Below are 72,089 nucleotides of genomic sequence, written 5' to 3'. Positions count from 1 at the left end.
CTATACCCACATATACCCACCTTCTATACCCACCTAAAGGGGGTCGGCCAAGCTAGCTTGGGAACCAAGCTAGGGCCGGCCTAAGCATGGGTTTAGGGTGGCCGGCCCTAGCTTGAATCAAAGCTAGTAGGGCCGGCCATAATTAAATTAAAAAAGATTTTTAATTTTAATTTTTATTATGTGGAAGATATAATTTATTAAAGAGAATTAAAATTAAAATATCTCTCTTGAAAAGGATCTACAAAAGATTAAAGAAAGAGATTAGATCTCTTTCCTTATTTGTAGATTGGTGAGATATTTTATTTTCTCTTTAAAAATTATTCACATGTTGTAAAATTAAAATTATAGAAATTTCTTTTTATCAACCATGAAGAGATTTTTTGAAGAGAAATTTTATTTTTTTTAAATTTCCGGAAACAAATTAGGAAGTTTTAATTTGTTGATTAAAACTTGTCTAAATTTATTTCTCTTAATGTGGTCGGCCATTATTGATCTAATTGGGAAATTTTATTTTATTTTTTCTCAATTAAATCATGTCAAAGAAATTAAGGAAATTTTATTGTAATTAAATTTCCTAATTTGTCAAGGCCAAGGAATATAAAAGAAGGGGTGGGGGTGCCTTCATGAGATGAACCTCTATTATTTCTCTCCCTCTTTTCCTTGGTGTTGTGGCCGGCCATCATCTCTTCTCCTCTTCCTCTTTGTGATGGCCGAAACTCTCTATTGCTTGGAGCTCTTGTGGAGGCCGGATACTAGTTGGAGAAGAAGAAGAAGAAGGAGAGAAAGCTTGCATCTCTTGGAGCTTGGTTGGTGTTTTTCTTCTTCCTTGGTGAAGCTTTATTGTTTTGGACGAACCTAGCTAGGAGGAGAAGAAGGTGCTTGGTGGTTTCTCATCTCGGAAGATCGTTGCCCACACAACGTCCGAGGTTAGAAGAGGAATACGGTAGAAGATCAAGAGGTTTTTCTACAAGGTATAACTAGTAATTTTTCTTTCCGCATCATACTAGTTATTTTTGGAAATAATACCAAATACAAGAGGCTTACGATTCTAGTATTTCGAATATGGTTTTCGATGTTGTGTTCTTTTGTTTTATTTTTCCTTGTGATTTGATTGTTCTTTTCGGTTAACCTAAAGTTATTTTAGGAAATTAAATATTAGCTTTCTATAAAAGGTTTTGTCTAGTCGGTGGTGGTTGCTCCCATATCCAAGAAGGCCATGTGCCTCGCCGCGTCAGTACTGGGAACCAATTATGGAAATTAATATTTAATGAAATTAATAACTTAAGGTGACTTGGGTCGAACGTGTTAAGTTCCGCAGGAGATCCAAGTCAAAACCTAAAAGAACAAATAGATTAAGTTTTGGATCAAACGTGTTAAGTTCCGCAGGCGATCCAAAATTTAATTTAAAAGAACACATGGTAGCTAGGAAAAGGTTCAGACCTTTGTACAAAATTTTTGTACAGTGGAACCTATAGGTTTTCCGAGTAGCAACCAACACCAAGCATATCTTTGGCATCTAAGGCTTGGTCATATTAACTTAAGTAGGATTCAGAGGCTTATAGCCGACGGACTTTTGGGTTCATTAGAGTTGGAAAATTTTCCAACTTGTGAATCCTGCTTGGAAGGTAAAATGACCAAGAGGCCGTTCAAGGCCAAGGGGTATAGAGCCAAAGAAGTGTTAGAGTTGGTTCACTCTGATTTGTGTGGTCCTATGTCTGTCCAGGCAAGAGGAGGTTTTGAATATTTTGTCTCTTTCATAGACGATTATTCAAGATCTGGATACATTTACCTAATACGTCGCAAGTCCGAGTGCTTTGATAAGTTCAAAGAGTACAAGGCTGATGTGGAGAAATGACTAGGTAAAAGTATCAAGACACTACGGTCAGATCGTGGTGGCGAATACCTCTTAGGAGAGTTTAGGAATTACTTATCAAAGGCTGGGATTCAATCCCAATTGTCTGCACCTGGAACACCCCAACAGAATGGTGTAGCAGAACGAAGGAATAGGACTCTTATGGAGATGGTTAGATCGATGATGAGTTATTCAGAATTACCAAATTTGTTTTGAGGATATGCTCTGGAAACAGCAGTGTATGTTCTGAACTTAGTACCTTCTAAATTAGTTTCTTCTACTCTCATAGAATTGTGGAATGGGCGAAAACCCAGTCTAAGACATATTCGGATTTGGGGTAGTCCAGCACATGTGCTGAAACCAGATGCTGATAAGTTAGAATCCAGTACAGAAGTTCATGTGTTTGTAGGATATCCCAAATGAATGAAAGGTGGTTTATTTTATAGTCCTAAAGACAAGAAGGTCATTGTTAGCACCAATGCCCAGTTTTTAGAAGAAGACTATATAATGGATCACAAGCCTAGTAGTAAAGTTGTTTTAGAAGAACTAAGAGAGGGCACGTCAACTTTAGTACCAACAGTACAAGATGAAGTACCACAAGAGACTGCAACACGTGTCACACATGATACACAACCACAGACAGTGCCTCGTCATAGTGGGAGGGTTATGAGGCAGCCTGAAAGATTCATGTTTTTGGGAGAGTCTTCGGACTTGATCCCGGGTAAACATGAACCTGATCCCCGGACATATGACGAAGCACTCCAAGATATAGATGCAGCATCTTGGCAAAAGGCGATGAACTCTGAAATAGAGTCTATGTACTCTAATTAGGTCTGGGAGCTAGTAGAACCACCTGATGGTGTAAAAGCCGTTGGATGTAAGTGGATCTACAAAAGGAAAAGAGGGACAGACGGGAAGATAAAAACCTTCAAAGCTAGGCTTGTTGCGAAAGGGTACACTCAGAAAGAGGGAATCGATTATGAAGAAACCTTTTCACCGGTAGCCATGCTTAAGTCTATCCGGATACTCTTATCCATTGCTGCTTATATGGATTATGAGATTTGGAAAATGGATGTCAAGACAGCTTTCCTTAATGGAAGTCTTGAAGAGAACATCCATATGAAGCAACCAGAAGGGTTCATTGAAAAAGGCAAAGAACATCTAGTGTGCAAGCTCAATCGGTCCATTTATGGACTGAAGCAAGCTTCAAGATCTTGGAACATCCGGTTTAATGAAGTAATCCAGTCATATGGATTTATTCAAAGTCCGGATGAGTCTTGTGTATATAAGAAGTGTAACGGAAACGTGATGGTATTTCTTGTACTATACGTAGATGATATTTTGTTAATTGGCAACAATGTCAAGGTATTATCAGACGTAAGGGTATGGTTGTCCAAACAATTTGATATGAAGGACTTAGGAGAGTGTGCACACATTCTTGGGATCAAAGTAATAAGGGATCACAAGAAAAGAATGTTGTGTCTGTCCCAAGCTTCATATGTAGATACAATCCTTGCTCGTTTTAGCATGCAGGATTCCAAGAAAGGTTTCTTACCTTTTAGGCATGGAATAGCTCTATCTAAAGAGATGTCTCCTAAGACATCAAAGGAGATAGAAGACATGAAAACAGTTCCTTATGCCTCGGCTGTAGGAAGCCTTATGTATGCAATGCTATGTACGAGACCTGATATTTGTTTTGCCGTAGGCATGGTCAGCAGATATCAGAGTATTCCTGGACAAGGACATTGGACTACGGTAAAGCATATATTAAAGTACCTGAGAAGGACTAGAGATTATATGCTAGTTTACCAAGCAGACGATTTTCTCCCTGTGGGTTACACGGATTCAGATTTCCAATCAGATAGGGACAACAGTAAGTCTACATCAGGCTATGTGTTTACTTTAGGAGGTGGAGCCATTTCATGGAGGAGTGTTAAGCAGAAATGCGTTTCGGACTCAACCATGGAAGCAGAGTATGTAGCAGCCTCTGAGGCAGCTAAAGAAGCAGTATGGCTCAGGAACTTTCTAATGGACTAAGATATGATTCCTGGTTTGCCCAAAATCATCACAATTTATTGTGATAATAACGGTGCAGTTGCAAACTCAAAGGAACCACGAGCTCATAAGGCAAGTAAACATATAGAGCGCAAGTACCACCTGATACGAGATATTGTGAAGCGAGGAGAAGTTGTCATCGCCAAGATTGCATCAGCGAATAACTTGGCAGATCCTTTCACTAAGGCCCTTCCGGCGAAAGCTTTCGATCGGCATGTGGAGGGAATGGGAATCAGATGTATGGTAGAAGATATGGCAGCTTAGTCATTAGTATAAGTGGGAGATTATTTGAGTGTATACTGAAAGCCTAACCTTTGTGAACATTCATTATGAATAAAGAATCATATTTGGTCAAATTGTCTACATTTAGTTGTAGTTGTTCAATTAATTTATACTGTAGATAACATAGTATGTGTTGCCACATGCAGAAGATGATGTTATCAGTACCTTATAAATTATAAACAGTAGCTCACGACCAAAATGGAAAGGAACAAACCATTAGAAGGTCGTAGTGTAATTAGGTATCAGTTTATCTTGACTGTATAATTACACTAGTACACTTAGAGTGTATTGAGTAGGACCATTTGAGGTCGTTTCTTTTATACTGACTTTATAAAGAAACAAAGACCTCGGTTATTATGGAAGTGTGTGCTCTTAATCCTAATATAATAACAAGCACATATATTTGATATTTATTTCTTTAATTTATCAATGGGTGAGATTTAGTTCGATGAATCAATAAACCCGATAAGTTGGGAAATGATATCACTTATAGTGTCTGTTGTTGATTATAGAAGGAAACTGTGTCCTAGAGATACTAGGTTGATAATGTCCCCAAGAGGAGCTCATAAGGATTGTCATGTTAAACCCTGCAGGTGAACTTAGTCCGACATGACGATAATGTTGAGTGGTACTACTCTTGGACTAAGATATTAATTAAATGAGTTGTCAGTAACTCACTTAATTAGTGGACATTCGATATCTTAAACACAGGGAGACTAACACACTCATAATAAGAAGGAGCCCAAAAATGTAATTTGGGATTGGTGCGGTAGTTCAATAATAGTTCTCTAGTGGAATGAATTATTATTGATAAAATTAAGTTGTGTGTTCGGGGCGAACACGGGATGCTTAATTTTATCGGGAGACCAAAACCAATTCCTCCTCTCGGTCCCTATCATAGCCTCTTATTTATAGAGTACTATACCCACCTTCTATACCCACCCAAAGGGGATCGGCCAAGCTAGCTTGGGAACCAAGCTAGGGCCGGCCTAGGTATAAATTGGGGTGGCCGGCCCTAGCTTGAATCCAAGCTAGAGGGGCCGACCAAATTAAATTAAAAAAGGAATTTTTATTTTTATTTTTATTATGTGGAAGATATAATTTAATAAAGAGAATTTAAATTAAATTATCTCTCTTGTAAAAGATCTACAAAAGATTAAAGAAAGAGATTAGATCTCTTTCCTTATTTGTAGATTGGTGAGATATTTTATTTTCTCTTTAAAAATTATTCACATATTGTAAAATTAAAATTATGAAAATTTCTTTTTATCAACCATGAAGAGATTTTGAAGAGAAATTTTAATTTTAAAATTTCCGGAAACAAATTAGGAAGTTTTAATTGTTGATTGAAACTTGTCTAATTTGATTTCATGATGTGGCCGGCCATTAGAATTTAATTGGGGAAATTTTATTTTATTTTTATCAATTAAATCTTGTCAAGGAAATTAAGGAAATTTTATTGTAATTAAATTTCCAAATTTTCCTAGGCCAAGGAATATAAAAGAAGGGGTGAGGGTGCCTTCATGACATACAACCTCTATTATTTCTCTCCCTCTTTTGTTCCTGGGTGTGGCCGGCCATCATCATCATCCTCTCCCTCTTTTCCTCTTGTGGTGGCCGAATCTCTCTCTCCCCTTAGAGCTCTTACGGTGGCCGGATACTACTTGGAGAAGAAGAAGAAGAAGGAGAGAAAGCTTGCATCTCTTGGAGCTTGGTTGGTGTTTTGTTCTTCATCCTTGGTAAAGCTTCTTTGTGGCCGAACCTAGCTAGGAGGAGAAGAAGGTGGTTGGTGGTTTCTCATCTCGGAAGATCATTGCCCACACAACGTCCGAGGTTAGAAGAGGAATACGGTAGAAGATCAAGAGGTTTTTCTACAAGGTATAACTAGTAATTTTTCTTTCCGCATCATACTAGTTATTTTTGGAAATAATACCAAATACAAGAGGCTTACGATTCTAGTATTTCGAATATGGTTTTCGATGTTGTGTTCTTTTGTTTTATTTTTCCTTGTGATTTGATTGTTCTTTTCGGTTAACCTAAAGTTATTTTAGGAAATTAAATATTAGCTTTCTATAAAAGGTTTTGTCTAGTCGGTGGTGGTTGCTCCCATATCCAAGAAGGCCATGTGCCTCGCCACATCAGTACTGGGAACCAATTATGGAAATTAATATTTAATGGTATTAATAACTTAAGGTGACTTGGGTTGAACGTGTTAAGTTCCGCAGGAGATCCAAGTCAAAACCTAAAAGAACAAATAGATTAAGTTTTGGATCAAACGTGTTAAGTTCCGCAGGCGATCCAAAATTTAATTTAAAATAACACATGGTAGCTAGGAAAAGGTTCAGACCTTTGTACAAAATTTTTGTACAGTGGAACCTATAGGTTTTCCGAGTAGTGGCCGGATTTTAGCATGGAGAAGAAGGAGAGAAATGAAGTATCCCTTGGAGCTTGGTGGTGGTGACCGAACCACATCTATTCATGGAATATTTGTGGTGGCCGAATCATGCTTGGAGAAGAAGGTGGCTTAGGTGGATTCTCATCTCGGTAGATCGTTGCCCACACAACGTCCGGGATAAGAAGAGGAATACGGTAGAAGATCAAGAGGTTGTTACATACAAAGGAAGGTATAATTAGTAATTAATTTCCGCATCATACTAGTTGTATTTCTTTTGTATGAATTCCAAACACAAGAAGCATTAGATCTAGTTTTTCAAATTAGTTTTTCAAGTTTGTGTTTTCTTCTTTTTCGAATTTGTGATTCGATTGTTCTTTTTGGATAACCTAGAGTTATTTAAGAAAATAAGGGCGGAGCCTCCGAGAGGCAAGTACCAGCACAAAAGCTAACTTCTCGAGACCAGTGTAGCGGGACTCAGCATCCTTTAGTATGTGGCTTAAGAAGTACACGGGCTGTTCTTCACCGTCCGGCCTCACAAGAGCCGACCCGACGGCATATTCAGTCGAGGACAAGTAAACTCTAAGGGCTTCCCCGGCGACTGGCTTGGCTAACACAGGTAAGGAATTGAGGTATACTTTGAGCTCTTCGAAGGCTTTGTCGCACTCTGCGTCCCATTGGAACTTAGTGGCTTGGCACAGAATCTTGAAAAAGGGCAAGCTCCGATTGGCGGTCTTCGAGATGAATCTGGACAGCACGGTTATTCGTCCCGTAAGGCGTTGAGATTCCTTCAGATTTCTGGGAGGTGGTATGTCTTGCAGTGCTTTCACTTTACTGGGATTTGCCTCTATGCCCCGCTCAGTCACGATATACCCCAGGAAGCGCCCTTTTTTTGCTCCGAACAGACACTTCTGGGGATTTAGTTTGACCCCGTATGTCCTCAGCGTCTCGAAGGTTTCCTCTATGTTTGCACAAAGGTTGACCACTCAGACTGATTTAATAAGTATATCATCAACGTATACCTCCAGGTTTCGCCCGATCTACTTCCGGACCACTTTGTTCATGAGTCGTTGGTATGTAGCACCCGCGTTCTTCAATCCGAACGGCATCACGTTTAGCAGTACGTGTCGTCCGCAGTTATGAAGCTTACTTTCTCCTGATCGTCACGGGCGAGCGGCACTTGATGGTACCCCTGACATGCATCCAACATGCATATCAGCTCGCACCCAGCCGTCGAATCCACCATTTGATCAATCCGGGGCAAGGGGTAAAAATCCTTTGGGCATGCCTTGTTGAGATCCCGGAAGTTGATGCAGACTCTCCATTTGTTACCTGGCTTGGAGACCAGCACCACATTCACGAGCCAGCTCGGGAATTGTACTTCCCGTATATGCCTGGCTTCCAGAAGCTTCTCGACTTCTGCTCGGATGATGCCATTCTGCTCCACGCTGAAGTCCCTCTTCCTCTGCTTGACGGGTCGAGCGTCCGGTCGGACATGAAGCTCGTGCTGTGTGACGCTTGGCGAGATGCCTGGTAGCTCGTGTGTCGACCACGTGAAGATGTCATTGTTGCGCTGTAGACATCTGATCAGCTCCTCCTTCGGGTCGGCTTCCAGGTCGGATGCAATGAAGGTGGTGGCTTCCGGTAGGCCATCCCAGATCTGTACTTCTTCTTTTTCCTCATAAACTAAGGTGGGAGGCTTTTCAGTTATTGCATTTACCTCGATCCGGGGGCCTTCCGAGTGGACCTTGACTCGGCTCGGACCATTTCCACATAGCAGCGTCGCGCTGCCAACTGATCGTCTCTGACCTCTCCCACTTGGTCCTCGACCAGGAACTTGATCTTCTGATAGAATGTTGAGACGACGGCCCGGAATTCACTGAGGGTGGGTCGGCCCAAAATGACGTTGTACACCGAGGGCGCGTCCACTACGATGAAGTTAGTGGTCCGTGTCCTTTTGAGCGGCTCTTCACCAAGCGAAATGGCAAATTTCATCTGGCCGACCGGCTGAACCTCGTTGCCAGTGAATCCAAACAGGGGCGTTGTCATAGGCAGCAGCTCAGCCCTATCGATCTGAAGCTGGTCAAACGTCCTCTTGAAGATGATGTTGACCGAGCTCCCTGTGTCAATAAAGATGCGATGAATAGTGTAGTTTGCTATTACCGCTCGGATAATGAGGGCATCGTCGTGAGGCATTTTAACTCCCTCGAGGTCGCCAGGGCCGAAACTGATCTCGGGCCCGTCCACCTTCTCTCGGCTACATCATACGGCATGGATCTCCAACCGTCGAGCGTACAACTTGTGGCCTCGGTTGGAGTCTCCGCTGGTCGGCCCTCCAACAATGATGTTGATTTCCCCCTGAGCTGTGTTGCTTCTATTTTCTTCCTCCCGAGCAGATGGTATGGCCCGTTCTTGGGAGGCTCGGGGGTTGCTTCTTGGTTGGTGTGGATGTCGCTGCTCGGGTGACTATCTAGCTGTTCGCCGTCCAGCGTTTTGATGGTTATGATGTCGGTCAGGCGAAGGCGATCAGCGGCGATGGTTCCTTGGCTTAGCAACAGGGGCGAGACTCCGACAATCGCGGGTGTTGTGGGTTGCCGACTGATAAAGTGAGCAAAACATGGGAGTCCATACCTTTCCTCGCAGCTTAGGTCGTTCGGTCTCCACGTGTTGGACAGCGTGCAGCCTTGATTCCTAATGTGGCCTCATCCCCTCGACCCGGGGTCCTCTGGGTGGTTGATGAATGGCTTGAGGCCATCGCTCGGCTGGTGCTGCTAACTTTGTCGGTGTTTCCTTTTTACGGGCCGCTTATGCTTCCTCGACGTTGATGTATTCGCTCGTCTTTTTCAACATATGGTCATAATCACGTGGAGGCTTCCTGATGAACGAGTGGAAGAAGTCACTATCCATCAACCCCTGGGTGAAGGCGTGCATCAGGGTTTCGGATGAGATTGCAGGAATGTCCAGAGCGGCCTGGTTGAATCACTGGATGTACGCTCGGAGAGTGTCTCTGGCCCCTTGCTTCATGGAGAATAGACTAGCACTGGTCTTTTGGTAATGCCTGTTGCTTGCAAAATGGTGGAGGAAAACCGTTCGGAAATCCATGAAACTTCGAATTGATCCGTCCGGTAGCCTCCGGAACCAACATTGTGCGGAGTCGAACAGGGAGGTGAGGAAGACCCTGCATTTTAGTCTTTCGGTGTATTGATGAAGAGTGGCAGCGTTGTCGAACTTACCGAGGTGGTCATCCAGGTCGGTTGTACCATTATACTCTCCGATCGCCAGCGGAGCGTAATGCTTTGGGAGTAGGTCTTGTAGAATCGCCTCAGAGAACTAGCGATTGATCCGCTCGGGGGATCGAGGCACCTTTCCTTTCCTAGCATCCCGCACGGGCGCTTCGTCAAATGATCCCTAGTTGGCCTGGGCCAACTCGAACAGAGTCTGGAATAGGGCCCGATGGAAGGGAATAGGGGCAGCGGGTGCCTCTCCTGGCATGCCGGTCTGCCCTCTATTCTGCGCCCACGTAGAAAATTGTTCTGGTCGGTTTTCTAGTGTCGCTCGGCCCCCTGATGCCGAGATGGCCTGCTGTGCCAACCACTTGGCGTGAGTCTTTTGCTGCTGCTCCACTATCTTCACTGCTCACGCCTGGATGAGCGCATCGAGCTCCTCTTGGGAGAGCGTCACGGTATGTTGACGTCCAGCTTCTTCCATCTTCTCCACTCGGATTCAGGTGCGTTCCCACAGACGACGCAAATTTGATCCTGTCCGAGTGTTGAGTCGACAGACGCTAGGAACGTGGCGCTCTCGTGGACGGCGTACGATCCTCCGACTAGTGTGAGCCTCTGATGGAAACCTGCAAGCACAAAACCAGACCGAGAAGGGGTTCCCGGCGACGACCCTCCGACGCTCAAGTCAACTCCGGCGAAAAGAGATTGAAATAGTGTAACGAGATCAAGAGCTACAGTAGTTGAGAATGCATACCTCTGTCGAAGGTTGGGGGCCCTTATATAGGGCTTCCCGAAGGCGCGTGCACGCTCTTCGAAGCGTGCACGCTCCTCAAAGCATACCTAGGAATGGTCGTGTCAGAAAAGTGCGACGGACGCCATACCTCAACCGTCCGAGCATATCTCTGATGTGATATTGGAAACTTCCACCGTACGATTTTCTGTCCGGTCCGGCCGCTAACCATGCTATTTGTCAGCGGCTCATGTCTCGACAGTGGATACCACCAGCTGTCCCCTTTGTCCTTTTCTGCTCCTTTTTGCCTGTTGCTAGCCTGACCGGGAGAGATGCAGGGACCCACTGCCGTCCAGGACGGCACGTGTACTGGTCCGAGCTGGAGGGCCGCTCGGATACATGCTCGAACGGGAGCCTTCGTTGATTCGCAACTCATCTGAGCGAATAGGCCGCTCAGCACCTCAACCTTCCTAGGCGGACTCATGAGCGTCGGAAACCCAGCCCGTGGCCGAGCTGTTTCGGTGCCACATTGGGCGCGGTCGTGGTCGATCAGCCAGGTGGCCTTCCGATCGGCCACATCTTTAGGTTGACTCTTGGCTTTTGCCTCCATGTCGTTGATCTCTCTCTCGCACGGGACTCCACTCTTACTACCGGATCAGCCATTAAAAGGCAAATAGTCATGAAAGAGGGCAAACCTTCTCTGCAGCTATGAAATAAGCATCTAAAGCAGTATTTCACCGTAGTGCAGATTGTAGAAAAATGCACAAGTGGTAGTTTGACCTCTATCGTCCAGGAACTTACCACCACTATTAATTCTCAGCAATCATAGCAAGCACAATGGCGTCGATATAACCAACTAATGCAAACACACACAAGGTCTTTGAGAAGGTGAAAGCCCAACGCATCAACGACAAATGTTCTGGCTTCAAACAACAAAGCTTTTCTCCTGCACCCTGTAAAATCTCCTGCACCCTATAAAAGCCTTCTGTGCAGTTGCTCACAAGCAAATGAGCTGCGATGCCTGTACAATGGGCATAAAAGGGAGAACAATTATGCCATTTTTGACAAATATCTACCCTACTGCTACATTGCCTTACTCCTTAACAATAGTTTACTTGATCCTAAGTGGCCTCTAGTACTCTGTAGTCCCTTAATCTTACAGCATTACTACTGATGCTACTTCAATAAATTAATATTGGTATATTTTCAGATCTGTTACTGTAAGCAAGATAGATATCCAATATTTACACCTAATACACAGAAGCAAACTTGCACGAAATAGACAGCAACAACCAAAATATTAATCTCGCAATAATACTAATTTGCTTGACAGAAAACTTAGTCATACAACACATACTACAGTTGCCTACATTAAACACAAATAGATGATAAACAACTCTAGCTTGTAACTAGAGAGCAAAATAAGTTTCTTGAAGTATAGCTGCAGAAAACCCAGGTATCCACACGGAACTTGACAAGCTTTAGAAACACTAATAGGAGGTATCTACTACTCATAACCACTAATTTATACTACTGAGTCTATGGGAACAAGGGAATAATAGTTAAACTACCGAGATAAGTGATAAGCCGCAAATATTAAGTGTAATGAATGGGCTTATCAAATTAACAATGTACATTCACTGAACCCCTTAACTACATAATCATGTTGTAATAACAAGCCCAGGATCGAACCTCGAGGAACTAGCGGTAGGATGTAAACTTAGGATCGTATTTTATTTCTATTTTGGGGGTTTTTGATATGAAAATGGAGGTTTTAACTTGAATCTAAATCTAACAAAAGTAAAGCACAGTAATAAAGAAATTAATCTAAAGCAATAGTGAAACCTAACTAGGTGTCAATGATCAAACCATAACGCATTGTCACCCTACGTTTTGATTAAATCATCAACACTCACTTAAACTAAGAATGAACAACAAGACATAAATGAATACAATCTAAAGCAAAATTTAAATCTTAACTACAGAAACTAAACTTCTCAACAGTGCTACAAATTAAGCTAAGCAAAATTAAGAACAATTTCAAACTCAATTGAAACTAATTATCCAAAACACTTGAATTCCAACAATTAATCTAAAAAGAACTATGATTACTGAATCAAAATAGCGTAACTGAAATCTAAATCTATCAACAATAAAAAGAATGCAAAATTAAAACCCTAAACCATCTCAACACCAAACCAATCTACACGGCAACTTCTGCTTGCCGTCACACAAGGAAGCATCCATAAAACCTCACTTCAACAATCGGGGAAGACAATCTCAGTAGCTAAACTCAGCTCAACCTTTACCAGATTCACCGATCACCTCTCCAAGCGAAGCTGATGAAAATCGGAGCCACCCAACTCAGGAAATCTAACAATCTGTGAGCTGCAAACTCAAATCTGATGTGGAGAAGATGATGGATGGAATGTCATCGGGAATGGTCCAGAAGCAGTGGAGGAACGCCGCCAAAGCTCATTGATGGGAAGCGGAACCCCCTAATCGGAGGAACACCTCCAAATTGGGCACGGCAGAACAGAGGTTCGCGGACATAATTCTCGCCGTAGGAACGCCTTGGAGCGAGGTCAGATCACCGGAAGCTGGTCGCAAGCATCTGAGAACATCGTCACCGATGAAGTTGGCCGGAAAATGGATCTAGAAGTGGTGATGGGGTCGGAAATCCCGCTGGAAAATGAACTCAGGACGAAGCTGTGTGGAGGAGATCGACGAAGAGAAAACACTGTAGCTTCTCTGTTTTGAATCAGATCCAGATCTGAACGGACGGCTGAAATCGATTTGGAGCTTGATCAATGGTGGAAAGTAACTTAAAATCCGATCCGAAGGTACTGATCTTGATTTAGGGTCTGGATCTACTCTCCCTTAGGTCGAATGGACCAGATCTTCACTGGATGGTTCGGATCTATCCAATCTTTGATGAACGGTCCATAATGCTTCGCAGTTTGATCTTTTCCTTTAAACTCCGATTCGAGCACAAATTCGGTTCAAATAGATCCAAATCCAAGATCCTTTGATTCCTACAAAATAAGAATCAAATATTAGCATCAAATAACATGAAAATAAAATAATTTGCAGTTAAGTCCAAAATCGATACAATGCATAAAATATGATGTAAACATGATTTAAACATATGAAATCAACATCAAACCATGCATATATGAATCAAAATAATACAGTAAAATCATGTTTATCAATAAGATCAAGTGATAATAGCAATAAAACAACTGAGATCAAGCAATCAAAACCAAGATAAATTTATATCTTCGCCAAACGCCAAACACCAAACACAACAGTTCAAGAAGCGCTCAAAAATGACTTTCCAAATATAATTCCAAAATTTTTAATTATATCTTTCATATATCGCATGATATAAAAAACACATTGCTCCGCATCCGGTTGTTGAGGAAACAGTTGTTAATCAAAAGGACATACCTTGACAACTTCCCATGTTGGTTGTTTTTTCCCTTTCCTTCCCACCTCCGCATTATACATTTTCAAGGCCCTTCATGCATATAACCCATGGGAATTATATTACCACATCAAAATACATCCATGTTTCAATAAAGGTAAGAAAAGAAGCCAAAAAACTTATATGTTGACAACATATTTCCAATCTTGATCACGAATGCGGTGACCAAGAGGATCCAACAAAAAATTAATCTCCTTCTCAACATTGATGATAGTCAAAATCTAGTGAAAACTACATAAAGAAATATAATTAATGTATATATGCATCCTGCAAATTCTCAAAATATGCAAGTGAGAGTGACGAGGATCAACAAAAATGTTTCCTAAACATATGCAAAATGGTAACGCACAAAGCCTTCTTCCAGTTGATGTATCCATAAACATCTGCAAAAATCATAGAATAGAGATAGACCGCATCACTCCTTTGCCTGAATGAATTTTTATTTCACTGTAATTGGATCAGAATGTTTAGGCTTGTTCATAGAGGAATGCTCTTGATTTTTGTTAAGCAAACAAAAACTGAATAAAAAAAAAGTTAATAACAACCAAAACTCTTGAGCTAAATAAAAAGCCCATCATTCATTTAATTTTTTAACAAGGGCGAACGAAAAAGTTAATTGATCTGGTAGCAAAGGAAGGGTTCCGTATGGATAGAGGTTAAGGACACGTGGAGGTCATGGCCAAGACGATCGGCGTAAAAGGTGAGCCGAGCGGGAGGCCACCTTGCCGATCGGCCGCGGCATAAGGCCAGGTAGGCAAGGAGATAACTCGGTTAAGGTTTGAGTTTCCGACGCTCAGAAATCCACATATAGGCGCTATTCATCCGAGCATATGACTAGTATGGCCGAAGTGCGGTCCCGCTCGGCCCGACCAGTATGGCCGAGTGTCTCTCCCGCTCGGCCCGATAAAAGACAGAGGGTGCAGAAGAGTACAAATGGGACGGCCAGATATACTCAGACAGTTTCGAGATATGTGCCGCCGACAGACAGCATGGTTGGCGGCTGGACCAGACAGAAGATCGTACGGTGGAAGTTTCCACTGTCACGTCAGAGATATGCTCAGACAGTTACGTTATGGCGTCAGGCATGCTTTTCTAACACATCCATTTGGAGGTATGTTTGGGGAAGCGCTCACGCGTCGAGGAGCGTGCATGTGCCTCCCCGGGGGCCTATATAAGGACCCCCAGCTTTCGACGGAGGTATGCAATCATCCACACTGTAGCTACAGTTTTCATCATCTCGCTCCAACTTTCTTCTCGCCTGACTTGAGCGTCAGAGGGTCGTCGCCGGGAACCTCTTCCCGGCCTGACTTTGTTGCAGGTTCGCTGGAGGTCCACCTCATCCCAACGTCTACACGAAGCCTGTAGAGAGCGCCACGTCCCCGGCTTTCATCAACTCATAGTTCGGACAGGATCAAATTGGCGGCGTCTGTGGGAACTTCACTTGAATCCGAGCTGAGAAGATGGAAGGAGCTGGACACACACCGTGACACTCTCTCAAGAGGAGCTCGACGCCCTTATTGAGGCAAGAGCGGCAAAAATCAAGGAGCAGCAGCAGCAGAAGGCGCTAGCCGAGCGGTTAGCACAACAGGCAACCTCGGCGTCAGGTGGCTGAGCGGCGGGGGAAGACCGACCGGAGCAATACTCCACATGGGCGTAGAATAAAGGTCAGACCGGTACTCCAGGGAATACGCCGCTCGCCCCTATTCTGTTTCATCAGGCATTATTCCAGACTCCGTCCGAGTTGACACAGACCAATCAAGGGTCATCAGATGAAGCGCCCGTACGGGATGCTATGAAGGGGAAGGCGCATCGGGCTGAATCATCCCCCGAGCGGATCAATCGACAGTTTTCCGAGGCCATTCTTCAGGATCCACTGCCAAGGCACTACACGCCCCCGATGATCGGAGAATATAATGGGACCACCGACCCGGATGACCATCTGGGTAAGTTCGACAACATGGCCACTTTACATCAATATACAGATGGTGTAAAGTGCAGGGTATTTCTCACCACCCTTTCGGGATCTGCGCAACGGTGGTTCTGGAGACTGCCGGATGGATCAATCACAAGCTTCAAAGAGTTCCGCACGGCTTTCCTTCATCATTTCGCGAGCAGCAGGCGTTACCAGAAGACCAACGTCAGCCTGTTCGCCATAAAACAAGGCCCGAGGGAGACACTCTGAGCTTATATTCAACGCTTCAACCAGGTGGTCATGGACATCCCGACAGTCACCTCGGAGACCATGATGAATGCGTTCACACAAGAGCTTGTGGACGGCGATTTCTTCCGCTCTCTCGTCAGAAAGACACCTCGCAGCTACGACCATATGCTGCACACAGCCAATGAATATATCGATGTGGAGGAAGCCCAGGCGGCGAGAAGAAAAGAAGCACCAGCCGAGCCGCTGACACCCTCCGAGCGGAGGCAACCAACCAGCCATCAACCGCCAAGGGGACCTCGAGCCGAAGGAATACGTCCACACCATGAACCGAGACCGCAAGTTGCCCAACATGTGGCGGCTGATTGGCCTAAGCAGAAGGGAAAGGTATGGACTCCCATGTTCTGTTCGCTTCACCAGTCAGCCACCCACAACACCCGAGATTGTCAAAGCCTTCCGCCGATCGCTCACCCCACGCCTCGAAGCTATCGGCGTCGATCCCCTTCGCCCGATCGGAGACACCGACACCAGGATACCAGACGGCGCGGGGCTAGGGAATCGCCAGAGCGGCATCATCAACCGAGGGTCCATTGCCAAGCTTCGCAAGAGCGAGCAAGACTTTCCTCTCTGGAGGAAGAGAATAGAAGCAACGTAGCTCGAGGCGAAATCAACATCATCGTCGGTAGCTCCATAGGAGGAGATTCGAACCGAGCCAGAAAGTCACACGCTTAGCAGCTCAGGATCCACGCGGTTGGCTGCTGCCATGAGCAGGCGAGCGAGCCCGAGATCAGCTTCAGGCCCAGGACCTCGAGGGAGTCGAAGTCCCCCATGATGACGCCCTCATCATCTGAGCGGTAATAGCTAATTATACTATTCACCACATATTTATTGATATAGGCAGCTCGGTCAACATCATTTTTAAGAAGGCGTTCGATCAACTTCAAATTGATCGAGTCGAGCTACTGCCAATGACAACCCCGTTATACGGATTAATGAGCAATGAGGTCCTCCCGATCAACCAGACCAAACTGGCTATCTCGCTAGGGGAGGAGCCGCTCAGGAGAACGCGGACCACTAACTTCATCGTGGTCGATGCCCCTTCCGCATACAATGTGATCCTGGGTCGGCCGGCTCTCAACGAGTTCTGAGCGGTCGTCTCAACATTTTGTCAAAAGATAAAGTTCCCCGTCGGAGATCAAGTGGGAGAAGTTCGAGGAGACCAGCTGGCAGCCCGGCGATGTTATGTGTAAATGGTCCAAGTTGAGGCAAAGGTCGCTCGGAAAGCTCCACGGATCGAGGTAAACGCTATAACTGAAAAGCCACCTTCCTTGGTTTATGAAGAAAAGGAAGAGGTACAGATCCACCCTGCCTGACCGGACTCCACTACGTTCATAGCATCCGACCTAGAGGCAAGACAGAAGGAGAAGCTGGTCAAATGCCTCCAACAGAATTGTGACGTCTTCGCTTGGTCGACTCACGAGTTGCCGGGAGTCTCGCCGAGCATAGCACAGCACGAGCTTCATGTTCGGCCGACGCTCGGCCAGTGAAGCAGAGGAAGAGGGACTTCAGCGCCGAACAGAATGTCATCATCTGAGCTGAAGTCGAGAAGCTCCTGCAGGCCGACCATATACAGGAGGTGCAATTCCCAAGCTAGCTCGCAAATGTGGTGCTAGTCTCCAAGCCAGGCAACAAATGGAGGGTCTACATCGACTTCCGTGACCTGAATAAAGCGTGCCTGAAGGATTTCTACCCTCTGCCCTGAATTGACCAACTGGTAGACTCCACTGCTGGGTGCGAGCTGATATGCATGCTGGATGCATATCAGGGCTATCACCAAGTGCCGCTTGCCCGGGAAGATCAGGAAAAAGTGAGCTTCGTTACTGCGGACGGGACTTACTGCTACAACGTAATGCCGTTCGGGTTGAAGAACGTCGGGGCTATATACTAAAGGCTAATGAACAAAGTGTTCCGGGAGCATATCGGGTGCAACCTAGAGGTATACGTAGATGATATACTTATTAAATCTTTTCGGGCGGTGGATCTTTGTGCAGATATAGAGGAAACCTACCGAATGCTGAGGAAGTACGGAATCAAGCTGAACCCCCAAAAATGTTTGTTCAGGGCAAAAGGCGGATGCTTCCTCGGTTACATCGTGACCGAGCGGGGTATAGAGGCGAACCCTAGCAAGGTGAAGGCGCTACAGGATATGTCGCCTCCCAAAAACCTGAGGGAACTGCAGCATCTTACCAGTCAGATAACAGCGTTATCTCGATTCATCTCCAGAACGGCCGACCGGAGCCTACCTTTCTTCAAGATCCCGCGTAAAACTACCAAGTTTCAGTGGGACAGGGAGTGTGATCGGGCATTTGAAGACTTGAAAGCCTATTTAAACTTGTTACCTGTACTGGCTAAGTCGAACATAGGCGAGTCGCTCCGTATATACTTGTCATCAACCGAGCATGTTGTTGGCTCGGCGCTGGTGAAAGAGGACGGTGAGGAGCAGCCCGTGTATTTCCTGAGCCACATTTTAAAAGACGCTGAGTCCCGCTATACCGGTCTCGAGAAGCTCGCTTTCACGCTGGTATTGGCCGCACGGAGGCTCCGCCCTTATTTCTTAGCACAAACGATCATCGTCATGACGAACAGCCCGTTGGGGAGAGTGCTCCTGAATCCAGAAGCATCCGGGCGACTCATCAAGTAGACAACAGAGCTCAGCGAATTTGACATCCAATATCAACCCCGTTCGGCGATTAAGGCGTAGTTCTTGGCAGATTTCATAACGGAAACCCAGAATCCCGAGCCCAAAGCTTTATGGAAAGTATTTGTAGACGGATCATCCACTCGGCTTGGAAGCGGAATTGGTGTCTTGTTACTTTCTCCTAAAGAAGAGCGAATGCATCTGTCTGTTCGGTTGGACTACCGAGCAACAAATAATAAAGCAGAGTATGAAGCCCTCGTAGTTGGCTTGCAGGGCGCCCGACATGTGGGGGCCGGCCGAGTAATCCTTTACTCAGATTCTCAGCTTGCCGCCCAGCAGCTCTCAGGCACTTTTGAAATAAATAATGCGAGGCTCAAGCTCTACGCGAAAGCCTTCGAAAAGCTTAAACCCAACTTCAGGGAGGTAGTCATACAGAAGATACCCCGAACGGAGAACCAGGCGGTAGACGAATTAGCTAAACTTGCAAGCTCAGTAACACCGGTGGTGATCCAGCAGCCGATCGAGCAAGTATCCTTGGTGGCTCATGTCGACAAGATGGAGGGTCTCACGTTCCCAGGTGACTGGAGAATGACCATAGTCGAATTCCTGCGATCGGGAGCCAAGTCATCCGATCGGGACGAGGCCCAGCTATTAAGAAGAAGAGCCGGTCGGTTCACCCTTATCGGGGATTAGCTCTACAAAAAGGCTTTTTCTCGACCGTTCCTGAAGTGCGTCAGCTCAGAAGATGCAAAATATATACTAGAGGAAGTGCATCAAGGGACTTGTGGAGGACACCCAGGTGGTCGATCATTGGCGAGGAAGATTCTGCTATCCGGGTACTTTTGGCCCACCCTACACAAGGATGTCGGGCGGACCGTAGCTGCTTGTTTGTCCTGCCAAAAGTACCACAGCTTCTCCCATTGGCCAGTGGAGGAGATGACGACATCTACAGTGTCCTGCCCGTTCGATCAGTGGGGCATGGACATCGTGGGACCTTTCCCCATGGCGACCGGACAACGGAAGTTCCTACTAGTGGCGGTCGACTATTTCTCCAAGTGGGTCGAGGTCGAACCGCTGGCAAAGATAACCGAGCAGATGGTCACGAAGTTCATCTGGCAACATATAATATGTTGGTTCGGCGTTCCCCGTAGGCTCGTGTCTGATAACGGGCGGCAATTCGTAGGTCAGCAGCTCAGAGAGTGGTGTGCGGGGTATGGCATCGAGCAGCATTTCACTTCCGTGGCATATCCCCAGAGCAATGGTCAAGCCGAAGTGACCAACCGGAAAATCCTTCGAATTCTTCGTGTTCGGCTCGATCACATCGGGGGAAGTTGGGTAGACGAGCTGCCGGGCGTACTCTGGGCGATCCGAATGACCCCAAAGGAAGGAACGAGTGTCACTCCGTTCCACTTGGTATACGGACGACAGGCGGTCGTCCCTATTGAAGTGGGCGTGGAGTCTGATCGGATCCAGAACTACGATGGAGATAATGTCGAGCAGAGGTTACTCGAATTAGATCTGGTGGACGAGGCGCGGGCTAAAGCAATCGTCCGACTGATGGCGTACCGATAAAGGATGAAGCAGAACTACAACAGGCGAGTAATTCCCAGAGCATTCCAGGTCGGTGACCTAGTGTGGAAAAAGGTGAAACCGGTCGACGATGTAAGCAAGCTGGAGGCCCCCTGGGCAGGGCCTTTCAAAGTCATCGAGAAGCTCCAATCGGGCGCTTACTACCTGGAAGATGGGGACGGACGGCGGCTAGAGCGACCATGGAGCACAAATCATCTCCAGACGTACCGAGCTGGGTGAAAGGTACGCTAGTGTAATGCATTTCATGTATGTTTCGTTCATCTGTATCCTTTAGCTGCTGGAGTAAAGATTAGAAAAAAGGAAAAGGATATGAACCGTGTGCGTCGAACGGCTAGAGTCGGACCGGCGACTATAAACCCCCTGGCCTGAAGACCATCGAGCGGCGACGTTAAACTCTAGAGTCGGACTGGTGACTATAAACCCCCCCCGCCTGAAGATCGTCGAACGGCGACGTTAAACTCTAAATTCAGACCGGCGACTATAAACCCCCCGGCCTGAAGACCGTCAAGCGGTGACGTTAAACTCTAGAGTCGGACCGGCGACTATAAACCGCCCGACCTGAAGACCGTCGAGTGGTGAGGTTAAACTCTAGAGTCGGAACAGCGACTATAAACCCCCCAGCATGAAGACCGTCGAGCGGCAACGTTAAACACTAGAGTCGGACCGGCGACTATAAACCCCCCGGCCTGAAGACCGTCGAGCAGCAACGTTAACTCTAGAGTGGGACCGGCGACTATAAACCCCCCAGCCTAAAGACCGTCGAGCGGCGACGTTAAACTCTAGAGTTGGACCGACGACTATAAACCCCCCGGCCTGAAGACCGTCGAGCGGCGACGTTAAACTCTAGGGTCGAAGCGGCGACCATAAATATCCCGCTCGGAAGACCGTCGAGCGACGACATTAAACTCTAGAGTCGGACCAGCGACTATAAACCCCCTGATCTGAAGACCGTCGAGCGGTGACGTTAAACTGTAGGGTTGAAGCGGCGACCATAAATATCCTGCTCGGAAGACCGTCGAGCAGCGACGTTAAACCCTAAGGTCGAAGCGACGATCAGAAATGTCCCGCCCGGAAGACCGTCGAGTGACGAGTGAAAATATTACATATAGATTGACGAACAGCAATTAGAGGGTCCAGGCTTGGCATTACAAGAGCCCAAGAAAAATTACGAAGGTGATTTGGCATTAGACTGCCGAACGACACGGGCTCACAAACCACGCGGTCCAAATGCGCATGATTAGAAAAGAAAAACGGGCATAGAAAGATTCATTCAACACAACTAGCCGAACGGCGATTACAGAAGGGTGATTTAAGCCGGATGGCCAACATACATATAGGACTTCACTCTAAATAATTAAAAATCTCATCCGGAATAGTGGTCAGAAGGTCGGCATGGTCGCAGACGGGAACAGTAAAGTCTTCAGGAAGTTGGCCCTTCTTCTTCAGATAGTCAGCCATTGCGGTGATGGCTAGCTCGAAAGCGTGAACGACCCGAGCGCAGGCCTTCTCTACAAACTTCTCCGAGCGGATGTAATTCTGTTGCATAATAGCAACTCGACTCAGCTCAGCATTTTGATATTCTATAAAGGCAACGCGAGAGGCATCCAGCGCCTTTTGGAGTGTCTTCAGGTCAGTCTGAAGGGCGACCACCTCCGTCGAATGGCCATTCTTCTCGGTAGCCAGCAGTAGGTCAACTCGTTGAATTTGATCTCCAAAGCCCGGGCATCAGCATTCTTTGCCTCCAGGTCTACGACGGCCTGATTCTTCCTGTTAGTGGCCAGAGTAATCTTCTTATCGTAGGTCTTGACCTGGGTCTTGAGCCGGTCTACCATGGTTTGCAAGCCCGAGGATTTATGTCATTCGTCCTCCTGCAGTTTGTTGGCCTTCTCCAGATCGGCCTTCAGCTCGGCGTAGGAAGGGCCTTGAAGAGGGATCCCCCAGAGACCCTGAGCTTTTTGAATTCCTCCTCGAGAAAAGCTAAGTGATGGCACACCGCTATACTCTCAACCCAATGCTGCGATTCAGTTAAAAATGTAAAATAACGAACGGAGGATAAGAAGAAAGAGCTTGTAAGGGTTACCCCAGTAGTCTGTTGCAGATGGCTATTGCCGAGCAGCCCAGGTGGCATCACGCCCACGCAGCCCAGGTGGCATCACGCCCACGCGCGCTCGGGCATCCTCCCAAACTTTTGCAAGGGGCCCCCGAATTGTTATCAAGTGTTCAGGGCTCGACGGCTGGTCAGTCTTCTGCAAATATTCCTCTGTCGGCAGGTGGAGCAGGGCCTTGATAGTCCTGTGTCGGCCCGGGGTGGACTGAGCGGACGCAGAAGGAGCAGAAGTTTGTCCGACCGGCTCTGAGCGGATGAGAGAGCGCTTGATTATCTGGCGAGCTGGAGGAAGCGAGGTAAGGGGCTGAGCGGCGACGGGGTCGGAAGGCCAGTCTCCTTGAGACAAGGTCCAGTCAGACGATAGCGCTTCCACCGATGCGGTAGCGCGAAGATTGTCCACCTGCTCGGACGCGTGAACAGCAGAAGTGGTCGAGCGGGTGGGGGTGCTCGTGCGGCGGCGTTTACGCCCAGCCAATGGAATTTCATCTTCAGCAGACTCAACTTCCTCAGGCCGAGTGGCCGGTTGCGCACTCAGTGGAGCGGTCTCGTCAGCTGCATCGGTTGTGGTTGTCCGAGCGACAGACGCCTCGCCCGCCGTCTGAACCTCTTCACTCTCACCCTCGTGAGAGCCAATCTGGTTGAGGCCCAGTTTCTCCGCTTCTTGCGCAGCAGCTGCTTCTATCTCAGCGGCCTTGCATTTTAACATGCCGAACACCACCGATTTCATCATTGTCTCGGCTACAAGAAAAAGAAAAGAAATCAGTTAGACACCAAGAGAAGGAGAGAAGGTTATTCCTTACCCGGGCCGTTCGGAAGTCGCGTTCGGATCGGGCTTAATCCGAATAGGTACATCATCCCTTCAGGTAGCAGCTTGTGTATGTCCAGCTTCAGCTCAGCCAGCAGGTTCGCCACGTGCAGAAAAGCGGACTCAGCCCGATACCTTTTCAGGTCGGGAGGAGTCGGCAACGAGGTTTGCCATTTGGTCTGGAAGGATGGTGGCTCGGGGAAACGTAGGAAGAAGAAATGTTCTTTCCAATGCTTATTGAAGGTAGGCATTTCATCAAAGAAGACTAGACCAATCCGAGCTTGAAACAAGAAGGTGCCTAGCTCGGACTGCTTGGGGTAGTAAAAATAATGGAAGATTTGGGGCTTAAGGGGAATATTGTGCACCCGGAAGAGCACAACTACGCCGCACAGAAGCCTAAAGGAATTTGGCACGAGCTGGCCGAGCGAAATACGAAAATAGTTGCAAACTTCTAAGATAAATGGGTGGATCGGAAACCTAAGGCCGCCTACGAACTGGTCGCGGAAGAAGGTGACAGTGCTGGTCGGCGAGTCATAGGGCCGGTCGGATGACTTGGCCAGAATCAGTTTATGGTCATCAGGGATTTTATAGGTATTGAGTAATTTGAAGGCATCGCCCGAATCGAACCTACTCTCCATGGTTTGATACCAAAGACCGGGAGAGGGGGCAGACGAACTAGCCATTAGAGCCGGAATGCGAAGCAAGGGGAAAACAGAAATGGCAACGGAGGAGATGAACGGAACAGTGCCTGCGACGCACAGACACCACCGGAATGCGAAGAAAAAGCGCGAAGAAAACAAAAAAGGAATGAGCAAAGAGTTCTTACAGAAAAGAGGGTGGTTGGAGAAGAGAGTGAATGGCCGGAAGGTCGAGAAGGGGTTCGCCAGAGAACGAAGCAGGAACCTTCAAAAGCACGGGCGCGATAAAACGGAAGAGGCGGAAGGAGAGGAAGCGGCCTTATAAAGGTTGGGCTCGAGCTGCAGGGACCGCCCGATCCAGGGCACGGGATACGAGGAGTGCATCCGCCTGTTGAATTTAAAGCGCCAGGGGTCACATCGAGCCTGACAGCTCGAGCAGGCGATGATGGCCACATGGCATCACCCCATTGGGCGAATTTAATGACCGCCACTACACAAGAGAGGGTGTGTGCTCGGCCTTAATGGCAAGGATTTTCACGAATTCCGAGGAAATTCGAAGGACATCAGCGTTGACCGACGTTGGGTCGGCAAGACATCCATCGGCATGTCGAACTCTCCAAGTGTCCGTGAGTTCCATGCCAAGCGGCATTCTCATCAGATACAAAACGGCCATCATGTCGCCTGGCCGATAGTCCAGTCAGTCAGACTTGCAGCCTCCTTCGACTAGACTTGAGGGGGAGGCACGTGATCCGGTAGCAAAGGAGGGGTTCCGTACGAATAGAGGTTAAGGACATGTGGAGGTCATGCCCGAGACGATCGGCGTAAAAGGTGAGCCGAGCGGGAGGCCACCTTGCCGATCGGCCGCGGCATAAGGCCAGGTCGGCAAGGAGATAACTCAGTTAAGGTTCAAGTTTCCGACGCTCAAAAATCCACATATAGGCGCTATTCATCTGATCATATGACCAGTATGGCCGAGGCGCGGTCCCGCTCGGCCCGACCAGTATGGCCGAGCGTCTCTCCCGCTCGGCCCGATAAAAGACAGAGGGTGTAGAAAAGTACAAATGGGATGGCCAGAGATATCCTTTTTGAGATATGTGCCGCCGACAGACAGCATGGTTGGTGACTGGACCAGACAGAAGATCGTATGGTGGAAGTTTCCACTGTCACGTCAAAGATATGCTCGGACAGTTACGGTATGGCGTCAGGTGTGCTTTTCTAACACATCCATTTGGAGGTATGTTTGGGAACGCACTCACGCATCGAGGAACGTGCATGCGCCTCCCCGGGGGCCTATATAAGGACCCCCAGCCTTCGACGAAGGTATGCAATCATCGACACTGTAGCTACAGTTTTCATCATCTCGCTCCAACTTTCTTCTCGCCTGACTTAAGCGTCGGAGGGTCGTCGCCGGGAACCCCTTCCCAACCCGACTTTGTTGCAGGTTCGCCGAAGGTCCACCTTATCCCGACGTCTACACGAAGCCTGTAGAGAGCGCCACGTCCCCAGCTTTCATTGACTCATAGTTCGAACAGGATCAAATTGGCGTCGTCTGTGGGAACTTCACCTGAATCCGAGCAGACGAGATGGAATGAACTGGACGACCACACACTGTGACACTCTCTCAGGAGGAGCTCGACGCCCTTATTGATGCAAGAGCGGCAAAAATCATGGAGCAGTAGCAGCAGAAAGCGCTAGCCGAGCGGTTAGCACAACAGGCAACCTCGGCGTCAGGTGGCCGAGCGGCGGGGGAAGACCGACCAGAGCAATACTCCACATGGGCGCAGAATAAAGGTCAGACCGGCACTCCAGGGAATGCGTCACCCGCCCCTATTCCATTTCATCAGGCATTATTCCAGACTCCGTCCGAGTTGGCACAGGCCAATCAATGGTCATCAGATGAAGCGCCCGTACGGGATGCTATGAAGGGGAAGGCGCCTCGAGCTGAATCATCCCCCGAGCGGATCAATCGACAGTTTTCCGAGGCCATTCTTCAGGATCCACTGCCAAGGCACTACACGCCCCCGACGATCGGAGAATATAACGGGACCACCGACCCGGATGACCATCTGGGTAAGTTCGACAACACGACAACTTTACATCAATATACAGATGGTGTAAAGTGCAGCGTATTTCTCACCACCCTTTCAGGATCTGCGCAACGGTGGTTCCGAAGACTGCCGGACAGATCAATCACAAGCTTCAAAGAGTTCCGCATGGCTTTCCTTCATCATTTCGCGAGCAGCAGGCATTACTAGAAGACCAGCGTCAGCCTGTTCGCCATAAAACAAGGCCCGAGGGAGATGCTCTGAGCTTATATCCAATGCTTCAACCAAGTGGCCATGGACATCCGGACAGTCACCTCGGAGACCATGATGAATGCGTTCACGCAAGGGCTTGTGGATGGTGATTTCTTTCGCTCGCTCGTCAGAAAGATGCCTCGTAGCTACGACCATATGCTGCACAAAGCCAATGAATATATCATTGTGGAGGAAGCCCAGGCGGCAAGAAGAAAAGAAGCACCAGCCGAGCCACTGACGCCCTCCGAGCGGAGGCAACCAACCAGTCATCAACCGCCAAGGGGACCTCGAGCCGAAGGAATACGTCCACACCACGAACCGAGACCGCAAGTTGCCCAACATGTGGTGGTTGATCGGCCTAAGTAGAAGGGAAAGGTATTGACTCCCATGTTCTATTCGCTTCACCAGTCAGCCACCCACAACACCCCAGATTATCGAGGCCTTCCGCCAATCGCTCACCCCACGCCTCGAAGCTATCGTCATCGATCCCCTTCGCCCGATCGGAGACACCGACACCAGGATACCAGACGGCGCGGGGCTAGGGAATCGCCCGAGTGGCATCAGCAACCGAGGGTCCATCGCCAAGCTTCACAAGAGCGAGCAAGACTTTCCTCTCGGGAGGAAGAGAATAGAAGCAACGTAGCTCGAGGCGAAATCAACATCATCGTCGGTGGCCCCACTGTTAGTTAAAGCCCTAGAGCCAATCATTTGATGATTGTTGTATGGACTCGTTGTATCATATTCTTGTATATAAATAAAGGCATTTGTTTTTGGTTATTATACTTACTTGTATTGGTGCCAAATAACTATGTATAATAGCGTCCTTGAGTAGAAGGTTCTTACCTATATCAATCGATTGGTTGGATCGATATTGAGATGATATAGGGAACACTACTCTTAATCATTCCTAGTCGAGTATTAACATTCAGGGACAATGTTAATGCGATGAGACTAGCATGTAGGTCAACTCGATGACTTGATCTCACAAGTCATGGATATAGAGATATCAAGTTGACACATGGGTATACATTGGAGAATGTATACTGAATGACCCGCCATGAGAAAGTATCATGGATCATTATATGAGTGTCATATACTTTCTCATGTGGCTATTAGTATGACTACTAGTCCTTGGACCTGAAGTCACCATGGTTCCCTACATAAGGAGTTACGTACTTTGGCTTCGTCAAACATCACCCGTAACTGGGTGGACTATAAAGGCAATTACTGGGTATGTAACAAATTATGCGGAGGGATGTGAGTGATGTAGATGGGATCTATCCCTCCTATATGATAGGAGAGACATCGATATTCTTGATAGAGTGAGACCACTAAGTGCATGGTCAAGCCCAAATGAGTCAATATGAGATGTTGAGCTCATTTGATTGAGTGAGTCTACTTGGGATTCAAGATTTAGATTGATTAGAGGATGACACGGTCTATGCCTCACATTGATCAATCTAAATGTCTAGGATAAAAGGACACTTGTCATATATTGTGAAGAGTCACAATTAGATGGACACTTGTCATATATTGTGAAGAGTCACACACAAAGGGCAATTAGATGGAGATTAGGTTCATTTGATGAACCTAAAGGATTAGGTTCATGTGATGAACCAAATTGGATTAAGAGTAATCCAAATTGAGCTAATTGAGTTGGACTCAATTTGGTTCATGTGTTAAGTGAGTCTAATTTGGACTTAGACTCATTTAATTAATTTAATTCAATGAATAGAGATTCATTAAATTAAAATTGACTTGAACCAATGGTTAGATTAGATCAACCAAGGGAGAGAAGTGGTCAAGTTTGACTTGACTTGAGAGGAAGATGATGGGTCAAGTTTGACTTGACCATTTGCCACCTCATTGGTGAGTTGGCATTAAGTGGACTAATGATAATGCTCCACATCATCATGGTTACTTAAGTGGGATGCCACCTCATGGGAGTTACCAAGAGTTGTGACTCTTGGTATCCCATGGAGTTAAAACTCCTCCATGAAGTGGTCGGCCACATTCATTCTTGTGTGGGAGTTTTCATTTTGTGGAGTAACTCCTTCTTCTTCCTCAAGCTCTCAACCTCTCTTCCTCTCCTCCTCTTTGGCCGAACCATTCAAAGGTGATAGCACACCTTTTTGTTTGGTTTCTCCATCTCTTGCTTGTGTGGATACACATAGAAGAGTATCTACTTTGATACTCTCGAGATCCGGCGAACCTTAGACGAGCGGGATTAAGCGAAGGGCTTCGCATCAAGGGTAAATTATTATCTTGTAGATCTAAAGTAGATCTAGGCTTAGAAAACTCGTACGTGAAAGTTTTTACGAAATTTTATTTCTTCGCACGGATCCGTGGCATGGGAATTTCGGGGTTTCCGCAACGCAAAAAGTGATTTTTACGGCCCGAAACACCCAACAGTGGTATCAGAGCCACGTGCGAAGCGCGTACGAATTTTATTTTGAATTTTATGAAATTCTACAGATCTGTAAGTTTCTGTATTTTTATGATTTTTATAGATTTTGTGGGTAATTTTCTCGTAGAAGCGAAGCACAAGTGTTTAGACACTTGTAGGCTTCGACTACCGAGAAAATATTTCTGAAACGGCAAGGTTTCGCCCCAAATCGTTTTGGGACAGTGGGCTAAGGCACTGTAGGATCGCTTAGGAACACCCGCGATGGTTATATCGCGGGTAGGGGTGCTGCCCCTGACCCCGCAAGGGGCTTCGTTCCGCGATTGCGCCCGAAGATCACTAAACGGGACCGTCAGAAATTTTTACTCATAAAAATTGTAAAAATTGTAAAAAAATTACATAAATTTATAAAAATTACATAATTTAGAATTATGTATTATTTTGTGATGGTCATGGCCTAAAAGATCCAATTTGATTGGATGTTGTGTGTTGTAATTCATAATACGACCTGCGTGCCGTCATGTGATTGTGCGTGTTGTATATTTGATACGCGACCTGCGCGTCATGCCTTTATATTTATTTATTCCTGTTGTAAATAGTTTAGACTCGAATGTAACTCGAGTTTCACTTTTGTAATGTACAAAATGGAGCGATGGAAGGTCCACTCGAGACGGAGTTACGAGGAGGGCGCGAGCAACACAAGGTGGTCAAAGGAAGGAGCTTGAGAAGATGTTGACCTTAGGTTGACCATCCGATCTTCTCATTGGCTTGAGAAGATCGTAGTAGGGCCATGACTAATCACAAAATATTTAATTAATTGCTTATGTGTGTATATGTGATGCATGCTAGATTAGTAATTAATTAGTGCCTTAACGATTAGATTAGATCTAAGTCGCGCACATGATGCACCTTAACGATTAGATTAGATCTAAATCGCGTACATGATGCGCCCTAACGATTAGATTAGATCTAAATCGAGTATATGATACACATCGACGATTAGATTAGATCTTAATCGCGTCAACTCGAAATGTCTACCATGTCGTGATACCCATCACTACCTCGATCGCATATTGTTGTTGAATCTGCCAAAGCAGAGCAACGCATACTATCTTGGTAAGGTGTGGAGGGACAATCTTGGTCCCGCCTATCAACGCATGGGTGAGTACAACTCAATTAGATTGAGTAACTAGTTAACTCAATTGGATCGAGTTTAACTATAGGCATTTTCCAATGGTTGGTTGATAGGTCAAAATCACGTTTATATTAACTCTTGGGCGTATTAGCCAAAGCTAACTCGAGTTTTAATATAAATGCGGATCTTGATCCTATAAACAAGAGTTGCATAGAGATGTAATTGGTAATTAGTTAACTCAGGGCATAGTATGATGTGGATCTTGTCCCACATGAATTCTATAATTCAGTGGGAGCATCATTTAATTGAAGGCCTAATTAGATGATTAATAGAATATGATATTTATTTTCTGTATTTTTTCTGTTGTAGATAACCATGACGTCAAATACGAACTCTTTCTCCCTGCGTTCCGTCCTTGAGAAGGACAAGCTCAACGGAGCTAATTTCCTGGACTGGTACAGAAATCTGAGAATAGTTCTCACTCAAGAAAGAAAACTGCACGTTCTGGAGCAGCCCATTCCGGAGGCACCTCCTACCACTGCCACGCGAGTTGACCGAGATGTTTACAAGAAGCATCAAGATGACGCATTAGATGTGTCTTGTCTCATGCTCGCAACCATGAACTCTGAGCTTCAGAAGCAACACGAGTTGATGGGTGCTTATGATATGGTTGAACATCTTTGTCAACTGTATCAAGGACAAGCAGGGCACTGGAAAAGGAACTCCACAGGATACCTGGAAGATCTTAAGAAGAAGAGAAATAAGATTTCTACTTCAGGTATACATGTTATAGAAGTCAACCTCTCTATTTCTTCATCGTGGGTATTAGATACCGGATGTGCTTCTCACATTTGTACTAATGTACAAGCACTGAGAAATAGCAGAGCATTGACGAAGGGCGAGATAGACCTATGAGTAGGCAATGGAGCACGGGTTGCTGCTGTTGCTGTAGGAACTTACTATCTATCTCTACCCTCTGGGCTTGTACTAGAATTAGATGAATATTGTTATGTGCCTGCCTTGACTAAGAACATTATATCAGTTTCTTGTTTAGACAAGAAAGGCTTTTCATTTATAATAAAGAACAAATGCTGTTCAGTTTATTTAAATGAAATGTTCTATTGTAGTGCACCTCTGATGAACGGACTCTATATTCTAGACCTTGAGAGCCCTTTCTATAACATAAGTACCAAGAGGTTCAAGTCAAATGACATGAACCAAACATATCTCTGGCACTATCGCTTAGGTCATATAAATGACAAACGCTTATCCCAGCTCCATAAAGATGGTTTGCTGGACTTATTTGATTTTGAATCATATGAGACATGCGAGTCATGCCTTCTAGGCAAGATAACCAAGACTCCCTTTAGTAGACACAGTGAGAGAGCGACTGACTTGTTAGGTCTTATACATAGTGATGTATGTGGCCCTTTCAATGTCACTGCCAGGGGTCTTATAGGTACTTCATTACATTTACTGATGACTTCAGTAGATATGGTTATGTGTACCTGATGACACATAAGTTTGAATCCTTTGAAAAGTTCAAAGAATTCAAGAATGAAGTACAAAACCAGCTTGGCAAGAGTATTAAGATACTTTGATCAGATCGAGGTGGTGAATACCTTAGCCATGAGTTTCGTGACTATCTAGCTGAGTGTGGGATTCTATCTCAACTCACTCCTCCTGGAACACCACAGTGGAATGGTGTATCCGAAAGGAGGAACCGTACCTTATTAGATATGGTACGATCTATGATGAGTCACACAGATCTTCCTATGTATCTTTGGGGCTATGCTCTAGACACAGCAGCCTTCATTCTCAACCGAGTTCCATCTAAGACTGTAATAAAGATACCATATAAGATATGGACTGGGAGAAATGTCCAGGTGTCTTTTATGAGGATTTGGGGTAGTGAGGCTTATGTTCGACGTCAAGTCTCGGACAAACTGGGACCCAAATCCGATAAGTGCTATTTTATTGGATATCCCAAGGAAACGAAGGGATATACTTCTACATTCCCAGTCAACACAAAATAGTTATGGCTAAGACTGGGGTATTTCTAGAAAGGGATTTTGTTTCTAGAAAGACTAGTAGGAGTACGTTCGATCTTGAAGAAGTTCAAGATGTGAACCATAGCACTGAAGCCTCGATGGAAGTTGAACTAGAACCACAAAGTGTTGTGGATGATGTTGTTCCACAAGGAGTTGAGGAACAATAACCAGTTTAAGTAGACCTACCTCTTCGCAGGTCTGATAGGGTACGTCGTCAGCCTGAGAGATATTCATTTCTCTTGTCTAACCATGATGACGTTGTGCTCATTGAGGATGAGCCTACCTCCTATCAGGAAGCTATGATGAGACCAGATTCCGAGAAATAGCTAGAGGCCATGAGATCCGAGATGGAATCCATGTACACTAACCAAGTATGGACTTTGGTTGATCAACCTGAAGGGGTCAAACCCATTGGGTGTAAGTGGGTCTTTAAGAGAAAGACTGACATGGATGGACTTATTTATAAGGGTCGCTTGGTAGCTAAAGGTTTCAAGCAAATTCATGGTATTGACTATGATGAAACCTTTTCTCCAGTAGCGATGTTTAAGTCCATTCAGATCATACTTGCTATTGCAGCGTACCACGATTATGAGATCTGGTAGATGGATGTTAAAACCGCGTTTCTGAATGGAAACCTGCTCGAGGATGTGTACATGACACAACCTGAGGGTTTTGTAGATCGACAGCATACTGGCAGAGTATGCAAGCTACATAGGTCCATTTATGGATGATGCAATCAAATAGTTTGGTTTCATCAAGAATGAAGATGAACCTTGTGTCTACAAGAAGGTTGTAGGGAGCACAGTTGTCTTCCTTATATTGTATGTGGATGACATACTACTCATTGGGAAAGACATCCCTTTACTGCAGTCTGTCAAGACTTGGCTAGGGATTTGTTTCTCAATGAAGGACTTAGGTGAAGCATCCCGCATTCTAGGTATACAGATCTATAGAGATAGATCTAAGAGATTTCTTGGCCTAAGTCAGAGTACATACATTGACAAGGTATTACTTCGGTTTGCCATGCAGAACTCCAAGAAGGGATTTCTGCCAATGTCACATGGTTTGAGTCTTTCGAAGACTCAAAATCCCTCTTCTAGAAAGGAGAGAGACCGCATGGATCAGATCCCTTATGCTTCAGCCATAGGATCTATCATGTACGTCATGCTATGTACTCGTCCTGATGTCTCGTATGCTTTGAGCATGACGAGCAGATACCAGTCAGATCCAGGTGAAAGTCACTGGATAACGGTCAAGAATATTCTTAAGTACTTGAGAAGGACTAAAGAATATTTCTTGATAAGGAAACCTGATTGGCTCTTCCTTAAAGCCCTCAATTGACGACCGCTTGAGCAGAATAAAAATGTTTGCCCGGTAATCACCATGTTGTTTAAACCGTCCTTATTTTTCGGGCGATACTTGACATGCATTGTATTTATCAAATTAAATGAAGTACATAAATTGCAGGTATACTTGTTATCTTCTTACAGAACCGAATGGAGGGAAATTGTTTAAAGTAAACTTGACTTATTCTTTTGGACGTGCTAAGCTTCACATGATTGGGTGATTGGAATATGCTGATAAGGTGTTAATCCGCTTGTTATGGGATATCTGTATTTCTCGAGCGATAAGCTTATTAAGTTCGGTAGGGCTGAAAATAATTTGCACTCCAGGGGCGCCCAAGAATTCTCCCTTCTGTGTCTTGGAGATAATATGAGCCTGATGCTAGTTTTTCTACCACCTTGAAGGGTCCTTCCCATTGTGGCGCTAATTTGTTAACATCCCCAGCAGGCTTGACACGCTTCCATACTAGATCCCCCGCTTGAAAGAATCTTGGGATGATTCTTTTGTTATAATTCTGCCTCATTCGTTGTCGATATAATATAAGACGAGTTGTAGCTTTATCTCAAATTTCTTCTATCAAATCTAGCTCTATAAGTCATCTACCTTCATTATCCTCGTCATATAGTTGTCTTCTGTCGGATTCTATTCCCACCTCGATAGGAATTACGGCTTCTCCTCCATAAACTAGTTGGAAGGGAGTAATCCCTATAGCTTCTCGGGGTGTAGTGCGATATGCCCAAAGAACACTGGGCAATTCATCTACCCAGCTACCTCCGACATGATCCAATTTGGTTTTTAAACCTCTTATAATCTCTCTGTTGGTTACTTCTGCTTGGCCATTACTCTGTGGATACGCCACAGAGGTAAATGCTTGCGTAATACCATAGCTTTTACACCAATCTAAGATTTTGTCTCCTTGAAACTGCCTTCCGTTGTCAGAGACTAATTTATAAGGAATATCGAATCTGCAAACAATATTTTTCCACATGAATTTAATAACCGCATCTTCAGTAATTCGGGCAAGTGGTTTTACTTCTACCCATTTAGAAAAATAGTCTACTGCTACTAATGAAAATCTTCTTTGTGCAGTTGTCATAGGAAACAAACCAACTATATCCATGCCCCATTGATCAAAGGTGCAGGAAACTGTAGAGGTTCTCAATAATTGTGTAGGATGGTGTGGAATATTCTGATGTTTCTCACAAGAAATGCAGGTTCTTACACATTTGGCAGCATCTTCATGTAAAGTAGGACAAAAATATCCCGCTAATAAAATTCTGCGAGCTAAGGATCTTCCTCATATATGACTGCCACATGAGCCCTGATGAACCTCTTGCAAGATAAATTGTATATCTTCTGTTCCGACACATTTAACAGAGGTCTAGAGAAAACCCTTTTATATAATTGTTCCCCTATCATAGTGTATTGGGAAACTCTCTTCTTAAATATTCTTACTTGTTCTGCATCAATCGGAAGAATGCCTTGCTGTAAATATAATATGATTGATGCTCTCCAATCACCTTGTATCTCTATTTCAGCTTGTCTCTCAATACAAGATACTAATAATGTTTTCTCCACTAGTCGATCTAAGCTCCACGATATTATAGCAGAGGCCAATTTAGCTAATTCATCAGCTACCTGATTCTTAGAGCCAGGAATTTTTTTGTATATTTACTTCTTGAAATTGAGTTTTCAATTTATCAAATGCCTCAGCATATAACCTGAGTCTATCATTATTGATTTCGAAGTTACCTGCTAATTGTTAGGCTGCTAACTGAGAGTCAGAATAAATGTAAACCCGGGATGCTCCCACATGTCGAGCAGCCTGTAATCCTACTATCAATGTTTCATATTCTGCTTCATTATTAGTGGCTCTATAATTCAGCCTGACAGAAAGTTGAAGCTTATCTTCCCTTGGAGATGTAAGGAGAATACCAATTCCACTACCTTGTCTAGTTGAAGATCCATCCACATGAACTTTCCAAGTATTCTCTTCTTCAGGACCATGAACCTCTATGATGAAATCTGCTAGAGCTTGTGCCTTGATAGCCGAGCGAGGTTGGTATTGTATGTCATACTCACTAAGTTTGGTCGTCCATTTGATCAACCGACTCGATGCCTCTGGGTTAAGGAACACTCGTCTGAGAGTACTGTTGGTCAACACAATAATTGCATGCTCTAAAAAATATGGACACAATCTCCGAGCAATCAGTACTAATGCGTAGGCCAACTTTTCGAGTGTAGTATATCTACACTCAGCTCCTTTTAATAAATGGCTAGAAAAATATACAGGTTGTTGTTCTTTCTCTTCCTGTCTAACTAACATAGAGCCTACAGTATTGTCATTGGCTGACAAATATACCCATAGGGTTTATCCCACTACAGGCTTAGCTAACACAAGAAGGGTAGACAAGTAGTCTTTTAATTCCTGGAAGGCTTTGTCACATTCTCTGTCCCACTGAAATTTGTTAGCCTTCCGGAGTATTTTGAAGAAATGAAAACTATGATCAACCGACCTTGAAATAAATCTAGACAAGGCGGTGATCCGACCAATGAGTCTTTGAGCTTCCCTCATATTGAATGGTGGCTCCATGTTTTGAAGTGCTTTAACCTTGCTCGGGTTGGCCTCTATTCCCCGCTCGGACACCATATACCCCAAGAACTTTCCACCTTTCGCTCCAAACAAACATTTGCCCGAATTCAACTTAAGCCCATATTGCCTCAATGTTCTGCAAGTCTCCTCTACATCCCTACAGAGATCAGTAGCCTGAAGAGACTTAATTAAAATATCATCAACATATACTTCCATATTTCTTCCAATCTATTTCTAGAAGACCTTATTCATAAGCCTCTGATAAGTCGTTCCTGCATTTTTTAGTCCAAATGACATAACATTATAACAATAAGTACCTTCAGATGTTACAAAACTAACCTTTTCTTGATCCTCCTTAGTGAGAGGAACTTGATGATAGCCTTGATAGGAGTCCAGCATAGAAATATATTCGCATCCGGTTGTAGAATCCTCTAATTGATCGATCCGAGGTAATGGATAATAATCCTTTGGATAGGCCTTGTTAAGATCACGAAAATTGATACATACTCGCTATTTATTTCCCAGCTTAGAAACCAGGACAACATTAGCTAACCAACTAGGGAATTGCACTTCCCTAATGTAACCAGCCTCCATCAGTTTAGCCACTTCTTCTTTAACGATTTGATTTTTCTCTGCACTGAAATTCCTCTTTCTTTGCATGACAGGCCGAGCATCTAGGAAGACATGTAAAGAATGTTCCATTACTGAAGGAGGAATGCCCGTGACTTCTTTGGTTGTCCAAGCAAAGATATCACTATTTTTCTTCAAGCACTGAATCAACTCTGCTTTCAGAGTAAGATCAAGATCGACCGCGACATAGGTGGTGGCTTCAGGTCGACCGGTCTGTATCTGGACCTCTTCTTTTTCCTCATAAACCAGGACGGGTGGCTTCTCTTGAATAGCATTAACCTCCATTTTCTGCACTTTTTGGGCGGCATTGGCTTCAGTCCTAACGATCTCCACATAACACTTACGAGCCATCTTCTGATCACCCTGTACTTCCACGACCTGATCATCAACAGGAAATTTAATTTTTTGGCAAAAAGTAGAAATGACCGCCCTAAACTCATTTAGGGTCGGTCGACCTAGTATCACATTATAGGAGGAGAGGGCATCCACCACCATGAAGTAAGATCTTCTTGTTCTCATGAGGGGTTCTTCCCCTAGAGATATGGCCAACTTTATTTGATTGAGCGGTTGTACCTCGTTACCAGTGAATCCATATAAAGGAGTCACCATCTGTTGAAGTTTGCTCGGGTCAATCAGTAGTTGATCAAAAGCTTTTTTGAAGATAATATTTACAGAACTACCAGTATCTATAAAGGTACGAGAAATAGTGTAATTGGCTATCACAGTCTTGATTATTAATGCATCATCATGGGGTATTTCTACCCCTTCAAAATCTCTGGGCCCAAAACTGATTTCTGGTCCTACTGCTCTCTCTACGCTATATCCTACAGCATGGATCTCGAGTCTTCGTGCATGTGCTTTTCTGGCTCTGTTTGAATCTCCATCAGTGGGCCCGCCCGCTATCATATTAATGCTACCTCGGGCGGCATTGCCCCTGTTTTCTTCTTGTCGAGCTATTATAGCTTCAGGCAGAGCTTTCTCAAGCACTTGAGATGTACCGGCTGGGGTTGATGATACACCTTGCTGAGGTTTGACTGGGCGATATTCTAATTTGAGTGGACTTTGCTACCTGGGGTATTGTTGTTGATAATAATTTTACCTTTGATAACGCTCCCTATTTGCTCTCTTATTCTTCAGAACAAAACAGTCTTCTATGTGATGGCTGCTGGTCTTGTGATAAGTGCACCACTTTCTCAGTGCTTCTTGTTGCATTTCCACGTGTTGTACTACTTGTGGACGATATTCAGGATGACGATGGGGTGGAGGGACTACTCGAGGTCCTCTCGGTGTGGGGGGGGGGAGCGGGAGAAGAAATGGTATCTTCTTTCCAGCGTGCAGCTTGAGCTTCTTCCACATTAATAAACTCAGTAGCTCACTCGATTAATAAATCAAAATTGGCTGGAGGATTCCTCACCAGATCTTTAAAGAAATCATTATTATTCAATCCTTGAGAAAAAACGCTTACCAATATTTCAGTAGTAGCATTGGGTACATCAATAGCTACCTGATTGAATCTCTTGATGTAGGCTCTGATGGTCTCTTTAGATCCTTGCTTAATTGAAAATAAGCTCCAGGGAGTTTTATGGTACGTTTTGTTGCTGGAAAAATGGTGTAAGAAAGCCTTCTTGAAATCTTTAAACTGTCGAATAGAATTTTCAGGCAATCTTTTGAACCATCGTTGAGCAGCTCCTCCGAGTGTTGTGAGGAACATCCGACATTTTACTCCATCAGAAAATTATTGTAATAATGCTACATTCTCAAATTTTAATAAATGATCTTTTGGATCTGTGGTTCCAGTGTATTCCCCGATTTGAAGGTTTTGATATCGCTTAGGAAGCGGATCATCTAGGACACTTTGAGAGAAGTGAGAAATAATTCTTTCCGGTGAGCTATCATTGGCCACCATCATTTTAGCTTTACGTTTCTCTTTATCCGGTGTCTCGCAGAGGATTCTTGGAAGACAGGTCTCCTTCCTCCCTGCTCAAAAGGAGTACAAAGAAAGACTCGAGGGCACCAGGTCGGAGAAGCAATGGCTGGAGTAACATATACACGATCTTCTTGTTGGTTGCTACTCGGAAAACCTAGAGGTTCCACTGTACAAAAATTTTGTACAAAGGTCTGAACCTCTTCCTAGCTACCATGTGTTCTTTTAAATTAAATTTTGGATCGCCTGCGGAACTTAACACGTTTGATCTAAAACTTAATCTATTTGTTCTTTTAGGTTTTGACTTGGATCTCCTGCGGAACTTAACACGTTCGACCCAAGTCACCTTAAGTTATTAATTCCATTAAATATTAATTTCCATAATTGGTTCCCAGTACTGACGTGGCGAGGCACATGGCCTTCTTGGATATGGGAGCAACCACCACCGACTAGACAAAACCTTTTATGGAAAGCTAATATTTAATTTCCTAAAATAACTTTAGGTTAACCGAAAAGAACAATCAAATCACAAGGAAAAATAAAACAAAAGAACACATCATCGAAAAACATATTCGAAATACTAGAATCGTAAGCCTCTTGTATTTGCTATTATTTCCATAAATAACTAGCATGATGCGGAAAGGAAAAATTACTAGTTATACCTTCTAGAAAGACCTCTTGATCTTCTACCGTATTCCTCTTCTAACCTCGGACGTTGTGTGGGCAACGATCTTCCGAGATGAGAAACCACCAATCACCTTCTTCTTCCTTGCAAGTTTCGGCCATCAAAACATCTTCTAGGATGAAGAGGTTCGGCCACTACCACCATGCTCCAAGGGATGCTAGAAACGAGGCTTGCTTTCTCTCCTTCTTCTCCTTCCTTGATCCGGCCACTAACAAAAGCTCCACCAAGAGATAAGTTTCAGCCAACAAGAGGAGAGGAGAGAAATAGGGCCGGCCACACCACCAAGGAAAAGAGGGAGAAAAATAGAATAGAGTCGTTAGCCTTGAAGCCTCCTCTACCCCCTCTTTTATAATCCTTGATCCTGGCAAATAAGGAAAATTTAATAAAAATTTCCTTAATTCTTTTTCCATTGAAAAGGAAAAATTATTTAATTAAAATAATTTTCTTTCTCAATTTTATTTGGCCGGCCACATAAAAGCTACAAACAAGGAGAGTTTTAATTAATTAAAACTTCCTAATTTGTCTCCATAAATTTATAAAATTTCTCCAATAATTTAATCCCTTCATGATTGGTTTATAAAAAAGAAATTTAATAAATTAAAATCTTTCTTTTAAACATGTGGATAAAAAGAAAGTTATCTCTAAAAATTAAAATATCTTTTAATCTACAAATAAGGAAAGATATCAAATCTTTTCTCAATCTTTTGTAGAAACTAATAAAAGAGAATTATTAATTTTTAAACTTTTCTTTTAAATCATGAACACGGTTAAAAAGGAAAGTTTTCTTAAAATTTAAAATCCTCCTTTAATCAACAAATAAGGAAAGATTTCAAATTTTAAACTTTCTTTTAAACATGTAGATGATTTACAAATAAGGAAAGTTTTTACCAAAAATTAAAACCATCCTTTTAAACTACAAATAAGGAAAGAGATTAATCTCTTCTCTTAATCTTTTGTAGAAAACTATAAAAGGAAATTTTTAATTTTTAAACTCTCTTTTAAAATCATGATATCCACATAAGAAATAATTTTAATAAAAATCCTTTTTAATATTCTAGTGGTCGGCCACCTAAGCTTGGGACCCAAGCTTTGGCCGGCCACCTACATGGCTCATCCATTTGGTCTTGGCCGGCCCTAGCTTGGGTTCCAAGCTAGCTTGGCCGGCCCCATTGGATGGGTAAGAAGGTGGGTATGCGGTGGGTATAAATCTCTATATACTAGAGGCTACGATAGGGACCGAGAGGAGGAATTGGTTTTGGTCTCCGATGAAATTAAGCATCTGTTCGCCCCGAACACACAACTTAATTTCATCAATAATAATTCATTCCACTAAAGAACTATTATTGAACTACTGCACCAATCCCAAATTACATTTTGGGCTCCTTCTTATTATGAGTGTGTTAGTCTCCCTGTGTTTAAGATAACAAATGTCCACTAATTAAGTAAGTTACTGACAACTCGCTTAATTAATATCTAGCTCCAAGAGTAGTACCACTCAACTTCATCGTCATGTCGGACTAAGTCCACCTGCAGGGTTTAACATGACAATCCTTATGAGCTCCTCTTGGGGACATTCTCAACCTAGATCACTAGGACACAGTTTCCTTATATAATCAACAACACACACTATAAGTGATATCATTTCCCAACTTATCGGGCTTATTGATTTATCGAACTAAATCTCACCTATTGATAAATTAAAGAAATAAATATCAAATATATGTGCTTGTTATTATATTAGGATTAAGAGCACACACTTCCATAATAACTGAGGTCTTTGTTCCTTCATAAAGTCAGTATAAAAGGAACGACCTCAAATGGTCCTACTCAATACACTCTAAGTGTACTAGTGTAATTATATAGTTAAGATAAACTAATACCTAATTACACTACGACCTTCCAATGGTTTGTTCCTTTCCATCTTGGTCGTGAGCTACTATTTATAATTTATAAGGAACCAATAACATGATCTTCTGTGTGTGACACCACACACCATGTTATCTACAATATAAATTAATTGAGCAACTACATTTATCATAAATGTAGACATTTGACCAATGTGATTCTTATTTCTAGATAAATATTTATACCAAAAGCTAGGCTTTTAGTATACACTCTAACACTTCTTCCTCCGTGCCTTTTCCCTTTAGTTGATCAGTGGTTGAGACTGCAAGATTATGAGCCATTGGCAGAGTAGCTCCAGTATGAGCTTGTTGTTGTTATTGTTGTTGTTGTTGTAGCACCTTCTAGACGTGAGTGCTAATGAGAAAATCCATATCTTCTCGACTAATAGTGAGTAGGTTTGATTTTCCAGCGTCTTCCATATTGCAGTCTCAGATTCAGGTGAAGTTCTCATAAACGGCGCCAAATTTAATCCTGTCTGAGAAGTTTGACAAAATGGAAAGCTGGGAGAAAACCTCACCGCTGATGAAGAATAATACATGTAGAATACTGATCCGAGAAACCCAAAGTAAATCTGGAAGAATGAACCCAAAGAACGCCTTCCTTGTACGAAGACCCAAAAACGAAAGGAAGGATTCGACGAAGAACACCAAGATCTGGAGCTTCGATGGCTTCCTGCGCACAAGAGAACCTCCAACACTATCATCAGTGACCTAAGACCGGGGTGGGAATCCTTGGCTAGGCCCTCCGACGCTCAAGTTAGTGATCTCTCTTAGTGTGGAAGGAAGAAGATGAATAATAACGGAAATTAGGGTTTGTAATATGGGTTGCGAGTGTTAGCATAAGCCTCCGCTTACCTGGCCAACAGAGAGGATTTCCCTTTTTATACCACCTCATATAACCTCCGTAGTCATGAAGTGGACCCCGATTTGTTAGAGTTTGTTATGAGATGACGTCAGTCCTGTACTTACAGAAAATAGCTTTTTAAGGAATCTTTTTTGTACCCCAGATGTACCTTTCTTTGTCGTCTAACACCTGTAGAAGAGTCTAGAGACATTCTTCCCGCCAGATTAGTCAATCTGTTATACAATCATATGCAATAGATATTTTCATAAGCTATTTATGCACATTCTCGAAATACTTGCTACCCCGGACGGTGTTGACTTATATTTTCTTAAGCATGTTATCCTGGCCGATATTGGTCTATATTTCTTTAAGCATGTTATCCCGGCCGATATTGACCTATATTATGTTATCTCGGCCGATATTGGGCTATACCTTCTTAAGCTTGTTATCCCGAATGGCTTTGGCCTATATTTCTTTAAGCATGTTATCCCGGCCAATATTGGTCTATACCTCCTTAAGCTTGTTATCCCAACCGGCCTTGGCCTATATTTCTTTAAGCTTGTTATCCCGGCCGATATTGTCCTATACTTCATTAGGCCTGTTATCTTGGCCGATATTGGTCTATACCTCCTTAAGCTTGTTATTCTGACCGACCTTGGCCTATATTGCTTTAAGCTTGTTATCCCGGCCGATATTGGTCTATATCTCCTTAAGCTTGTTATCCCGACCGACCTTGGCCTATATTGCTTTAAGTATGTTATCCCGGGCGATATTGGTCTATACCTCCTTAAGCTTGTTATCCCGACAGGCCTTGGCCTATACTTTCTTAATCACGTTACCCCGGTCGGTATGCATACCTGCTTGATTCTGCTATCTCTTTTCCCCTTTTCACCGGGGACCTACTAAACCTAACCCATATCAGATTATAAGACCAAAGAGCAAAATCCTTTGGTATTCATGACATGGATATAAATATGATTTATGGATAAAATTTTCATGAGATGAAAAACCTTTTGTCTTCTTCTTCTTCCTTCTTCCTTCTCTTGGCCGAAACTCAACCTTGTGGTTGCTAGCACAACCAAAGGTTGTTTCTTTCTCCACTTTGTGAGTTTGTGGGACAAACGAGAAGCTTGTTCGTATGGATACCATTAGAGGCGCGAACCTATGATCGTGCTGAGATCTAAGATGTCTGAAGTTCGTGTGCACGCATCAAAAGTATATCCCTACATCATGTAGAAATTTAGTATATGTATTTTCCTTTCGTATGGATCTTCAGGAGGAACTAGATGTTTCTGCTGTGCTTTTGAGTGTTTAGCGCCCTAGTTTCTTACAACTGAGAGATATTCTTTTCTCTTGTCTGACTACGGTGATGTAATGCTTGTGGACTTCAACGAGCCTACATCCTATCAAGAAGCTATAATGAGCCCAAATTATGAGAAATGGCTAGCGGCCATGAGGTCCAAAATAAAATCCATGTACACTAACCAAGTTGGACTTTGGTTGATCCACTTGAAAGGATCAAAGCTATTGAGTGTAAGTGGGTTTTTAAGAAGAAGACTAATATGGATGGTCATTCATATGCATACCTATAAGGGGAGATTGATAGCTAAAGGATTTAAGCAGATTCATGGTATAATATGGTGAAACTTTTTTACCAGTTGTGATGCTTAAGTCTATTCAGATCATACTTGCTACTATAGCTTACCATAATTATGAGATTTGGCAGATGGATGTTAAAACTATATTTCCGAATAAAAATATACTCGAAGATGTGTACATAACATAAACTGAGATTTTTGTATATCTAAAGGATGCTGGAAAGGTATGTAAGTTGCAAAAGTCTATTTATGGTTTACACCAAGCTTCTAGAAGCGAGAATCTTCGATTCGATGATGCGATCAAATCATTTGGTTTCATTAAGAATAAAGATATACCTTGTGTCTACAAAAGGATTAGTGGTAGCACAATCATCTTTCTCGTCCTATATGTAGATGACATACTTCTCATTAGAAATAATATCCATACACTATAGTCTGTGAAAACATGTTTTGGGAATTGTTTCTCAATAAAAGACTTAGGTGAAGTAGCCTATATTTTAGGCATTAAGATCTATAGAGATAGATCTAAGTGATTGCTTGGCTTAAGTCAGAGTACATATATTGTTAAAGTGTTTAATCATTTTGCCATGTAAAATTCCAAGAAGGGTTTTCTATCGATGTCAAATGGTGTTAGCCTTTCAAAGACTCAATTCCATTCTTCTAGGGAAGATGGACTGTATGGATTAGATTCCTTATGCATCTGCTATAGGATCTATCATGTATGTCATGCTTTATACTCACCCTGATGTCTTGTATGCGTTAAGCATGACAAGCAGATGCTAGTTAGATCTAGGTGAAGGTCACTGGATAGTAGTCAAGAATATTCTTAAGTACTTGAGAAAAATGAAAGAATATTTATTGATATTTAGAGGTAATGAGGAGCTCGCTGTAAAAGATTACAATAATGTAAGCTTCAAACTGACAAGGATGATTCCAAATCGTAGTCAGGTAATATATTTTACTTAAATGGTGGAGCTGGGTATTATATACTATTGTGGTTCTATCTCATTCAAGAGATCATTGATAGAGTATCGACTGCTACTAATATTGCAGATCCTTTGACAAAGGCTTTGGCACGAGAAAGCATGATGGTCACACTAGGTTAATGGGTATTAGATATCTTAGTGATGGACTCTAGTGCTAGTGAGAGATTGTTAGTGTAAGCCCTAAGAGTCAATCAAGAGTTGATTGACTTAGGACATATTGTATCATATTTCATTAATAAAAGGTAAAAATTTATTATTATTATATTTATTTCAGATCTGTGCTAAATGAATAAATATAATAATACTCTCAGATAGTATATTCTAGTTTACAACATATCAATTGGTTGAATTGATAGTGAAAGACTGTATATATATATATATATATATATATATATATATATATATATATAGACACTATTTTTAACTATTCCTAATTAGCATTAATATACTAAGACAATATTAATACGTTGAGATTAACATATAGGTCAATTGATGACTTAATCTTACAAGTCATGAATATGAGATATCAAGTTGATACATGAATAAATATTAGAGAATATGTACTAAATTGACCAGCTATAAAAATATTTCATGGATCATTATATAAGTGTTATAAATATTCTCATGCGACTATAGGTATGAATAGTTCTTGAACTTGAAGTCACTACGATTCCCTATATAAGGAGTTGTGTATTTTGATATCAGCAAATGTCACCTATAATAAGGTGGACTATAAAATCGATCACTAGATATACAATAAGTTATGCAGAGAGATGTGAGTGATGTAGATGAGATCTACTCCTTCCATATGATGGAAGTGATATCTGTGGACCCCTTGATTAAGTAGGACACAAGAATGCATGGTCATTTCAAATTAGTTAATATGAGATATTGAATTTATTTAATTAAGTGTATCTACTTTGGATCAAGAAATATAAAGATTAATAAGAGGATGACATGGTCTATACCTTATGGATTAATCTAAATATGTGTTATTTTTGCATAAAATCTCTATATAAGGATTGAAATTAAATTTAGAAATAATAACAACATTGGTTGAAAAAGAATATAAGAATAATAATATAAATAACATGCTCATTTTAAATAAATTAAAATAAATAGTAAATCTCATTTAAAGAAACATAATACAATAATAATATCAAGTCTTTCAACACGATATTATTTGCAAGTGCACCAGTAGATTATTTTGGTGATATTAATTATAAAATAATTATATAATAATCAATTTTAGTTTTAAAACTGATATAATAATATTATTTTAGACTTAATAAATGAACCAAATAGATTTTCTTCTAATTTTAATGTGAATTTACTTCATAAGATGATGAAATAATAAGTCTTAAAATAAAATTTATAATTTTAAATGTTGAAATACTTAGTTTTAACTAGTTAAAACATGAGTTGAACCTATTAGTATTTTTCCACCCAATCCCTAGTATACTAAAGTCTAAAACCCTCTTTTTCTCCCACGCACTTCACGAATTTTTTCTTCTTCGTCTCCAACACACTTCGTGACTTATTTCTTTGGGCCTTTGCCGACGCGGCAACGTTGGGTTTTCTTCTTCTTCGGCAACGTGGCAATGCTAGAATTTTCTTCTTCGACGATGCTGGTTTTCTTTTTCTTTGGCAACACGACAGTGCTAGGGATGTGTTCTTTGACGCGACAGTGCTAGGGTTGTGTTCGTCGGTCTACTCCACTGTAAGATCCTCTTTCTTGCAAGTGTTTATTTTTTTTTCTTCTTTTTCAGGATTGAATCTCTTCTTTTGTTAATCTTCAAGATCTTAGCAGTTTGTTGTAGAGATATTCTTCTTCTTATTAATCTTCCCGATCTTCTGCTTTTCTCTATATTTGTGGAAAAATAAATTTGAAAGCTTTTTATTCTATTGTGATGTTTTTCTCTAGAAGTGGAAGGACTTAAAGATACTCTTATCTTGATGGTTAAACCATGTGATCCCAAGCTTGTTGCATCTCATATTCTTTTTCTTTATCATTAACACTTCTAAATTTATTCTTTTGACAGCTCTTTTGATGGTTTGTCCAATGCTTTTGGAATTAGATTTTACAAGTTGAAGTTCCATGGTTTACAAAGGAGAAATCATCATTTCAATTTTTATCGTCTTTTACTGTCAGTTTTTTGCATACGTATCACCTTTAAAATGGGGGAGGATGTATTTCTAGTGTCTTCTAAACGTGATAAGTCGATTATTAGCAAGTAACTTAGAGTGGGTGACTGTTAACTAATTTTGCATCCATCATTATGTCTTGTCACCGTCTGTCTGTAGAATAATTTTTTTTGGCATTATGTGGTTTAAAGCTTATAACAAGTGTTTCATCCTAAGACCACAAAACCATAGATTACTTAATTCTCTCTTGGTACTTGTCATGAAATTGCTCATCACCGCACGATCGTTATTATTGGTGCTAAAAGCTTGGCTCATAAAATTATCTTTTTATTTGGTAATATATAAATCAAATTAGATTTGAACTCATCTATGACTCAACCATATCTGTATGTAATCTTCGGCAGCATCACTTCATGTTGCACATGCAATGTTGTTCAAAGTTTAAATTCTGCATGGTTGTTTTAATTGTTAATGTGTAACATGAGCTCAAACAAATGAGCCACAAATGGAGTCTAATTCAATATAAACAATATTTGGTTTCAACACTTTGATTAAAATACAGCAATAGTAAATTATGTTTTTTTTAAGATAGGTAGTTTACATGATTATTTTAATTGTTGAATCAATAGAATTATTTCTCTTCAAATTTGTTCAAAAACTTGCCAAGTAACTAATGTTTTTTATCTAAATTGTAGAAAAGCAAAAAAAAAAAAAATCAAGAGATTCTATAAGTAATGTAACTAGTTCATCTCCATGATAATCTTGGATATTGGCTTGTCCAATGCTTTTGGAATTATATTTTACAAATTAAAGTTTCATGTTTTTTACATTTTGAAGTGCATGCAGTATATTTAACTTTTGTTTATTTACTTTACCTGTGCAGAATTCACATCAACACATTGCTGCATGTAATCACATACCTATGTCCTCTCGGAATAGATAATTGGCTAGTGCATGGTGGTATTGTCACTATGAAGTCGAGGGGTCAAATTTCGACTAGTAACTGGGTGTCTGTCCTCTTTCATATGCTATTCAACTGTCCAAGGCTAATAGCCACCTATGCGCTATTCAACTGACGGAGATACTAGGACGAGTAAATTATCTTTTGCCAACATGTAATCACATACCTGTGCAGCAAGTCATCATCACTCATAATATCATTTATAGAAAACCAAGCCTGATTGTCATTTGCCGAAAACTCATAATATCTCTACGAGTATTTGATGAAACTTGTGACACTGGCAATTTAGCATCAGTACTGCAAAACTAGAAATAAATGCACATATAGGCACACAAAGGTTTATATGGAAAACCCCTTAAAGGATCATAGGTTATTGCATACTAAATTTCTTATACAACTCTGACTGAAAAGCTCAAGAACTGATAAGTTTTTTAATGATATTTTTTTTTGTTGTATTTTATAATTGTTGATGATAATATCAATCTCTCTTTTAGCTTGTTTGGTGTGGCTCTCTTGAGAGTTAAGCCTATTTAACAACTTTGTGAAGATAAATCGTCTGATGCATTAGTGGGTGATGCCAGCTTGAAGTTGTACTAGTTTTGTGGCTGGATTAAATTTGTTTGAAGCTGAAATGCTTACAATTGAGGTTCTAGCTTGTTTCTGTCTAGAATCTGAGTCAGACAAAGGGCGACTAAGATGGTGCTGGTGTTGACGGAGAGGCGACTTTGACACACCTAGCGTATGTGCACCGAAAAAACGGACCCCCACGTGGAACTCAAGGACAGTGGTGACGAATTACCTGCGATAGTCAGGCTTTGCGTACATTCAGACAAGCACACAGAGCATTAGAGACCAGAAACTAGGAAAAAAGTCTCACGAGGCTCAAGTCAGGTACTTTTTCCCCAAAAGAATAGTGTACGAAGGAAAAAAAGAACTGTAAAAGACGAGTGCGAATGAGCGCGTACCTAGCTAAGGAAGAGGACCTCTCTTTTTATATGACGCTGCGTACCTTTAGAGCTTGTATGTTATCAGAGAATGTCGGATGTTAGACATGTCGGGTGAGAGGGGATGTACGGTGGCCTCCTATTGGTGGAAGGAAGGTTTCATTTGTAGGTGATAGCAAACTACTGGAATATTCCCTGACGTATGACAGTTATTTCCCGACAGAAGATTACGATTCCTCGACATTGTTATCGTTTAGTGCTCTACGCCCCGCCCGGGTGTAGCTATAGACAGCTCGGGCTAACCGTTCAGATGTACCACCCGACTTGAGTCTATGAGGAGGATGAGCTGTGGCGAGGAACCCATCTTTCACGCCTTCATCGCTAAAGGGCCGGCCGCGAGTTATCTTAGTGAAAATACTAGGCCTGGTTACACGGTCCGAGCTGGGGAAGTCCGATAAGTCGAGGACAACTCAGAAAGAGTACGAACTCCATCTTATGTCTCAGATTTGGGGACCTGCTCTGCCTGTGCCCGACTAGAAATAATACGGATGACGTAAGGCGGTCTAACTCTCTCTTTCTCCTGATTTTTTACTGTCACGTCCCTTTGACTATTGACTGACACGTCCCCTGGACTATTGACTACCACGTCCCTTTGACTATTGATTGTCATGTTCCCTTGACTTTTGACTGTCTGACCTTATCAGATTCCATCTTTATGCATCGTATCATAGCCATTGTAATATTTAATGTTCACTTTTGAATTACATTCTATTTGAACCTAAAATAGTTGCAACTATTTGAAACCGAAGATAATATACCAACCTAACGGTCCTAACCCTATTGGATGCTAAGTTTCTTATACAACTCTCTGATGAGTGAAAAGCTCAAGAAGTGAGAAGTTTTTTTATTGTACACTCGGAAGCAATTTTTTTAGTTGTATTTTATAATTGTTGATGATAATATAGTTGTATTTTATCTAGGGGCATATATTTTCATGTATTTTATTTCATTTGTAGTTATCTTACATTATGCTAGTAAACATTAGTCATAAATAAGATTTGAATTTTTTTAATTTTTTATATTGTTGCGAATATATTATATTCATGTTATTTATTTCAAATTTCTATTTTAGTTTGTAGGACCAATTAAGAACTAGTATTACAATAAATTTTAGTATGATGATATAAGAAGTTAATAGAGAAAATTCGTCTACTTATATATGAGAGTCTAAGGATCGTAAGTGTCAGTTGTGATTATAAATTTTTGGGTTATATTTAAAGATTTATGGATATACTTTTAAGTGCAGTCACTACAAAAAAACATATATTTGGGGACAAATATTTGGAACGAAAATTATTCGTCCCAAAATTGCGACAAATTTTGGGTCGAAAAAAAATTTCGACCCAAATAACCAACGAAAATTGCAACAAAAAAGTTTTGTTTCAAATTTGCAACAATAGAACATTTCGTTGCTAAATTCGTCGCCAAATCTGGAACGAATTAAGAATTCGTCCCAGATTTTGGGACAAATACTGGATTCGTCCCAAATTCTGGGACGAATTCAGAATTCGTCCCAAAATCTGGGACGAATTCAGAATTCGTCCCAAATTCTGGGACGAATACAGGATTCGTCCCAAAATCTGGGACGAATCCAGGATTTGTTCCAAAAATGACATTATTTTTAAAAAAAAACAATCAAATATCGAAGGCTTATATCTTGACCTAGAGACATCGAAATTTGATAAAACAAGTTTCTATGCATTCGTATCATTAATTTGATCGTAAATATGTCACCATCCATATTTTTTAAATAATATTTTAAGTGATTCAAATTTATAATACCAAATTAGGTCAAATTGGAATTAAAAAATGCCAAAAATAAATATATTTGGTAATAAATATTTTTATGGATATATTTACGATCAGGACAATGATACGAACGCATAGAAATTTATTTCATCAAATTCCGATGTCTCTAGGTCAAGATATAAGCTTTCGGTCTTTGATTTAATGTAATTTAAATTAAATTTAGTTTTGGGACGAATCCTGGATTTGTCCCAAAAATTGGGACGAATCCTGGATTCGTCCCAAAAATTGGGACGAATCCAGGATTCGTCCCAAAAATTTAATTATCTAAAAAAAAAAAAAACAAAATGGGACGCCTCATATACGGACCTAGAGACATCGGAATTTGATGAAATAAATTTCTATGCGTTCATATTATTGTCCTGATCGTAAATATATACATAAAAATATTTTTTAACAAATATATTTATTTTTGGAATTTTTAATTCTAATTTTACCTAATTAGGTATAAAAAATTTACATAAATTAAATTATTAATTAAAAATTATGGATGGTGACATATTTATGATCAGGGCAATGATACGAACGCATAGAAATTTATTTCATCAAATTCCGATGTCTCTAGGTCAAGATATAAGCTTTCGGTCTTTGATTTAATTTATTTTAAATTAATTTAAGTTTTGGGACGAATCCTGGATTCGTCCCAAAAATTTAATTATCTTAAAAAAAAAACAAAATGGGACGCGTCATATACGGACCTAGAGACATCAGAATTTGATGAAATAAATTTCTATGCGTTCGTATCATTGTCCTGATCGTAAATATATCCATAAAAATATTTTTTACCAAATATATTTATTTTTGGAATATTTTAATTCCAATTTGACCTAATTTGGTATTTAAAATTTGAATCACTTAAAATAATATTTAAAAAATATGGATGGTGACATATTTACGATCAAGGCAACGATACGAACGCATAGAAACTTTTTTCATCAAATTCCGATGTCTCTAGGTCCATATTTAAGTTTTCAGACATTAATTTACAACCGTTCACTGCACAACACCTTTTTAGTTAATAGCAACCTATATATGTATTAAAAAATATCTACCTAGAGACATCGGAATTTGATGAAATAAATTTCTATGCATTCGTATCATAGTCCTGATCGTAAATATATACATAAATTTTTTTTTTCACAAATATATTTATTTTTGGAATTTTTTATTCTAATTTGACCTAATTTGGTATGAAAAATTTAAATAAATTAAATTATTAATTAAAAAATATGGATGGTGACATATTTACGATCAGGGCAACGATACGAACGCATAGAAACTTGTTTCATCAAATTCCGATGTCTCTAGGTCAAGATATAAGCTTTTGGTCTTTGATATAATTTATTTTAAAATAATTTAAGTTTTGGGACGAATCCTGGATTCGTCCCAAAATTTGGGACGAATCCAGGAATTCGTCCCAAAGTTTGGGACGAATTTCTGGATTCGTCCCAAATTTTGGGACGAATCCAGAGATTCGTCCCAAAAATTTAATTATTTTCCAAAAAAAAAAACAAAATGGGACGCGTCATATACGGACCTAGAGACATCAGAATTTGATGAAATAAATTTCTATGCGTTCGTATCGTTGTCCTGATCGTAAATATATCCATAAAAATATTTTTTACCAAATATATTTATTTTTGGAATTTTTTAATTCCAATTTGACCTAATTTGGTATTAAAAATTTGAATCACTTAAAATAATATTTAAAAAATATGGATGGTGACATATTTACGATCAAGGCAACGATACGAACGCATAGAAACTTTTTTCATCAAATTCCGATGTCTCTAGGTCCATATTTAAGTTTTCAGACACTAATTTACAACCGTTCACTGCACAACACCTTTTTAGTTAATAGCAACCTATATATGTATTAAAAAATATCTACCTAGAGACATCGGAATTTGATGAAATAAATTTCTATGCATTCGTATCATAGTCCTGATCGTAAATATATACATAAATTTTTTTTTTCACAAATATATTTATTTTTGGAATTTTTTATTCCAATTTGACCTAATTTGGTATGAAAAATTTAAATAAATTAAATTATTAATTAAAAAATATGGATGGTGACATATTTACGATCAGGGCAACGATACGAACGCATAGAAACTTGTTTCATCAAATTCCGATGTCTCTAGGTCAAGATATAAGCTTTTGGTCTTTGATATAATTTATTTTAAAATAATTTAAGTTTTGGGACGAATCCTGGATTCGTCCCAAAATTTGGGATGAATCCAGGAATTCGTCCCAAAGTTTGGGACGAATTTCTGGATTCGTCCCAAATTTTGGGACGAATCCAGAGATTCGTCCCAAAAATTTAATTATTTTCCAAAAAAAAAAACAAAATGGGACGCGTCATATACGGACCTAGAGACATCAGAATTTGATGAAATAAATTTCTATGCGTTCGTATCGTTGTCCTGATCGTAAATATATCCATAAAAATATTTTTTACCAAATATATTTATTTTTGGAATTTTTTAATTCCAATTTGACCTAATTTGGTATTAAAAATTTGAATCACTTAAAATAATATTTAAAAAATATGGATGGTGACATATTTACGATCAAGGCAACGATACGAACGCACAGAAACTTTTTTCATCAAATTCCGATGTCTCTAGGTCCATATTTAAGTTTTCAGACATTAATTTACAACCGTTCACTGCACAACACCTTTTTAGTTAATAGCAACCTATATATGTATTAAAAAATATCTACCTAGAGACATCGGAATTTGATGAAATAAATTTCTATGCATTCGTATCATAGTCCTGATCGTAAATATATACATAAATTTTTTTTTTCACAAATATATTTATTTTTGGAATTTTTTATTCTAATTTGACCTAATTTGGTATTAAAAATTTAAATCACTTAAAATAATAATTAAAAAATATGGATGGTGACATATTTACGATCAGGGCAACGATACGAACGCATAGAAACTTGTTTCATCAAATTCCGATGTCTCTAGGTCAAGATATAAGCTTTTGGTCTTTGATATAATTTATTTTAAAATAATTTAAGTTTTGGGACGAATCCTGGATTCGTCCCAAAATTTGGGACGAATCCAGGAATTCGTCCCAAAGTTTGGGACGAATTTCTGGATTCGTCCCAAATTTTGGGACGAATCCGAGATTCGTCCCAAAAATTTAATTATTTAAAAAAAAACAAAATGGGACGCGTCATATACGGACCTAGAGACATCAGAATTTGATGAAATAAATTTCTATGCGTTCGTATCGTTTTCCTGATCGTAAATATATCCATAAAAATATTTTTTACCAAATATATTTATTTTTGGAATTTTTTAATTCCAATTTGACCTAATTTGGTATTAAAAATTTGAATCACTTAAAATAATATTTAAAAAATATGGATGGTGACATATTTATGATCAAGGCAATGATACGAACGCACAGAAACTTTTTTCATCAAATTCCGATGTCTCTAGGTCCATATTTAAGTTTTCAGACATTAATTTACAACCGTTCACTGCACAACACCTTTTTAGTTAATAGCAACCTATATATGTATTAAAAAATATCTACCTAGAGACATCGGAATTTGATGAAATAAATTTCTATGCATTCGTATCATAGTCCTGATCGTAAATATATACATAAATTTTTTTTTTCACAAATATATTTATTTTTGGAATTTTTTATTCTAATTTGACCTAATTTGGTATGAAAAATTTAAATAAATTAAATTATTAATTAAAAAATATGGATGGTGACATATTTACGATCAGGGCAACGATACGAACGCATAGAAACTTGTTTCATCAAATTCCGATGTCTCTAGGTCAAGATATAAGCTTTTGGTCTTTGATATAATTTATTTTAAAATAATTTAAGTTTTGGGACGAATCCTGGATTCGTCCCAAAATTTGGGATGAATCCAGGAATTCGTCCCAAAGTTTGGGACGAATTTCTGGATTCGTCCCAAATTTTGGGACGAATCCAGAGATTCGTCCCAAAAATTTAATTATTTTCCAAAAAAAAAAACAAAATGGGACGCGTCATATACGGACCTAGAGACATCAGAATTTGATGAAATAAATTTCTATGCGTTCGTATCGTTGTCCTGATCGTAAATATATCCATAAAAATATTTTTTACCAAATATATTTATTTTTGGAATTTTTTAATTCCAATTTGACCTAATTTGGTATTAAAAATTTGAATCACTTAAAATAATATTTAAAAAATATGGATGGTGACATATTTACGATCAAGGCAACGATACGAACGCACAGAAACTTTTTTCATCAAATTCCGATGTCTCTAGGTCCATATTTAAGTTTTCAGACATTAATTTACAACCGTTCACTGCACAACACCTTTTTAGTTAATAGCAACCTATATATGTATTAAAAAATATCTACCTAGAGACATCGGAATTTGATGAAATAAATTTCTATGCATTCGTATCATAGTCCTGATCGTAAATATATACATAAATTTTTTTTTTCACAAATATATTTATTTTTGGAATTTTTTATTCTAATTTGACCTAATTTGGTATGAAAAATTTAAATAAATTAAATTATTAATTAAAAAATATGGATGGTGACATATTTACGATCAGGGCAACGATACGAACGCATAGAAACTTATTTCATCAAATTCCGATGTCTCTAGGTCAAGATATAAGCTTTTGGTCTTTGATATAATTTATTTTAAAATAATTTAAGTTTTGGGACGAATCCTGGATTCGTCCCAAAATTTGGGACGAATCCAGGAATTCGTCCCAAAGTTTGGGACGAATTTCTGGATTCGTCCCAAAAATTTAATTATTTTCCAAAAAAAAAAACAAAATGGGACGCGTCATATACGGACCTAGAGACATCAGAATTTGATGAAATAAATTTCTATGCGTTCGTATCGTTGTCCTGATCGTAAATATATCCATAAAAATATTTTTTACCAAATATATTTATTTTTGGAATTTTTTAATTCCAATTTGACCTAATTTGGTATTAAAAATTTGAATCACTTAAAATAATATTTAAAAAATATGGATGGTGACATATTTACGATCAAGGCAACGATACGAACGCATAGAAACTTTTTTCATCAAATTCCGATGTCTCTAGGTCCATATTTAAGTTTTCAGACATTAATTTACAACCGTTCACTGCACAACACCTTTTTAGTTAATAGCAACCTATATATGTATTAAAAAATATCTACCTAGAGACATCGGAATTTGATGAAATAAATTTCTATGCATTCGTATCATAGTCCTGATCGTAAATATATACATAAAAATTTTTTTTCACAAATATATTTATTTTTGGAATTTTTTATTCTAATTTTACCTAATTTGGTATGAAAAATTTAAATAAATTAAATTATTAATTAAAAAATATGGATGGTGACATATTTACGATCAGGGTAACGATACGAACGCATAGAAACTTGTTTCATCAAATTCCGATGTCTCTAGGTCAAGATATAAGCTTTCGGTCTTTGATTTAATTTATTTTAAATTAATTTAAGTTTTGGGACGAATCCTGGATTCGTCCCAAAATTTGGGAAGAATCCAGGAATTCATCCCAAAGTTTGGGACGAATATCTGGATTCGTCCCAAATTTTGGGATGAATCCAGAGATTCGTCCCAAAAATTTAATTATCTTAAAAAAAAAAAACAAAATGGGACGCGTCATATACGGACCTAGAGACATCAGAATTTGATGAAATAAATTTCTATGCGTTCGTATCGTTGTCCTGATCGTAAATATATCCATAAAAATATTTTTTACCAAATATATTTATTTTTGGAATTTTTTAATTCCAATTTGACCTAATTTGGTATTAAAAATTTGAATCACTTAAAATAATATTTAAAAAATATGGATGGTGACATATTTACGATCAAGGCAACGATACGAACGCATAGAAACTTTTTTCATCAAATTCCGATGTCTCTAGGTCAAGATATAAGCTTTCGGTCTTTGATTTAATTTATTTTAAATTAATTTAAGTTTTGGGACGAATCCTGGATTCGTCCCAAACTTTGGGACGAATCCTGGATTCGTCCCAAAATTTGGGACGAATCCAGAAATTTGTCCCAAATATAGGGACGAAATTGGGAACAAAAAATATTTGTTCCTAAAAACCCTAGATCTAATTCCCAACCCGATTCTTTTTCCCTTCTCTCTTTTCTTTCCTCTCTCTCCCCCGTTCCCCCTTCTTCCCATATGCGATTTCCAGGTTTCCGCCACATCTCCGACCGACGACGGCGTGATCTACGACGATCGGCGGTGGAAGGTTTTCGTTTGGTAAACCTCTCTCTCTCGGATCTCTCTCTCTCGGATCTCTCTCTCTCGCCGTCGCGGGACTCCCTGCCGGCGCGGGCTGGCCGCGGCCAGGCGCTGCCTGCCGCCGCAAGGAGCTGCCTGGCCGCGGGCAGGCGCGGGCTGGCCGCGGCCAGGCGCTGCCTGCCGCCGCCAGGCGCTGCCTGGCCGCGGCCAGGCGCTGCCTGCCGCCGCCAGGAGCTGCCTGGCCGGCGTATGGCTGCCGCTGTGCACCATTTTGGCAGTTGGCTGGACTGTTTATGCCTGTCGCCGTGCACCATTTTATCAGTTGTTTAAGTTAATATTCAAAAATTACTGTCTGAATTGATAATGTTCTTTTGTGCAGGTCTCATTTTGGCGTGATCTCAGTGTAGTTGAAGACCTGTATTTGTTGACTTCTTTTCGGTATTCTTAAGTTCGTTATTATGCATTTACTTTGTATATAAAGTTAGCTTTAAATAATTTTATTATAGTTGATTAATTGCGTTCCGTCTTTTTAATTAGCTGTTGTTTTTTGTTTTGTCTTCAATGATAAGATTTATGTATAGTAACTTTTAATAATGTTTAACTAAACAGTTGAATTCAGGTAAAATGCAGAATGAGCGAAGTTGGATGTATAACAAAAATTTGCCTAATCGTCAGGGGTTAACTCCTGAGTTTATCACTGGACTGAGGCAATTTTTAAATTTTGCATCTACTCAAGTTATGTATATGGATGGCAAGAAGATAAGGTGCGCGTGTAGAAAATGTCACAATGGGAAATTTTTACCCACCGATAAAGTTGAAGAACATCTTTGTAGATTTGGTTTTACTCCGAATTATTATAATTGGACAAGTCATGGCGAACCGTTCATATCTGATGAGGATTATGGACGGAATTTTCAAGCCTCTGCTAGTGGGGATCAGAGTTATTATGAACAATTCAATCCATATCAGAGGATGGTAATTGATGCAAGTTGTCAGAATTATATTCCCGAGACGCTTGGTGCAAGTTCTAGTTTTCCTCCAACAAGTGAACAAATGTTTGCCACTAATACATTGCTGTTGGAGGAGCCTGATGTACCATGTCTGGATGAAATATATTACAAATTTCAAGAAGTATTGAGTGCTGCAAATGAACCATTATATTCCGGTTGTGACAGTCAGACTAAATTATCTCTCACATCCAGATTATTAAATATAAAGGCAGATCATAATATGTCGCAAGATTGTTTTAATGATGTTGTTCAAGCGTTTGACGATACATTGCCACGTGATCACAGTTTGCCTCTTGATTTTTACAGTATGAAAAACGGTGAAAGATTTAGGTCTTCCAGTTGAAAGAATTGATGTTTGCAGAGATGGTTGTATGTTATATTGGGGAGATGATGCAGAAGTAGAGGTTTGTAAATTCTGTAATCAAGATAGGTATAAGACAACCAGGAGTCAACAACGACGTAAAGCACACAACCACTTGTTTTATTTACCTTTAACTCCTAGGTTACAAAGATTGTATGCATCAAAGGCAACTGCGGAACACATGACTTGGCATGCAACTCATCAAACAGAAGAGGGTTTAATGTGTCATCCATCAGATGCAGATGCTTGGAAAAATTTTGATAGAACATATCCAGATTTTGCAAAGGAGACTAGAAATATTAGATTATGTCTATGTGCTGATGGATTTGCTCCGTTTGGTAAATCAGGAAGAAATTATTCTTGTTGGCCAGTTATTTTAACGCCGTATAATCTTCCTCCTGGGATGTGCATGAAAACACCTTATATGTTTTTAACATTGGTTGTACCAGGTCCGCAAAATCCAAAAAAGTTAATAGATATTTATATGCAACCTCTGATAGCAGAACTTAAACAACTATGGGATGAAGGTGTTCCTACATACGATGTTCATTCTAACCAGATGTTTATACTGAAGGCTGCTCTTCTTTGGACCATAAATGACTTTCCAGCTTATGGTATGCTATCAGGTTGGAGTACTGCTGGGATCTTGGGATGCCCAATATGTATGGAGAGATCAAAGTCATTCAGATTGAAACACGGAAAGAAACCAAGTTATTTTGATTGTCATAGGCAATTCTTACCAACAAATCATAAGTTCAGAAAGAATAAAGATGAATTCACTAAAAATAGGATCGAAAGAACACTTCCGCCATTGAGATTGACAGGTCAAGATATTTGGTACAGAGTGCATCACTTTCCCTCTGTTATTGAACAACCATATGGTACAACATATGAATATGGGAGTACACATAAATGGACTAAACGAAGTATATTTTGGGATTTACCGTATTGGTTTAGTCATTTGATACATCATAATCTCGATGTAATGCATATTGAGAAGAATGTTTTTGATAATATGATAAATACTGTGATGGATATCACCGGAAAAACAAAAGACAATCTCAATGCAAGAAAAGATATGCGACTCATATGTAAAAGACCCACTCTTGATGTCGATGAAAATAGTAGAGGACCAAAGCCAAAGGCAATTTATACATTAAATAAGGATCAAAGACGTGTCCTATGTGAATGGTTGAAATCTTTGAAATTTCCAGATGGGTATGTCTCTAATCTTGGAAGATGTGTTGATATGAAAGAATGGAAGTTAATTGGTATGAAAAGTCATGATTGTCATATCATAATGCAAAGACTGATTCCTATTGCTTTTAAGGAACTCTTACCACAATTTGTATGGGGAGCGATTACGGAGTTAAGTATTTTCCTACATGATATTTGCTCAACAGTTTTGAAACGTTCACACATGGAGAAGTTAGAGAGAGATATTCCAATCATTTTGTGCAATTTGGAAAGAATATTTCCACCCTCTTTTTGACTCCATGGAGCATCTTTTGGTTCACTTGCCATATGAGGCCAAAGTTGGAGGACCCGTTCATTTTCGTGGATGTATCCATTTGAGAGGTAGAGTGTGTTATTTGTATAATTCGAATGTTTGAATGAAAAAAAAATATTTCTACTCCTGGATTATTTATATATATATATATATTTAATATAATTTTATATATCTTCAACAGATTCTTATATCATTTGAAGAAAAAGGTGAAAAATAAAGCACGAGTTGAAGCCTCTATTGTTAATGCATACATTGTGGAGGAAGTCACCACTTTTGCATCATATTATTTTGAACCTCATGTTCAATGCAAAAGGCGAAGAGCGGGCAGAAATGATGAGGGTCCTATTGATCCAAATGTTACCTCATTTTCAATTTTTAACTACCTTGGTCGACCAAGTGGACCATGTAAACAAAGATACTTAATCGGTAAAGAATGGCGAGCAGCCCAAACATATATTTTACTAAATTGTCCAGAAGTATCATCATATTACGAGTAAGTATATATTTTTATTTTTATTTCTTTATTTTTTCAATTATTTGTGTAACAATATGTTTTTTTGAGTAGGATATTTACCAACTTATATTCTGAATTATCGGCACAAGAGTTCGATCGATTTTGTGAAGAAGAATTTGCTGCATGGTTCAAATCATATGTAAGTAAAAATCTATATTTGTGTGATACATATGCATACTTTTAACAATTTGTGTTTTGACCTTAGGTTCAAGCTAATCAATCTCACCTTGAACAAGAATGGCTAATCCATCTATCATGGGGTCCAAATTCATGCGTACGCACTTGGCCAGCATATTTCATAAATGGATATAATTTTCATACTCAAGACTATGGAATGGGCAAGAATACCATGAATAGTGGGGTGTGCGTATCGTCATCCAATGAAGGAGGTCCAAGTAATGATTTTTATGGTTTGTTGGATGAAATTATAGAAGTAGAATACCCAGGACCACAAATGCAAGTTATATTATTTATGTGTCGCTGGTTTGACCCTGTTAGAGGGATGAAAGTGCATCCACATTATAATTTAGTTGAAATAAATCATAAGAGATTTTATAAGAGATATGAACCATTTGTGTTGGCACAACAAGCAATTCAAGTATTCTATTCTTCATATCCGAGTTTGAAACGCGATAAGATTGATTGGTGGGCTGTTTGTAAAACTAAAGCACGAAAAAAAATTGAGGCACGTTGGGAAAACATTGCATATCAACAAGAGGAAGTTTCAAACACCTTTCAGACTGAGGAATATATTATTCCAACTTTACGAGATCCCAACGGTGTAGTAATCAACGTAGATAGAAGTGAAATTGATGATGATGATGATGATGATGATGATGAGGAGGAGGAGGAGGAGGAGGAGGAGGAGGAGGAGGAGGAAGAGGAAGAGGAAGAGGAGGAGGAAGAGGAAGAGGAGGATGAGGATGATAATGACAATGATGACTTTGATTTTTGATGATGGGTAAGTTTTGTTAGCTTATTTAAAGAAATTTCCCATATTTTATTGTATATACTATCTCTTTTATAATTTGATTTACTTTATCTGTTAACACATTGTATTTATTCCTACAGGTCATCAGAGGTCACATTTCATAAATTTCCCCTCCATCCTTTTCCATAATCTTTACATAAAAATGGTAAGTTTTTAATTATCCTTTGTTATGTATTAGATCTGTAATTAACTTTATTAAATTGTTGAAATTTCCAGCATATATTTCGACGTGGTGGACGTAGACGGCGACCACAGGACCAGACACATCCATCACCTGCCAGTGAACCTAATCCACCCCCTACTCAAGCCGGCCCATCCCATGTGTCTTCTCCACCGGCATCATATTCTCCTGCCAGTGTACCTATGCCACCCCTTCATCAGCCGGGCCCTTCTCATGTACCTTCTGCACCGGTTTCATATTCGCCGCCACAAGTACCTTACCCAGAACAGTTACCTGTCCACTCAGATCCTCCTGACTCAGCAAGAAATTCATTTGCTGAGTTTAGGAATGATAGAGCCCCTTTAGTCCCCATCGGTGATTCGTAAGTACTATAAAATATTTTATTTGTTAGATCTATCTTAATTATATAATATCATTATTTTGTAATTTAATGCAGCTTTGAAAATCCGGTACAAGTTGTTCGAGAAATAAATAGGATCGTGAACAACCATTGGGGAGGGGATTCTTTGACATATTCAAGCACTCCACCAGCCACAAAACAACTTTGGTGGAGCGAGTTCAAAGTAAATTTTCTTAACTTTACTTCAATTTTACAGTGATTATATAATAAAATAAATTTCTATTTCAGCGCTTAAATAATTGGGACCCGAATGACGAAATGGAGATACGAAGAATATTTAAAAAGAAATGTGGCGATCACATTAGACATGTATTAAGTCACGCAAAGAGTCGGCGGAAAAAACCAAACTTCATCACTGAAGAAAATTGGGAGAGGATCACTCTATTTTGGGCAACGGAGGAAAGTAAACAAAGGAGTGACCTAAATAGAATGAATCAATCTCACAATTCTGGTGACTCAAGTGCTATATATGCGGGAGGCTCCATTAACATAGATGAGCATAGACGGAGAATGGTAATAGTTTCACTCTTTCCCAAATTTTTAATATATATCTAATTATTTCGTTATTTGAAATAATTTTTTTTTAGACCAAGGAGACAGGGAAGGAGCCTTCTTTCATTGATGCTTTCACTCGCACTTTTAAAAAAAAAGATAACACATGGAGTGGGGCGAGAGCAAAAGCAGTCAAGGTTGGAATTAATTTTTATTTTACCTTAATATATGGTTTAAATTTAATTATTTACCTACCATTATTGTCTTAATATTATATGTGTTTCTATTATATCTAATCAATATCGTATGTGTTTTACAAAACAGGAAAAATATGATCAACTCGAGCTAGCTCAAACATGCTCACAAGCTGGCATCGATAGTCAGGGGTCTGAGGAGTCTGTTGGCAATAATTTGAGTTTATGGTTAGAGGCCAGTGGAGGACCAAAAGGGGGAAGGATATTGGGGATGGGTTCCTTGAGTAGAACCCAAAGATTAGTTGGAACTTCTTCCTCCACATCAGCACTTACGACCCAAGTAAATACCTTGACTGATGAGGTTAGCCATCTGAAGGAAATAATTTCGCAAAGAGACCAAGAAAGGGTGCAAAGAGACCTAGAACGGGCTAATTTGGAGAAAGATATTAGAGAAATGCGCCGACAACAAGAATTTATTATGCAACACCTTCAGTTGAGCTCCGCTCAATGTCAGAATCCTCCCAATGATGACGATGATGATGCCTACGATGATAACGATGATGGCGGTGATGATTTTTTATAATTTTAATAATGTATGATGATTTTTTTTCTTATGTTTACTGCTTTACACATTAATCAATGGTTTTTTAACTTTTCAACTCTGCCATTTGTAGGTTAAGTCTGTTGTCTTCTTGCACTGTTCTACTGTCAATGTATGAGATGACTTATCTTTGACGTAGACTAATCTATATGATTCTTAGTTGTGTACCAATAACAAAATTAAAGCATAATTAGGCAATATGAATGAAGTCTCTAATACTCTGACTTTATTTTTTTCCTGATTTGATAATGTTGTTTGTGCAGGTCTCAAGTTGGTCTGATCTCAGTGTAGTTGAAGACAGCTGTATTTGTTCACCTCTTTTCGGTATTCCTAAGTTCTTTAATATGCATTGACTGATCTATATATAAAGTTAGCTTTAAATAATTATGTTATAGTTGTTTAATTATATAAAGTTAACTTTAAATAATTATGTTAAAATTAACTTTAAATAGTTGTTTAATTGTGTGCATTCTTTTTGATAAGTTACTCTTTCTTGTTTTGTCTTCAATGATAATGATGCATAAAAGTTCTGAATTTGATCTATGTATAGTTTCAAAACTATATAGATACATAAAAGTTTTATATTTCATCTAGAATTACATTACACTATTCTAAAATTCTTTACTAGATAACGATGCATCCTCCTACCTTAATATTTTGTAAAGAGTTGTTAAAAATGTGCTAAACTTATTCATATGAAATTGTCAACTAGTTAACACAATGAAATGAACAATTATTTTAAACATCATTTAGTTTACATTAAATATCAACCAAAGACAAACCTATAAATTCAGCAAATTAAAATGAAAAATAAAGTTAACTAAGTGAGAAAATTTAAACCCTAATATCATACTTCACAATATCTCTCTCTCTTTTTCTCTATATGATGTGTCAATTATATTAGGTTGTATCGTAGTTACGATACATGTACTTAGCTTCAAAATAATTCTTATAATTTTCTTTACCGTTGTTATGACATAAATGATTCATATCGTTGGTAAATATGACTTTTATTATATTTAGGCCTTTTATTAGAATGTTTAAGGAATTTCATATTTATGTTTTGTTTCCAATTATTCTTTTTACATGGTCATATCGTATAATATTTACAATATTTCTTGTTAGACATGATCTAGTTTATTTGTTTGTTGTTATGTAGGCAAAAGAGATTTGATGGGGATCAAAGATTTTGTGGCTCATGAAGATGACTATATGTATTCTTAGTGTTGTTGGTTGGATGATGAATTTATAAAACATTGAGTTGTTGAACTTTGTATCATATTTTCTAGTAGCTTGAACAAGATGGATATTGTAAACTTTGTTGCAAACTTTATACTTCTTGAATTATGAGTTGATCGATGTGTTGAATGTTAAATTTGTATGTGTTGAATGTTAAATTAAGATGTGTTGAATGTTAAATTAAAATGTGTTGAATGCATATTATTTGTTATTTGAATTTGGTTTGTATGTATTTGGATTGTATTGCAGAAAGAGATTGAAGCTGGAAAAAATTATTTGAAATAGGAACGAATTTGGCAACGAAAATTATTTGTCCCCATTCTATCGTAATTTGGGACAAAATTATTTTCGTCCCAGAATTAGTTCCAGATTTTGGGACGAATTTTGGGACGAATCCACAAAATTCGTCCCAAATTTCGTCCCAGAATCTGGGACGAATTGTGGATTCGTCCCAAAATCTGGGACGAATTGTGGATTCGTCCCAAAATTCGTCCCAGATTCTGGGACGAATCCACAAATTTCGTCCCAGAATTTGGGACGAATTCTGGGACGAAAATTTATCTGGTGTGCAATGAACTTGGCAAGTTTTTGTTGCGAAATTCGTTGCCAGTTTTGCAACAAATTTATTATTCGTTGCAAAATTAGGAACAAAGATGGCAACAAAAATAATTTTGTCCCAGAATTTGTCCCCAAATTCGTTGCAATATTAGGGACAAACTTGGCAACAAAATATAATTTGTCACCGAATTCGTCCCCAAATTTGTTGCAAAAATCAAGACAATTTTGGCGGATAATTTATGTAAATTCGTCCCTAAATTTGTTCCTAGGTTTGCAACAAAAACAGTTTTCGTTGCAAATTTCTATACTTTTTTGCAACGAATTTGGGGACGAAAATTTTTTTCGTCGCCAAATTCGTCCCCAAATTCGTCCCCAAATTTGCAACAATCCATAATTCGTTCCAAAAGTTGGCCTCAACCATTTTGGGACGAAAAAATTTTCGTCCCAAAATTTGTCGCAAATATTTTTGCAACGAATTTTTTTCCAAAATTCGTCCCCAATTTTGTCCCGAAATCCTTTATTTTTTGTAGTGAGTTGGTTAAACATATCTTTTTGTTTGAGTGTAGTTAGTCAACATGTCATTTGAATATACTTTTATATTGTCATAGATATTTAGGATATATTGTTCTATTTTGATGGTGAAAAATATTTTATTCAATTAAAATTGTATTGTAATAAAATGTGTTCAATTACTTCTACATTATAAATATACTGTGGAGTAATACAATATAAATGACTTAGACAAATTTAAATAGTGGAGAAGTTAAAAAAAAACATTACTTTCTCACCGTTCAAATTTGTGAAGTCATTCGTATAAATTACTTCGTTAAATTAAAATTGTGTTGCATGAAATATGATCAATTACTTCTACACTACCAATAAATTATATAGTAATACACTACAATCGACTTTGACAAATTTAAATATTGATGAAGTTAAAGTAAACATTTACTACACCACAATTAAAAAAATTATAAAGTCATATAAATAATTTACTTCCTCAATTAATATAATCTGCAAAGTCATAAATGATCAACTACTTCGATATTTTTACAGAACCGATAAGGTAAAAGAGCATATTTACTTGATAAACAGTTCAATTTCAAACCGATTTAGACCAAGCAGAGACTTCTCACTTTGTGGCGAAGTAATTATACTGATCCCTTTAGTTCACGTTCCTATACTTTGTAATTATCAACTTATTACTTCATTGAATATTTGAAGTCTATCATATAAATTCACATAGTAGTGGTACTCCTGTTTTAATAATTAAACACTAATATTAATGTATGACAAATAATAAACTTGTATTTGGATCGATTTATTATATTCGTGAAAAATATCAAATAAAATCTTATAATTGGACTTGTTTATTATCTAAAAAAATATATAATTTTGTTAAGTATATTTTTTTTAAAGGCCGATTAATACTCACATAAATATACATATTTACACCTTAATTTATACCTCAATAATATCTCAAAATTTTAAATAAAATTAAATTTAAATAATAGAAGTGACTTTAGTAACATATATTTTAAATTTAATTGAATTTAAAATAATAGATATTAATAGAAGTTATACAATCTAATAAAAATTAAAATCAATATTATAAATAATTTAATTAAATTATTTTACCCAAATGATTAAAGTCATTAGATTGTTATTGATGGGGGCATTATAAGGGCAATTATGTCACTTTTTTTAAATACCAAAATTAAAAAAAATATGAAATTAACAATTGACAAACAAACATGCCCTTTTGTGCATTCCCCTAAACGTTGCATCTCCTTCAGCAAATGACGCAACCTAAAAGGGGAATCAACCACTGGCAACCGATAGTAGCCTTCTGATCAGTTATCGCTGCAACTCCTTCCGACCGAACCATCGACAACCAACTGCAGTCCACGAGGAAATGACTAATATCGCGACATCGCTAGCCTCCAATTCGCCGAAAAGATTGATTTTTTTCTTCTTTTGTCCCTTCTGCAGTGGTTTTCGATAGCCACTCATTTTGGCCATTCTTTAGTGGTTTATAGCAGCCACTTGTCCCTCTCATGGTCGCCTTGACGTGGGAAATTAGTAGTGGATTTGACTGATTTTCATATTCCGGCAGCCTTATCCTCAATAAAAAAGAAAAGAATTTCTCCAATTCCGGTGATGATCAAGAAAGACAGAATAATAGACGTATGACAACAAAAATAGAATAAATTTATAAGAATTGTAAATAAATTATTCTGATACCTATTGATGGATGAATGGGCTGACAAATTTTAACACAAAATCTCAAACTCTATTCAATTATTAAGAAATCATAAATATTATAATCAATATTATGGAAGCATACCAGAATCAATGATTTACCGTCAATTTTGGACACTGATATACAATTTATAAATTCTTTAATAACCTGCTGGGATACAAAACATAAAACATTGTAATATAAATTGGGACCATAACCTATATTTATAATAGTCTAAGATTATTTATTTCTAATTTAGTTTCTCAACCAATCAGGAACATGTGGTATCCACACTATTATACTCATGTAATTAAGCCTTTAAGTCAATTTTTAATTCTAAATTTGATCGTATTAATTTATGATTTATTTAATTAATGATATTAAATATTTATAATTATCATTATGATTCCAAAATTATAATACCTTACCCTTAGGTTGAAAGTAGAATATAAATAATTCATATTCATATATTTTCACTAGTGTTTTTTTCTTTTTCTATATATAAATAATTCATATTGATATTTCTTTACTAGAATTTTTCCACAATTTTTACACGTTCAAAATGCAAATTGAGCATAGATAAAAAGTAGTCAACAATGAAGGGCATCACCTTACTTCCTAACGGTTAATCTCTATGGATGATTCGTGTACACATGCCACACAAATGTGTCTACCTTCAATACTTTTTGATATAATTTCTTGAATGATTTGAGTGTCATAGTACAATTATATCAATCATTGAACATTAATTTGCAATTCATCACCTCTTGATATGCTAATATCATCAAATTATCGGTTTATGCATATTTATGCTCGTATATTTCATTAATTTTCTTGAAGAATTGAGATCCATTATTGACTAAGAGAACTCTCATTAAATGAACTACCTAAGGGCAAACAAACTCCACAATAGTATTTGATGTTTGTGTTGTTAGAATTTATAAAATCTAAGCTGCATGAATTTTAAGAAATTTGAAGTAAGAACTTGTACGTAGAAAATACAAGGATATAAGCATGGATCTAGTTTCTTTGATTAATCATGGCATAATAACATAACACATTAAATAAATACGATAAGGAAGCTGATTGAAGATTCATTGTCCTTGTCTTTAATGTCATCGGCTTGATCTATGTGGAAGAAGATGCAGCGGAAAGGAAGGTCTTCCAAGGTGCTTAAGGGATGATGGCGCAAAAAAGTTTCTTGTCAATGGGGAGTAAGAAATTAGGTCAAGATTTGCCTAAACCCTTGGGGACCTCCCCTTTATATAGGAATCCAACCCGTTATTAGCCGATAGATAATAATGGATTGGGCTAAAGTGTTCTACACATTAAACCAACATCCAATAACCCAAAACTCAATAACCTTAAGTTAGATCATTTAACAAGTTTCGATATCATAAGTCTCTTAAATCACATGTGAGCTTACCTTAATGGATATTAAATCCAACAATTTTTCACTTGGACAATATGTGATTATAAACATCATGCGAATATAACTTTAGTTGATATCATACTTTATGGGTACAAGATATCCCTGTAAACAATCTGGTCCATTAACTTCATTGGTATAGGACTAAGGAGGTCATAGTTACTGTATATGATCATAATAAGCCCCAATAATAATCACAATATGAATGTAATTAATGACATAAATTAAGATGTGGATGTATAGAGTGGAAATTATATGAAATGTGATCAATAGATATCAATTTTCAACTGGTCCTAAGTAACCCAAAAGAGTCCGATCATATTTGTAAATACTATATGCTAAATAGCAATAGCAAAACATAATCTAAATTTTATGATTTCTAAATGAAATTTATATCATATTTACAAATATCAAATGTTAAACAGTAGTAGTAAATCATGATATTGTATTTCAGAGTGTCCAACAAACAAATAAAATCCCATGAATATTTTGAACTTTAAGTATGTACGATAATCAAAACAAAATATTTATTTTTATTATCAAATATAAAGTAATAAAATAAATACAGACTCACATTAGATGAGTCCTTTCATAAGGACTCTTATATTCACAACATGCGTATAAAATACCTTAGACACCAAGCCTTTTGTGAGTGGATCGGTTAACATGGAATCTGTGCTGATGTACTCTACCATGATCTGATAACTTTGAACTCTTTCTTGAACCGCTAAAATCTTAATGTTATTGTGCTTGGATTTCGACAAACTGGGGTTATTCTTGACATAAAGTCTGCGACTTTATTATCACAATAGATCCTTGGTCTGCCAATGTCATCAACGATCTACAATGCTGTGATGCAGTTCAGCAGCCAAATCCTGCGATTGGATGCTACCAACTCTGCCTCTATACTAGAAGTGGCTACTAGCGTATGCTTGATGCTCTTTGAAGATATGACGCTTCCAGTAAGCATGAAAATTGTAAAATTTAGAAAAAGGACAAATAACTATAACAGAATTTTTCAGAATTTTTAAAAATTTTCTTAGAATTTTTTGGAGACCGTATTATGTAGGTTACGGGGATAAATATGGATCCGGGGAAAACCTGTTTAGGCTATCCATTTAAACGAGGAAAAATTTTAATTTTTCTTTTCTTTTTTTTTCCTTTTCCTTTTCCTGTTTCGTTTTCTTTTCTCTTCGCCGACTCCCCCGACCCGTGTCGACTCTCCCAATCCCTTCATCTCCTCCAATCGACGGCGCCGTCGAGACACTTCATCTCCTCTCTTGTGGACAAAAGGGGCAGACAAGGAGAAGTTGGTCACTTCTTCACCTGATCTCCTCTGCCTTTGCCGATCTTCCTTCTCTCCCGATTTCTCTACATCGCCCGACACCGAGTTCCTTGCCCAAGCGCCGGCGACGCTCGAGCCACCGCCGGCCGAGCCCTTCTCTCGATCACCTTCAGTCACTCTTTCTCCCGATCGCCTCCCTTGCGTGAGTGATCTTCGGCCGGAAGAGGGAGAACCCAAGCCGCTCTTCTACCCGTGCCCTAGCCCTTAATCGTCGGCGTGGAGGGTGTTCCGGACTTGGAGGGTAAGTTAACTTCGACCTATTCTTCTTCTTTTGCTTCTCTCCGATTCACATTGTTGCCGATTCTTCTCTTCGTCGCAGCCACTACCTCGGGGCAAATCACCAACAAAGCCTTAGCCACATACTCAAGGCGTTGTTCCACTGATCGAAATCCACTACCGCCTACTGCAGTCACCTCCCGATGCCCAAGTGCCCTCTGCTCTAGTTCACCACCACAGCCGCATCCGGATTTCATCTGAGGGAAATCAGTGGATCCAGTTTAGGGCTTTAAGCAGGCAGATTTGAGGGATAGCTGGACTGTGGTTTTCTCCAGCGGTGGTTCAGCAGCTGAGATATCAGATTTGGGTGAGAAATGCTTGGTTTCGATATGATATCATATTACAATTTTGAGATATTGAGGTTAGTTGTCTGATCCAGCCATTGTAGCTCTGGTTGTGAACAACAGCGCGACTAAAATTGGCTTTGGCTGACAGTGCTGTTAAGGATGTTTTTCTAACAGTGGACTGATTCAGGAACAAACGGATTTTTGGGTAAGTTGTGCTATGAAATTATTACATTTAGTACTAATTTAGATTAAGTTGTTGAGATTGATTATGCTTATTGCAAGTCCTAATTTAAAGGGATTTGTTAGAATTGATTGAGGAGTTAGATGATCCAATTAGGGTTTATAATTGGATTTGGATTTAGGTTATCTTCTCGGGGATTTAATTTAGCTAATTAATTTATATGTAATTAGCTAAATCTGTATATCATGTATTACAGGATTTTGATTCGAGACGGTGTCTCGACGTGAGATCTATTTCGGAGACGATCTCCACTTTTTGAGGCAGGTACCCTGACTTATCTCTTTTGATATGTTATGTTGATATGCTTAGTAGATTTTTAACAAGTAGTAATAATTATGTTTATATCTGCATCGGTATGTCACTATTTATTTCCGAGCCTGTTTTGTTTGTTACCTGTTTAGCATTCATGCCCTTGTTTATTCTTTATGTTATAGAGGTAGTGACATTCCATGCCTTATCATATACCGGACTAGTTAGATACCATACCTGACTTGTGTACCTAGATCATTTTATTTAATCCACATATTTTGGTACATGTTTTATGGAGGTAGATATGGTCAGGATCTTCATACTTAGTGTCATGCACCATCTCGCATGATTGCATGTTGAGCGATTGACAACTCCATTATTGTTGAGCACATCGCCAGTTACATGGATTTGCACACACAACCACTCATAGGTTAGTGATATATCATGTAGTGTGTGTGACATTTATGCTCTGTTAGGCTCCACTGGTCCACTCATGGGTAGTGGTGACGCAGCGTGGTAGCCGGCAGACAAATTTGCTTTGTTTGGCTCCGTTGGTCCGCTCATGGGTAGTGTGACGCAGTGTGATAGCTGGTAGGGATCCCTCCTCTGGACTAGCTCAGGGAAATGAGAGCATTGGGCTCCCCCACTTATTATTTGAGGTAGGAGGATTAGTGTACTCCGACAGCATCCTGTCCACTCGGTCACTCATCAGGAGCAGTGATGGCAGAGTGTACAGTTGCATAACCCTACCCACTTGGTCTCACCATCGTGTGTAAGATGGCTCACTGGCGTCAGGGGTGATCAGGACATGTCATTTGCATTATATGCATTATTGCATTTATTGCTTGTGTTTGCTACACTTATTTGCTGCATATTGGATGGATGCATATGATTGACATGCATACATGGACATAGTATTTTCGGTCTGACGACCAATCCTGATAGGAGGTCTTGGTGAGTATAACTTCTCCCTTTTTCTTTTAGTTTTGCATTGTATATTATCTCAGGAGACTGTACGCATATTTATTACTATTAGTTATAGTTTGCTATGCTTGTCAACTTTGTATCCGCTGAGGAGTTGACTCACCCCGTTGATATTACCATTTCAGGTTAATGCTGTTAGGAGGTTCCAGTCGCTAGTCCCCCACCACTTCGCGTCGCGACGAGTTTGCACATTTTGGTTTTTGGTTTTACTTGCTATATTTAATATATATGTTATGTATGATGGTACTCGAGGATTTTCATCGAGTTTTGGTCTACTGCACTTCTTTTTCCACTGCGTTGTTTTCTTTGTTGTGGTTTTAAGTTTTCCTTTGTGTAGTGGAGTATGTGGCTTTCAAATATAAATTGCGTGGTT

The 72,089-nt window shown here is 39.9% G+C and overlaps 1 non-coding gene across 1 annotated transcript; it reads right to left on the bottom strand.

Annotated features, from left to right (window-relative positions):
* Positions 1-50,008: 50,008 nt before the first annotated feature.
* LOC121988230 lies at positions 50,009-50,110 on the bottom strand. The gene has a single exon (XR_006113965.1). It is a non-coding gene; the product is annotated as a small nucleolar RNA SNORD90 (small nucleolar RNA).
* Positions 50,111-72,089: the final 21,979 nt, after the last annotated feature.

The sequence above is a fragment of the Zingiber officinale genome, chromosome 5B (genome assembly GCF_018446385.1).
Source record: "Zingiber officinale cultivar Zhangliang chromosome 5B, Zo_v1.1, whole genome shotgun sequence".
In the NCBI taxonomy this organism is placed as follows: domain Eukaryota; kingdom Viridiplantae; phylum Streptophyta; class Magnoliopsida; order Zingiberales; family Zingiberaceae; genus Zingiber; species Zingiber officinale.
This window is presented reverse-complemented; position numbering and strand designations above follow the sequence as displayed.